Source organism: Ambystoma mexicanum, chromosome 4p (assembly GCF_040938575.1).
Source record: "Ambystoma mexicanum isolate Mex_15411 chromosome 4p, UKY_AmexF1_1, whole genome shotgun sequence".
NCBI classification, from domain to species: domain Eukaryota; kingdom Metazoa; phylum Chordata; class Amphibia; order Caudata; family Ambystomatidae; genus Ambystoma; species Ambystoma mexicanum.
This window is the reverse complement of record NC_090927.1, coordinates 804,283,109-804,355,197: the sequence shown is the minus strand read 5'-3', so window position 1 is coordinate 804,355,197 and position 72,089 is coordinate 804,283,109. Positions and strand designations below refer to the sequence as shown.

Genomic DNA, 72,089 nt, shown 5'->3' with positions numbered 1-72,089 from the left:
TATTGCCCTCAACACTGCCATGTAATCACTCATCTGCACAACTGGCGGGAAAACTGCTTGCGTCTGGCACCTTTATGCGAACTTGAGAGATTGGAGCTTGTGTCCTGCGACATACTACCCCCTTGAAAAAATGTGATGAACTCACTACGGATGCTGTGATATCACCATTCCTGCACGTTACTACTTGGAATTGGACAAAGCCTTCATTGAGGCATTTCCCACAAGAAATATATTTACCTTACCCTCCAAGCATTGACCTAGGAGCTGTGACCTGCATCCCAGATACCCTCTTTGCCATGACGTACACTAAACAGAAATCCAAGGGCACAATCATGGAATCCTTTGTGAGCGAGGGGAAGCGGCAAGATTCTGCCTCAACCATGGCCCGGTATGTGTGAAAGCCCCGGAGAAACAATCAGACATCCAGGAAGGTAAATTACTGACAGCTATTGCTGCTTTACGAACCTCGCTTGAAAATAAGATCGATGAAGTGAAAGTGGAAATACAACTGCTGCGCCAAGACATACGATTGTTGGCAGAGAGAGTCACAAGTGCAGAGACACTCCTAAATTAGACTGCTACAGGCACTGTGGACCTGGATGCAAGGCTGAAGACCCTAGAGGTGAGGAATACTACACTGGAACTACATGCTGTGGATGCAGAGGGAAGGTCACGCAGAAAGAACATCTGTGTGCTTGGCCTGCTGGAGGAATTAAAGGCATGGACCGACCACTTACATTGACAATCTGATAGTACAGGAAGTGGGCCCCAGGAAACTATCGCAAGGCTTTACAATTTAGAGAGCTCATCGATCCCGTCAAAAGAGGCCCTCCCTGGGTCATACCCCCGGCCTGGTATAGCCAAGGTCTTAAACTTCAGGGACAGGGAGGTGGTGTTGCAGTTCTCTAGGGAAGGTGGGAAAATACAGAGAGGCAACTCAGAGATTGCCATGTATCCTGACTAGACACCTATCGTGCAAAAGAAGAGGACCACGTTTGTCCCGATCAAGGGCCTTAAATACATGCTGATGTACGCAGCTACACTGAAAGTAATGCATAACAGAAAGACATTTTTGATAGCCCAGAAGCAGTGAACATGTCGATGGACCACAACGGAATGCTGGCTGAAGAGGTTGGCACCACTCAAAATGACAAATGTGCAGCCCCTTAGTCCTAAGGTGATTTGGGAAGATAATTTAACCGCTCTGAAGAAATAACTCTTGCTTATAGTTACAATACTGATGGCCTACGAAATCCATTGTGGCTTGAACTGGCACTCTGACGTGAACCAACCTATGCTGATGTGCAGAGCTGACAGAGAAAGCGATTGCTCTGCTTGGGAGCTAGAACCTTTTTGTTTGTTGAACATGAACAGGTGTTGTCAAGGACACCACATATGGTATGGCTGATTTGGTGCCTGCAGACCACAGAAAGCAAGGAGGTGGGAGCTGAGCACTACTACCAGCTGGGTGAGACTCTGCAACCCACGATACAGCTGAATCATTGGCACTGGCCTGTTGGTGGTGCCCTACCCCAGCACCCTATGGTCTTGAAGGACTTTGGATGTGCTGGTAGACCAAAATGGCGTGTTGCTGTTGGGTCTATTTTTGGCCCCTGGTTTGTGGGCTGTTTGTTACAGTGTGGTTATATTTGTTTTATATGGCTTGGAATGAACTGTTGCTGAAAAGTTGGGCGTGGTCTAGACCTGGGAACGAATGCACGATGTGACTTCATGCTATGGAACAAATGCTCATGGGAGTGGATGGGGGTTAGAGCAAGCAGGGGAGCACTGGCAAGGTGGGGACCATGCCACACTAGATGGCTGGAATCACTGGAGTGGTTATTACATCTTACTTATGAAATTCTGACCTGGAATATCTGGAATGGATGGCTTAGGCTCATATTTGTGCAGAAATCGAGTGTGCTCTTATTTGAACAGGACAAAGATAGGTATCATATTATTACAGGAAACCCACTTAATGCCTTCACACCATAAGATGGTTGCAGATCAATGGGGTGGGGGGTGGGTGTTTACGGCTCCACATACTGTAAGTTTGCTAGAGGAGTACTTGCGTGGATAGATAAGGGGGTCCCATTTCAAGTATTAGAAAATAAGATGGACACAGAGGGAAGATATGTGATAGTGCACGGCTCTATAGGTCAGCAAGAGCTCTGTTTTGTAAACGCGTACTTTCCAACCACTCAATTTCAACTCACGTGCGTTCACTGTGTGGTCTGATGGTTCCAAGACGGGATACACTCTTCCTGTGGGGTGGGGACCTCAATTGTGTCTAGGATCCAATACTAGACAGATCTACCTCCCCCCACCTCCGGGTAGGGATTCACTTGCTACTGGGGCCCTAAATGCAGCACTGTCTAAATTAACTTTCGTGGCTATCTGGAGTGAACTGCACCCGAACACCAGGGGCTATTCCTTTTATTCAACTCCCCACAGGCTGCACACCAGCTTAGATTATCTGTTTGTTGGCAGTGAGCACCTTAATGAATTTACGGATGCAGAGTATGTTAGGCAGTCAATATCCGACCATTCCCCGTTATTGATCACATGGGGAAACAGGGGCCCCGGTCACTTATACCGACATGGCACATGCCTGCCAACGCCCTCAAAAATGTTTATTTTAGGAAACAAATGCAGGAGACCTTCATTGATGGCTAGGGAACCATTTGGGACACCTTGAAGGTGGTTATCAGAGGGGAAATGAAACAGGTGCTGGGGCATCAGGAAAAAACTGCAAAATAACCTGGAAGCAATGGAATACGAGTTTCACATTTTGGAATCTACACTGCACAATGGGCTTGGGACAGAGGCGGATTTTATTGAAATGCAACTACAATGTACCTGGAAAAGACTATGTAAATTTGACCACACAGCACTTGTGGCATGGATACACACTGAGGGTGATAAATCGGGGAGGATGTTGGCTTGGTTATGCAAGAGGGAGCGACCTAGATCTGCTGTTGCACTGCTACTCGATGAGTGTGGTGCCCCGTGGAGATCCCAAACAGCAATAAACAATATCTTTACCACCTTTTACACCCAGCTGTGCAAACACGATACATTAGTTGACCAAGAGGAGATCTGTTCTCCTTTCTTCGTAATTCGACTCCCGAGGCTCGCCAGGAGTCATTTCACCAAAATGCCAGGGGTAGCGGAAGTGACATCACATGATCCTTGACCTCGGACATCACAGGACATGATGTCATTTGACCCCACCGGGAAGTGATGGAAAATGCCCCTTAACCCCTTGACAAATCAGGAAGTGACATCACATAGCATTGCTAGTAAGTACACTATGAAAAATATGGTTACGATATCATTGCTCTTTATATAGAGCAATGACCACCCGAGCTAACCTGAGATCTATTCCCCATGATAAGAAATGTTCAAATGTAAGTATTCTATGCTGTGCTCCTTTGTCTGTTCTGTATATATGACTTACATGCATACGTTTCTTCTGTAATTAAGCTTGCCACAAGTAACAGTGCTGCGATCCCCAAGGGCTGTATATGCGCTTTATAAATGTATAAATAATACATTTCATACAAGAATGGATCACCATATGTATCATTAATATAAGTGTGGATAGGCCCATATTAGCAAATTACTGTGGATGCAAGCAGATGTCCAGGGCCAAATGATGATGTCTTATAATATAGCACTTATAGTGCTTTCTATAGAAAAAATATACATACAATATCAGCCTGTGTTTGGTGCTCATTTATCTGCCACAGAAGGATGAAAGGCTGAGTTGGCCTTGCTGGGATTCTAACCTGCAGATCACACACAGATTGCAGCAGTGAGTGCTCAACCCACTGAGCTATTTTAGCGGCTATAGCTATCTTACCAGGTATGGTAAAATGAGCAATTACATGTTTGAATGTTCTCAAGTCAGAAAGCAAATTACCATTAAACTGTTAACTGAGATTTAACAGCAGACCAGTTCATCTGCAGGTCTGCTGCAACGTTGGCCACATATCAAGCCTACGTGGATCCACTGTACAGGCTTCAGAGGTTGGCAAAATAGATACCATTGAATCATTTTCAAAACAGGTGTTCAACTCACATTTGTAGTTGCAAAATCTTTTCAATTATTGCACTTAAAAGCCTTCTTATAACTGGACCGTTCTTGGGATCATGAAGAAAAGTGAGAATATTAACATCTCAACTAACGAGGGTAGGATATGACTGTAAACACAAAAATCGAAAAATCGAAACCAAAATCCTATTCGTGTCACTATCAACTGTAATCATGTATTATTCTTAAAATAGATATGCTCCCAAAAATGAATCTGGGTATTGAACTCTCTTCCAATCTCTAATAAGGAATTGGCACTTGGACATAATGTCAATATGATTTTGCTTTATCATTATTTTTCCAAAGAATCTCTAAAAAGTATGTTTAAGCTGTCAAATTCTCTGTAAGTCCATGCACTTCATGCACATTTTTAAGGAGTGTCCATTAAATTCCAGTCCAAAAGAAATGTTTTTCAATTGTACACTGTTTTATCATCCTTGTTCCAGGTCATTGATCGAGTCTGCACACACTGCAATTATTCTTCTTGTCTTGCTTCCTGGTCAGCAGGTAATAGAGGGAGGGTCTTGCCTTTGAAGATCTTTGCAACGCCCTAATGCAACCAAGCTCTCCTTCCAGACACCCTAACTGCAGTACGTGAAACTCATTCCACATTAAAAGGTCCATTAAACCTTGGCTTGTGCCAGCTATGGGTAAAGTTTTTAATCAGCACTTGGTCTCCAACATACATCTTTGGGGGGGTAATAATTTGCTTGAATTGGTTACTGGCCCGTTCTCTTCAGTGTTCCTTGACCCCTCCCGCCGATGCTTGACTTGATGTGAAATGAAAGAAACACTGGTAGTCATACATGTCAAATATTCATTCATCTTATCACCTAGAGTCTGCCATATACTCTGGGCATCACTTCTAACTCTAGCTTAGGGTGTAAGAAGCGTCCTCATGCAGCACCCTGTTACCAACTCATAGTAAAATGATGGTCAGGTCCGAGGTGAATTTGAAGGGCATACAAGGCCAAGGGTAAGCAATACAGCCATCCCTTCATTAAAGCTAGCCTGATCTTGGCTATCCTTTCCTTAAGGAGGCCGTTGAGCCTCTCACATATCCTGTTAGTTTGTGGGCGATAAGCAGAAGACAACATATGTTTTATACTCAATAAAATCCCTAGTTGTTCGAACAGCTCATTGACAAAGTGTGGCCCATTATCTGATCTCAATACTTTGCGCACACACCCCATCTTGGAAATACTTTGTGCATTAGAAACTTTTGCTGCGCAAGTGGCATCAGGATGTGTACAAGGACCGGCTGTCATGGCCACTAGTCAAGGGGCCAGTCCTTCCTCATCCCCAGGGTCCCATTGGACCCAGTCCTGGCGCCTCTGGCGCCAGGCTCATGTAAAAGTGTGCTCTGCACACTCTATGCCAAGGGCGTGTGCAGCTGAGCCAGGCGTGGCCATAGAACAGAACTGGAAGGCATGTGCTTCAGTCCCAAAGAAGGACAAGGTAGAGTCAGCAGCCAGAGCTAAAGGGAGGGGCCTGAACCAGCCTATATAAGGCTAGCCCATCCACGTGCCTTTGCTTCACGTTACTCTGCTTTAAGCAGCGTAACGCTCTCCGCTGTACTTACCTGTGCATCACTGGATTCCTGCAGCCCCATCCTGAAGATATTCTTGAGAGCGCTCCTTACCTGCAGTTTACCACTACATCGCCGCGTGCGCCTTCCACCCCAACTACTCCATCGCTGAGGGCGCTCCTTACCTGTTGCCAGCCGCCACAATGCTGGGCGCGCATCTTACCTGCTGCCAGCCGCTACATCACTGGGTGCAAATCTTACCTGCTGCCAGCCGCTAGATCGCTGAGCGCACATCTTACCTGCTGCCAGCCACTACATCGCTGAGAGTGCTTCTTACCTGCAACTCATTGCGGGCGGAGTCGGACTCTTCCTCTTACCTGCATTCCATCAAGGTCGGAGCCAAAGTCTTCTTTCTCACCGGCATTCTATCACGGTCAAAGTCGGAGTCTTCATCCTGCAACCGCGAATCTTCATTGAGAATCCGGATGCCATTCTTCATAGTCGGCCTGCACCTACGAGGAAATAAGAACACAACAGGTTAGAACTCATATGCATATTGAACACACGGCCACATCATACAAAAGACTAGAGTTCCCTTGTAAAGACCAATTTAGCTGTCACTGTTGAAACTCCATCAGTCTCTAAGGTCTTCCGGACTCTCTTCGGTCCCGATTTACTTCTCTGTACCTATGGAAATGGAATGAGACATTGCAAGAATAATTATTAGACAAAATACAGGCAGTCTAATCGAACTATAGTTATAACAAAAGACTTACCTTTGAAGTGGATTAGTCGCAGCTGGTCTGAATCAACACTCCCACGGACCAGTGAAGTAACTTGGTCTGTTCTATGCGCCCTTGCTAGGATAAGCAGGATGGATAGCTCAACATTACAAAACTACAGGTGAGCTTAAATGGGAAAGCGCTTGCACACCATATTTTGGCACGAAAGGGCTGGGGGAAGTCATAATATCCCCACTCCATTTTAATTGCCTCTCCTCTTCACTCAGAGGCCACACCCATCTCCCGAGCCACAGGTCCAACCACTATCTGGAGGGGAAGGCAATTCCGAGGAGTCAAGTCAAGGGAGGGCTGCAACCGTGCCCCAGCGCCCCCGCGGAGACCAGGTGAGCGTAACAGAACGCAAAGCCTCTCCAAATTTCCACCTGGGCGTTATGGAAACTTCTGAAACCGACCAGTTAGCCTAACTATTGGAAGAGCTACATGCTGAGGTGCATGCCTCAAGAGAGGAGACTAACTCTCTGAGGAGAGACCTTATTATAGCCCAAGAACGAACAGATGATCTGGCAAGACAAATGCTTCAGGCACACACAGGACAAGTCCCGTTACCTGGAATTACACCAACTCCATTGCCGCAGCCCTCACCACCAGTACAAGTGGTACTCCCGGGGCGGTTCCACTTGCTCCACCCGAACACTTTTTTGGCGACCCGAACAAATACGCTGGGTTCATGAATCAGTGCTGCCTCCACTTTTTGTGTCAACCAGGAGCCTTCCCTAAATGACAGTGCTAGGGTGGCCTTTGTGCTTTCTTATTTGGGATGGTGCGCAGCTGATTGGTCCATACCGTTAGTGGCTCAGGATGATCCTATACTTCAGAACTTTGCAGAATTCCAACGGGAATTGGAAAAGCTGTTCACCCGACACACTCAAACGCAAGCATTAGACAACGAACTACTGTCTCTGGGGCTAGGAAACCACGACTTATTGACTTATATTGCCACCTTCAATCGCCTCGTAGCACAGACCAACTGGCCGGAGGAGAAAAGGACCACACTGTTTTACTGGGGGCTTCATGGTGAGTTAAAGGACGTACTAGCTCAAGTTGTTAACCCACCCGAATGCTGTGCAGAGTACATCAACATAACTGTGCAGTTAGATCACTGGTTACAAGACTGAAAAATGGACCGCACAAGAGCCGAAGGGCGATCAGTCTACATAAGGCCTCAGGACACTCAGACCAGGGTTCATGAAAACCCAGAACCTATGCAACTAGGTGGATTACGGGCTCCCATTTCTAAGGATGAAAGAGACAAAAGAAGGGAACAGCGGCTCTGTTTAAATTGCAAAAAAGCTGGACATTTCTTACGGAATTGCCCTACAAAACCCCCCAAGAAGGTGGTAGGTGCCACGGACAATGACAACAAAGACAAGGAACAGGAGCTGGAAAACTCGGACAAGTGTAGAGATCCAATTCTCGAGCAGAATCAAGAAAGTTGTAACAACCTCACACCTGGTCGTTCCAGTATTAATAGCCCACCCCCAAAAACCATTGAGAGTACATGCTCTAGAAGCCTACATCGATAGTGGTTGGCAGGGAAATTACATCGATCAGGGGTTGGCTGCAGGGATAGGACTTCCGCTTCAGCAAAAACCGCACTCGGGAAAGGTCACTGCCGTGGATGTCTCTCAGCTGTCTTCGGGGCCAGTAACTCAACACACGGACAAGGTAATGCTGATGTGTCAGGATGGTCACCAGGAAAGCATTTCTTTTGATCTTATAGGGGCCCCCCAGTTCCAAATGATTCTAGGAATGCTGTGGCTGGAAACCCAAGGATCGACCAGAAAGCTGACCTTTCCCTGAGAATGCACCAAGAGCTGCTACCTTAGGGATGTGAGGAGATTACAGCACAAGGAGAAACCCATCCTGGGAATGTCGAGCTCATTGCCTTCCGAATATCAAGACTTTGCAGATGTGTTCCAAAAGGAACAAGCCAACACCGTACCACCACACAAAACTTACGAATGCCAAATTGATCTGGTCCCTGGGACACAAGTTCCCTGCAGCAGAATCTATGCTCTGATTTAGCAGGAAAATCAACATCTACGAACATATCTTGATCAGTATCTAGCTAGGTTAATCCGCCCAGCCAGGTCCCCAGCCTCCTCAGCTCTCTTCTTCGTACCAAAGAAAGAAGGGGACCTCAGGACCTGCATAGATTATAGGGCATTAAACCAGATTACCATAAAAATAGGTATCCTCTGCCACTCATTCCTGAGCTACTCGACCAGGAAAAGAACGCTCAAATCTATACGAAGTTAGATCTACGAGGAGCTTACCACCTGGTCAGAGTGAAAAAGGGCGACAAATGAAAGACATCATTCCGATCCAAATATGGGCTTCTCGAGTACCACGTTATGCCCTTCAGGCTATGCAATGCACCAGCCGCATTCCAGTTCTTTATAAACGATGTACTCCACGAGCTGCTAGATGTCTGTGTCCTTGTTTATATCGACGATATCCTAATTTATTTGTCATCCAAGGAGGAGCACGTGGGCCATGTAAGAGCCGTTTTGGAAAAGCTCTGTAAGAACTAGTTATTCGCCAAACTAGAAAAATTATTTTTTTTACGTTACAGAAGTCGAGTTCTTGGGCTTTATGCTTACCCCACGAGGGGTACAAATGGATTCTCGTAAAGTGGAAGCAATTCTTCAATGGCCATCTCCAACATCAATCAAAGGAGTGCAGAGCGTACTCGAGTTTGCCAATTTCTATCAGCGGTTCATTCCGTGATTTTCGCAAATCGTCCACCCTATCACCTCTTTGCTAAGAAAGAATACAAAGTTTTCTTGGACCTCCGACTCTGAAAAGGCATTCTAGGAATTGAAATCGGCTTCCTCGACCCGATCTACCTTATCTGGTTGAGACTGACGCCTCCAATGTGGCCATGGGGGTGGTGTTATCACAGAGAGACCCAGACATCGGACAGTTACATCCTATAGCATTTTGGTCCTGCAAGTTTACAGCACCTGAAAAGAACTATACTATAACCGACAAAGAACTATTGGCAATCAGAGGAGTTCTTAAAAACTGGAGACATTACCTCCTAGGGGCTAGGCATACTGTCACCGTTATCACGGACCATCGCAATTTGCAGTATTTAAAGACAGACAAGGCCCAATCATCTCGTCAGCTTTGCTGGGCTCTCTTCTTCGCGGAGTATGATTTCATAATCACGTACGGACCTGGAGTGCAGAACTTAAAAGCTGACACTCTGTCACGAATGGGCGATAACCAGGACACATTCATAAACCAGTAACCATTATTCCGGAGGTCTGACCAGATGTCCAGAGCGGGTCCCGCGAGGGAACCTCGTAATAGGGCGGAATGGGTTTGACGGTGCTGGCACCTTTACCGAAGCTGTTAAACCCATTCTGCCAGCGTTGTAATGAGGCCCATAGTCCTTATATTAGCAGGCCTGAGGCAGCTAGAAACTGCTTTTAGTGCATGGGCATACTCTGAACAAGTCATACATCAATCAGCTCAAACCATCCTTAAGCCAATGGAAGGAGTTAAGCAAAGCTGTGCAGATGGTTATCAGATACAAACCTGCTAGGGAATATCCTCGAAGTGCACAACACTTGAGAATTCGCTGTGACACTAATTGAGGAACAAAATGGATATTGCCCTCAACACTGCCATGTAATCACTCACCTGCACAACTGGCGTGAAAACTGCTTGTGTCTGCCACCTTTATGTGAACTTGAGAGATCGGAGCTTGTGTCTGGCGACATACTACCTCCTTGAAAGAATGTGATGAACGCACTACGGATGCTTTGATATCACCATTCCTGCACGCTACTACTTGGAATGGGACAAACCCTTCTTTGAGACATTTCCCACAAGAAATATATTTACCTTACCCTCTAAGCATTGACCTAGGAGCTGTGACCTGCATCCCAGATACCCTCTTTGCCATGCCGTCCACTAAACAGAAATCCAAGGGCACAATTATGGAATCCTTTGTGAGCAAGGGGAAGCAGCGAGATTCTGCCTCAACCATGGCCCCGGAATGTGCGGAAGCCATGGAGACACAATCAGACATCCAGGAAGGTAAAATCCTGACAGCTATTGCTGCTTTATGAACCTCGCTTGAAAATAAGATCGATGAAGTGAAAGTGGATATACAACTGTTGCGGCAAGATTTACGATTGTTGGCTGAGAGAGTCACAAGTGCAGAGACACTCCTAAATTAGACTGCTACAGGCACTGTCGACCTGGAAACAAGGCTGAAGACCCTAGAGGTGAGGAATACTGCACTGGAACTATGTGCTGAGGATGAGCAGGGCAGGTCACGCAGAAAGAACATCCGTGTGCTTGGCCTGCCAGAGGGAATTGAAGGCATGGACCGACCACTTACATTGAGAATTTGATAGTACAGGAAGTGGGCCATGGGAAACTATCGCAAGACGTTGCAATTGTAAGAGCTCATCAATCCCTTCAGGAAAGGCCCCCCTGGGTCATACCCCCGGCCTGGTATAGCCAAGGTCTTAAACTTCAGGGACAGGGAGGTGGTTTTGCAGTTCTCTAGGGGAGGTGGGAAATACATGCTCATGTACGCAGCTAGACTGAAAGTAATGCATAACAGAAAAACATTTTTTGATAGCCCAGAAGCACTGAACATGTGGATGGCCCACAATGGAATGCTGGCTGAAGAGGTTGGCATCACTCAAAATGACAAAGGTGCAGCCCCTTAGTCCTAAGGTGATTTGGGAAGATAATTTAACTGCTCTCAAGAAATAACTCTTGCTTATGGATACAATAGTGATGGCCTAAAAAATCTGTTGTGGCTCGAACTGGCACTTAGACGTGAACCAACCTATGCTGATGTGCCGAGCTGACAGAGGGAAGCGGTTGCTCTGGTAGGGAGCTAGAACCTTTTTGTTTGTTGAACATGAACAGGTGCCGTCAAGGACACCACATATGGTATGGCTGATTTGTTTCCTGCAGACCACAGAAAGCAAGGAGGTGGGAGCTGGGCACCACAACCAGCTGTGTGAGACTCTTGCAACCCACGATACAGCTGGACCATTGGTACTGGCCTGTTGGTGGTGCCCTGCCCCAGCACCCAATGGTCTTGAAGGGCTTTGGATGTGCTGGTAGACCCGAATGGCGTGTTGCTGTTGGGTCTATTTTTGGCCCCTGGTTTGTGCGCTGTTTGTTACAGTGTGGTCATATTTGTTTTATACGGTTTGGAATGTACTGTTGATGGAATGCTGGGTGTGGTCTAGACCTGGGAACAAATATGGAATAAATGCTCATGGGAGTGGATGGGGGTTAGAGCAAGAAGGGGAGCACTGGCCAGGTGGGGACCATGCCACACTAGCTGGCTGGAATCACTAGAGTGGTTATTACATCTTACTTATTGCGTCACTTAAAATTCTGACCTGGAATGTCAGGGGCTTTGGCTCATCTGTGCACAGAAATCGAGTGTGCTCTTATTTGCACAGGATAAAGATAGCTATCATATTATTACAGGAAACCCACTTAATGCCTTCACACCAGAAGATGGTCGTAGATCAATGAGGGGTGCGGGTGGGGTGTTTAGGGCTCAACATACTGTAAGTTTGCTAGAGGAGTACTTGCGTGGATAGATAAGGGGGTCCAATTCCAACTATTAGAAAGCAAGATGAACACAGAGGGAAGATTTGTGATAGTGCATGGCTCTATAGGTCATCAAGAGCTATGTATTGTAAACTTGTACTTTCCTAACCACTCAATTTCAACACACATGCCTTCACTGTGTGGTCTGATGGTTCCAAGACAGGACACACTCTTCCTGTGGGTTAGGGACCTCAATTGTGTCAAGGATCTGATACTAGACAGATCTACCTCGCATCCTGGCCCCCAGGGTAGGGCCTCACTGGCTACTGGGGCCCTAAAGGCAGCACTGTCTAAATTAACTTTAGTAGATATCTGGAGTGAACTGCACCTGAACACCAGGGGCTATTCCTTTTATTCAACTTCCCTCGGGCTGCACACCAGCTTAGATTATCTGTTTGTTGGCAGTGAGCACCTTAATGAATTTACTGACGCAGAGTATGTGAGGCAGTCAATATCCGACCATTCCCCATTACTGATCACATGGGGAAACAGGGGCCCCAGGTCACCTATACCGACATGGCACATGCCTGCCAATGCCCTCAAAAATGTTTATTTTAGGGAACAAATGCGGGAGACCTTGAACCATTTTCTCCGACTTAATGTGGGAAGCATTGATGACTGGGGAACCATTTGGGACACCCTGAAGATTGTCATCAGAGGGGAAATGAAACAGGTGCTGGGGGCATGACCTGGAAACAATGGGAGACGAGATTCACATTTTGGTATCTACACTGCACAAGTGGCTTTGGACAGAGGCGGAACTTATTGAAATGCAACCACAATGTACCCAAGCCTGGAAGAGACTATATACATTTGACCACACAGCACTTGTGGCATGGACACACGCTGAGGGTGATAAATCAGGGAGGATGTTGGCTTGGTTATGCAAGAGGGAGTGACCTTCTACTCGATGAGTGTAATGCCCCGTGGAGATCCCAGACAGCAATAAATGATATCTTTACCACCTTTTACACCCAGCTGTACAAACACGATACGTTAGTTGACCAAGAGGAGATCCGAAGCATTCTTCTTGATTCGACTCCCAAGGCTCGCCGGGATGTTGTTTCACCAAAATGCCAGGGGTAGCGGAAGTGACATCGCATGACCCTTGACCTCAGAAATCACAGGACGTAATGTAATTTGATACCACCCTGAAGTGACATAACGGGAAGTGAAGGAAAACGACCCTTCACCCCTTGGCAAGTGTCATCACATAGCATTGTTCCTAAGTACACTATGAAAAATATGGTTACAATATCACTGCTCTTTACATAAAGCAATGACCACCCCAGCTAACCTGAGATCTTATCCCCATGATAAGAAATGTTCAAATGTAAGTATTTTATGCTGTGCTCATTTGTCTGTTCTGTATATATGACATACATGCATACGTTTCTTCTGTAACTAAGCTAGCTACAAGTAACAGCGCTGCGATGCCCAAGGGCTGTATATGGGCTATATAAATGTAAAAATAAATAAATAAATACATTCCATACAAGAATGGATCACCATATGTATCATTAATATCAGTGTGTATAGGCCCATATTAGCAACTGACTGTGAATGCAAGAAGATGTCCAAGGCCAAATGATGATGTGTTGTAATATAGCACTTATGCTTAAGTCCTTTCTATAGAACAAATATACACACAATATCACCCGACCTATGTTTTGTGCTCATTTATCAACCACAGAAGGATGAAAGGCTGAGTTGGCCTTGCCGGGATTCTAACTTGCAGATCACACACAGATTGCAGCAGCGAGCACTCAACCCACTGAGCTATTTTAGCGGCTATAGCTATCTTACCAGGTATAGTAAAATGAGCAATTACATGTTTGAATGTTCTCAAAGTCAGAAAGCAAATTACACTCTGTAGTAGAAACCACTAAACTGTTAACTGAAATTTAACAGCAAGCCAGTTCTTCTGCAGGTCTGCTGCAAAGTTGGCCACATGTCAAGCCTGCATGTATTTACTTTTCAGGCTTCAGAGGTTGGCAAAATGCATACCATTGGGAGGGTTCATAACTGTGTATTAAAGAATTTAGAGTAGCACAGGGCAAGCAGTCTAGAAAAGCATTTTGTGTGCCATGCCATTTCTTATCGAATCACTAGCTTTCCTGCAACTGCATTTTTTCTTCCTGAATCATTTTCAATACAGGTGGTCAACTTACATTCGTAGTTGCAAAATCTGTTCAATTATTGCACTTAAAAGCCTTCTTATAACTGGACCCTTATTGGGATCATGAAGAAAAGTGAGAATATTAACATCTCTCCTAACGAGGGTAGGATATGACTGTAGGAAACACAAAAATCGCAACCACAATCCTATGTGTCACTATCAACTGGTATCATGTATTATTCCTAAAATAGATATGCTCCCAAAAATTAATCTGGGTATTGAACTCTCTTCAAATCTTTAATAAGGAATTGGCACTTGTACATAGTATCGATATGAGTTTGCTTTATCATTATTTTTCCAAAGAATCTCTAAAAAGTATGTTTAAGCTGTGGAATTCTCTGTAAGTCCATGCACTTCCTGCACATTTTTAAGGAGTGTCCAATGAATTCCAGTCCAAAAGAATGTTTTTCAATTGCACGCTGTTTTATCGTCCTTCTTCCAGGTCATTGATCGCGTCTGCACACACTGCAATTCTTCTTCTTGTCTTGCTTCCTGGTCAGCGGGTACAAAGGGAGGGTCTCGCCTTTGAAGATCTTTGCATTGCCCAAAAGCTCTCCTTCCAGACACCCTAACTGCAGTATGTGAAACCTTTTCCTCATTAAAAGGTCCATTAAACCTTGGCTCGTGCCACCTAGGGGTGAGCTTTTTAATAAGCACTTGGTCTCCAACATACATCTTTAGGGGTGGTAATAATTTGCTTGAATTGGTTTCTGGGCCGTCCTCTTCAGTGTTCCTTAACCCCTCCCTCCGATGCTTGACTTGATCTGAAATGAAAGAAACAACACTGGTAGTCATACATGTCAAATAATCGTTCATCTCATCACCTAGAGCAGTGATCCCCAACGTGTAGCTCGGGAGCAACATGCTGCTCGCGGCACCGTAAATTGTTGCTCGCCAGTTGTTTTGGGCCATGGTGTCTAGGCCTAGAAGGAGGTGCTGAATGGATGAGACCTCAGTAGCCTTATAGCCAGGACAGAGACCTGGACTGGACTGTGCAAGAATGTTGGCCAATGAGCCTGCTGTGGTTCCAATTGGCTTATTTTTGTAGATGCAACATTTGAGTTTGTTGCCACCATGCCAATTATTTTTCAGTAAATGTTCTTACTTATTAAAGCAGTGTCGTTGTTAAAACCCTGTCCTCTTCAAATACTTTGCCCAGCTGATGTATTAATGAGCCAAATAATTGAACCTTGTTTGTGTCCTGGAGGAAATGGTCCTATTCTATTCCTTTGTATAGATAGCAGGAGCATAATAGTCAAATACCTGGCACACATACCCAACTTTCCTTTATTCATAATTTGCATGCACTGCTTTTTGTACAAGTCATGTTTGTGTTTGTTGCCAACATTGTCATTGTTTGATACTCTCTCAATCTGGCACTTGGAGAATGGACCGATAAGGCAAATGCATGACACATTTTTCATTATTAATTTGCCCTATGTTCAATTCCAATTAAGTTACTGTTAATACGTTTAAATAACAAGCCAATGGGCCTCATTACGACCCTGCCGGTCCGGAAAGAACAGTAGCAGTAAAAACGCCACCGTTCTTTCAGGACCAGCTGATTCAGAGTCCTGCAGGCGGGAGGTGTCACTCCCGCCAGGTCTGAATGCCACCCGCCTGCAGGTGCAAATGGAAACACCGGCTCTGTCATAGACGGAACCAGTGTTTCCATTGTCCCCATCCCCATGGAGTCCTATGGGACTCCATGGGAATGGGGACTTGCAGAATTCCACCTCCGGAATTCCCGGGTCATCGGGGTCGTAATGCCCCAGTGATTCCAGGAATCACGGAGGTGGAATGGTAATACGGGTCCGGCGGTAGCCTGCTGGTTTTTCCAGCACGGTTACCGCCGGACTCGAAATGAGGCCAATGAATCCAAATGCCCAGCTAACACCAACACACCACTCTATAAAGTGGTCATCAAATGTTCATTGTTTTTACCAATGTTTGCCACTATGTTTTGTGTGAAATCCCTTTGGTGCAGAGATGAAAGGTTCCAAATCCTTTAGAAAATTATCATTTTTATTCCTAACCTTTTTTTCACCAAAGTATTAGGCCCCAGGGTCTTTAGAATGCACTATTTGGCATTACATGAAAAAATGGATTCTTAGCATGTAAAGCAGGGGTCCCCAACCTTTTGTGCGCAATGAGCAAAATGTGCATATCAAATTAAATGGTAAGCAACATCAATTTTTCGACAGAACATATTGGTGCTGAGTTGGCGGAAAAATGACTGCAACACGAATTACACATTTAATAAACTAAAGACTGCTAATAGAACATTTTAATTTGCAGTACAAGTTATCTAGAGCACATGCAATTTTAGCAAAAATACATTTACAATGCCTTTCACTTATTTTGACATTAAGTGGTTGTTTATAGGAAATGTTGAGGAAATTGAGTTGCGACCAGTCAAGTTGTTCAAAAATATAGTCTGACTAAATAAACATTGACAGGGCTTCGGGTTCTTGAGCAAAATATTTCCAAGAAATTTAGTGCAAATATTTGGACAGTAAAATTGGCCACAAATGAATAACTGATTTTCAGGTGTACTTTGAGATTCTGCCAGGGATTTTCTGGAACCTTTAGTGGTAAATGGTGCATTCTTAAGCATACAAGACCAGTGTTACTGTTCCTCAGTCATTGATTGCTGTATTATGGACTGTTTTTTCTTCAGGAATGTTATGAACGTTTGCATTTCTGATTGAACAGAGTGATTACTATCCTCTTGAGTACGTTTTCCAATGGTCAGGGGTGTAGGCACCACAGAGATGATGTCCAACAGCCAGAGGGGCTGGTTGGCGATGCCTACGCTCAACAAGGAAGCATTGGAAAGAATGACTTATTCACAAGAAATTAAGATATTCTCTCAAAACTGTTAAACAGATCAGAGGCCACATACAGAAGTGTTGGTTTGTTTGAGTCTTTGGTTAAAACTATCCGGGACTGAAATATTGGCAAACAGCGTCTCCCAGTTCAGGAGGTCCAGGTTATAAAGGAATGCCCCATGGTTCGATGCAGAATGTAGAATCTCTAAAAGAAAAATGATGCATGATTTAATGAGTGGTGCACAAAGCTGGTCAGATTTATAGTTTCAAAGAAACACAAAAAAGAATGTATTGAGAAATAATGGAAGCTTTTTTGAAGGACATCACCAGCCCCCCATGGTTATAGTCTAGCGTCTGCAATATACTCTGGGCATCATTTCTAACTCTAGATGGGGGTGTAAGAGGCGTCCTCATGCAGCACCCTGTTACCAACTCATAGTAAGATGATGGTCAGATCCGAGGTGATTTCAAAGGGCATACATAAGCAATACAGCCATCCCTTCATTAAAGCTAACCTGATCTTGGCTATCCTTTCCTTAAGGAGGCAGTTGAGCCTCTCACATATCCCGCTTGCTAGTTGGTGAAAAGCAGAAGAAAACATATGTGTTATACTCAATAAAAGCCCTATTTGTTCGAACAGCTAATTGACAAAGTGTGGCCCATTATCTGACGTCAATACTTTGTGCACACACCCCAACTTGGAAATACTTTGTGCACGAGAAACTTTTCTGCGCAAGTGGCATCAGGATGTGTACCAGGGCCGGCTACGATCCATCGAGAAAAGGGACTCACCAACACTAATAGATACCTATATCCATTACATGTCTGCAGCATATCGACAAAGTCGATATGTAAATGCTGAAATGGGCCATTCGGATGGGGTACTACTCCTCTGATTGTTCTTAGTGTATGCCCAGCTGTAAACCTCTGACACACGATGCAATTCACAATGAACTGGGCAACGTATTCCAATAAATTTGGAACAAACCAGTCTTCTATGATAGTGGCAGCAAGAATTTCTCGGGTTATATGCGCAGGCTAATGCAGCTGCTCAAGTGCGATTTTCAGCAATGCCGCTGGCATCACTGGCTTTCCAGTGCTTTCCTGTCTCCATTGTGCTTCCGTGGGGGATAATGAACACCCCCTATGTCTCCATAGCTCCTGCCATAGCTCCTGCTCTTCTTGTGGAGCTCGGCCCTGTATCTCTTTTACTTGTTTAATTGACAGCATATTAAACCCCTCTCATACTAACATGCTTCTGTTTAATACTTCTTTAACATTATAAGTTTTGAAACTCAAAATTTCTGAAGAATACGCAACCCTTTTGGCTTCTAAGTCTGCGGCGTTGTTTCCGCAAGAGATAAAGTCTGTTAGTTTAGTATACGCTGCACATTTTATGACCGCTATGGCCACTGAGAGTTGAATTGCCTTAATAAAAATGTCCAATAAAGACGCATACTGCACTAGAGTGCCATCTGCATGGAGATAACCCCTCCTTTTCCAGCATGAAAGCCCTGCATATGCGGTTGACGTCACTGTAATTTCATGACCATCATGTTTCTCGAGTGCAACTACTAATTCTGCTGCCTGTGCTGAAAAGTGGGACTGTAGTCTTGCACTCGCCACTACATCAAATTCACCATTACATTTTTGTCTTACAACTTCGGATCCGAATGCCTCCACCCACTAATTTGGTTGATTTTCAAAGAACCATCAATAAAGAGAATCTCCCCTCCCGCAAAAGGATTTTCTTTCACACAGGGTATATCATCATACAATTCAACATAATTAGAGCACAATGATCACCTTCTCCTACAGGTTCAGCTACAAACGTGGCTGAGTTCACTATTTTACACCTCACAATTTTAAAAGCTGGATTAGAAATAAATGATTACTTCAAATGCAGATGCTGTTTGTGACATCATTGTACCTTTGGGTTTCTCTAAAATGGCAAATAAGGTGTGTGCCACGTATAGTGTCATGGCACAGCCCATGGTAATACTTGTGGACTTCTCAATGGGAAATGTGGCAGCAGCCAAATATTGTTTGCATGGAAAATGTCCCCTCATAACTGGGTCTAGAATTCCACTGTAATAAGCCAAAGGTTTATACCCTAGGGTCCTTCTTTCTGTGAGTACTGCTGTCATTACTGCCCCACTGACCCACTGGTGTGTGAAAACAAATACAATTCTTCACTATAAATGGGGATTCCCCAAACTGGAGCTCTACAGATTGCTCTTTTTAATTCTTCAAATTCTTCCTCCATTTCTTTAGTCCATTCTATCTTTTCCTTACCATTTTGTGCTTTCTTAAGTGCTTGCAAAGGTGGATTTGTGTATGGGCTGTAATCAAGCGACCAGGCCCTGCAATAATTGCATAAGACCAGAAACAGCTGCACTTGCCTCACTGTATTTGGCTTTGGTATTTTCATGATAGCCTCAGCACTCTCTGTTGTCACTTTATTTCCTTCATGTGAAGTTAACTGGCCTATGTACAACACCTCTTCCTGGCAATACTGTAATTTCTTCTTGTCTACCTTGTATCCCTTGTCTGCCAATATAGTCATTAACTGAACAAAGTCCTGCCTACATTCAGCCTCTGTTTCACCAAAGATAAATATTTCATCTACGTACTGAATTACCGCACGTTTGCATTCAATGTTGCCTAAATCGATTTGTAGGACCCTATTAAAAATCAACTGGGACTCACAGTACCCTCGAGGCACTCGTGTATGTTTCAGTCTCTTTTGTCTGAACATAAAAGAAATAAGTTCTTGTGAGTCTTTGTGCAAAGGGGTCAAGAAAAATGCATTCTTCAAATCGATCACTTTGAAGTACCTACCTTCAACTGGGTTGCTACTCAATATTGTATCAGGATTCGGAACTAATGGAAACTCTGCTTCTACAATCTGATTAAAAGGGCGCAAGTCCTGGATAAATCTCCAAGACCCCCCTTTTGATTTTTGAATCGGGTACACCACAGTATTGCACAGGGATTCAGATGGCACTAGGATTCCCTGATTCATCAACGCTGAAATTGTCTTAAATATGCCTTCATCAGCTTCTCGAGAGATGGGGTACTGTTTTGCTCAAGGTAAAATTGCACCTGGCTTGAGTTTTATTTTACCCTCTCATATTTCCTTCAATAGGCCAACGTCATATGGGCCAGTAGTCCAAAGGACAGTTGTCACTTTTTCTAGGTTTTCCTGAAAGAACGCTGGTCTTTGCTGTATCAGTGCCATTCGCTGTTGGATTTCCCTTTTCACAATCTAGATCCAATATGTAATGCTTATGAAAAACACTACCTCATCATCTATATTTTCATCTCTAAATATATCTTCATCTGTTATATCCGTAAATCTGTATCCCTCTTCAACAGCTATTAATGTTCTACATGCTCTGCCTTCATCATCTACCCTTTCGAGCATTGCTATTTCTCCTCATACTATAGCTGCTTCCAGTTCTATAGGATTAGTCTTCCCATCTTCCTCATCCATAGGTACTTGCGGCCTAATAAAAATGAATCAGGTATTCAGGTATCCTCACATTTTTCTCTACTATTCCAGGTAGCCATGTTAATAAAATGCTCACCCCATTCATGAAGACTTCCGGATCTACCGGGGCTCCTCTTTGAGCCACTTGTCCTGTGAATGCCCGTATAAACTCTCCTACATTTAAATAGTGTATTCATGGAGTAGAGCACACTATTCCTTAGTCAGTGAATGAAATCATCATGTTACGGGTTTGTCATTTAATCTCTACCTAGAATGTTAACTGGCATTTGTTGTGAATATAACAACGGGACAGGCATGTCACATTTCCCTATAGAAACAGGTAATTTGTCAGTAAAAGGAACTAAATTCATAGCTCCAGAGAACCCTTAAGCATTCATGGGAATACCTGACATCGGGTACTTTCACCCCATGATGCAAGAGCGAGTTGCCCCAGTGTCTACTAGAAAAGAAAAAGATTTGCCTCCTATCATCACTTGGTTCCTCTTGGGGGTCTGGTGTTACTGATAGTACTGAACACATAAAGTCACACTGTGATACTCGGTACAAATTCATCCCTGTCCCCGTAAAAGGATTCCCTCCTACCACAGTGACACCCCCTACCCTAGGTATTTGTTCCTACCCTATGTTCACATTCCATTGTGTCTGCATAGGTGCTTGTTGCAATTGTCCTTGCGGTGGGTGCATTTGCACTGACCACCGGGTCTGTGTTTCTGTGCTTGCAGCCCCTGTGTCTGATAGGATATGTTATCCTGGCATAGCCTTCTCATATGTGTGTACTGTATGGTGGTGCATGACTTGTACCCCCTCTTGAATTGTGTCTGTTCGGTTGCATTCTTCCTCGGCTTCTACATATACGGGCAATATGCCCTGTTATCCCACAATTACAACATACTGGAGGTGGCCCTCGATCAAACCCACTATTATATCCTCCCTGAGTATTCTGACTTCCACCCAGGGCATTTTGAAACCCACCTTGGGTGATCTGAAATCCACCTCCTCTAAATCCTCCACCTCTACCTAGTGGGCAAAATCCATACCCATTTTGATCCACTGGAGGAATTCACCTGTGATGCACCCATTATTTCCTGAGTCCCTACTCCTTCTCCACTTGTCAATACTGCCCCTTCGATAGCACATTTTTTTGTTTTGTATTTCTTCTGAAATAACTTGGCTTCCTCAATCTTTTTGTTCTCATCTTTCTTTTTATTCTTCGCTTGTAACAATCAGCAATGATGCACAATAGTCAACTGTATCTCCGCCCATGGCTTTGCTTCCATTCGTACTTGTTTTTTCATTTGTCTCTTTACTGCACCTGGCAATCTCTGACACAAAATTTAATAGAATAGTGCCACTGTTTTTCCCCACGGTTCTTGCATCTCAAGCTGCCATCTCTCTTGAATATCCTGAATGTAAGCAATAGGAACTTCATCTTGCTTCATTTTACATGTCGTAATTGCACCCATGGCTGACATGTTGGGATACTGTATCCTAAGAGCCCTCCAACCGTCTGCTCTGCAATTATTAAATGGCACTCCATCATGTGCTCTATTTTGTGCTGTCACACTCGCATATCCCGCTTGTCTCCAAATGTTGTCAGCTCTCTCTCAAAGAATAGCTATCAATAGACCTTTTATGTCCCCAATGGCCAGCGTATTTCCCCCTGTCATTTTCTCTAATTTGTATATCTATTCCCCAGCCCCATAGTCAAATTAGGTAACTTGCATTTTAACTTATCCTTATCCATCTGGGGACATGTAATATATTGCAGTCTTGCCCCCCCCTTCTCTAGCCAGGGGAACTGTAACAAGCCCATCCCATAACTGGATCCTACTATTCGTTTACTCAATGCAGGGGTAATCGCCCCTATTCATCTTCGAGCTAGTAACAACCTTAACCTACTCACATAGGGTGGGGATTCACACTATACGATCGTCTTCAGGAAAGTTCAGGATTGGGTGCGGTATCTGGTGTTCTTTCCTTAGGGTGTTCCAGATCTGACCATCTAACCTCCTTATCCAGACATTGACTTCCAAAGGGGACGCATGTACCCTCCCCTTCTAACTCACGACCTGACTCTTTTTCCTCGTCTGACATTGATAGACCCCAACTGGTGTGACTATCATCCTCCTCTTCTCTATCTAAATGTGATCTAATAAAGACAGTGCTCTGCGTTCATCAATAAACATATTTTCCTCCTCATCCATTGTTATTGGTATCAGGGATCATCTGCCGCTCACTTGAATCCTGTGTTCACTATTCTGCCTTATTTGTTGATATATCTTACTGATCCTCTCTCCAATACTTTCTGTATCATATCTTTCCTCTTCTTGTACTACTTTAGATACATCTTGACTTTTTTCTCTCTTTGGGAGAACTTAGCTTATCGTATCCCATCGTCCCTGTATTTCATTGCTTGGTTTTATTTGTTCTTTAAGAACGAGACTGTCATCAAGACCTTGCTTCTATTCTGTTTTATTACATGTTTTACTTCCCTTCACTCTTGTATCTCTTCTTGTCCCCTCTTCTTCTTGTTTTTGTGCTTCCCTTCTTACTTCTCTTTGTTTTTCTTCTTCTCTTCTTCTCTGTAATCTTTTTCCTTGTGTGCCTCCTCCTCCTCTCTCTCTTTCTTTCTCTCTTATCATTTTCTTCTATTTCTTTTTTTCGTACTTTCATACTTCCTTTGCTCCTTTGCCAGTTTTTTGTCTTTATCTTCTTCTCTATATATCCTTTCCCATCGCTCCCTGCTCTTCCTTCCTTGCTCATCTTCCCTCAACCACTTTTCTTGTTCTCTATCCTTCTTTTCTTGCTCGTCTTTATCTTCCCTTTGCCTAACCTCCTTGTTGTTTTTCCCATCTAACTTGAGTAATATCTGTCCTCCCATCCATTCGTTCTGTAAAAGTGTTACCTCATCATCCCTATCCTTTTCGCCTTTCCGTCTCTTCATTTCTCTGTCTTTATCTGTTTATATATTCAATCTCTTGCCTCTTTCCTCCTTATCTCATATGAACTTACAGGCATCTTCCTTCCTTTTACTCTCTTCTAGACTGTCATCTCTCTTATAAGCGGAGGGTGCATACATCGGGTTACTATACCCTGCTGCTGCTTTAAATCCTTTTAAAGGATAACATTCTGTCTATTCTGTCTCCATGCTCTTGATTTCATGCGGAGTAAGAGGGCAGAGGGCTCAATGCCTTCCCCTTATTCTGATTAAGGATCCCCCCTTCCGATAATGGGTATTCTTTCTCCTCTTGATACATTTTCCAAAGTTCTAAAACCTTCTCTTCTCTAATTTCTTCCCTGTGTACTCAGCGAGCACATATGTGGTCATGTGTTGTAATACGGTCTTTGACAATGATCCCCTGTGTGGCCATGGCATGAACATTTTACCAGCTGTGCCCTTTACCCATTCTGCACTGTTATGTTTAAACATGGGTGCATGTCATGGTAATGTTTTACAAAGGTGCATAAGAGTACTGTCCTCCAAAATGACAAGTCACAATTAACTGTCGATACTTACCAGGTTGTTGCCTCATTTAAATTTAATAAATCCCTACTTATCTCCAGGCTTATTGCTCAACACTTTTAATCTCAAAACAATAAATACGAGCAAGCACCATCAATCGCCGCTCAATCCTCTTTTGTCTCAACAACCTATTCTGTCTTTTATCTGGTCCCATCTGTCTTCTGATTGGCGCCAATCGTTTACTAGAATTAACTCAAAACAATGTCACTTCCATGTTTTATAATTTCATCACTTTTCAAAACTTTATACATCAAATAATACTCAAAATAATAACACGAGACACATTAAAATCATTTATAGTAAGAGGTATTCTTTCTTCATCTCCAATTATATTACCCCGTACAGAGTTTAACATGTCATTTTACATGGTTCTGAATGTGCGTATTCTCTCTCTTAATATTCCGACTGGAATTAGAGATGTCTTCTTCTATCTCCCTTCAGATAGGATTACCTAGGCATTCTTTTATCCACATAAAATTACGGTTAGCCTACTTATTTTCATAAAATATCACAATCTCACCCCTTTTATATTACCATTTCCCTTAGCCTACTTAGATCCATTTAATCAACTGGAGGCCTTCGGTATAGACTCCTCCTCCAATCTGACCATTTTGCCTTCCGTCTGCAGAGCGCCCGTGGAAACCGAGCAGGGATTTCTTCAAAGAGGGATCTGCCCACCATCTTGGTTCTTCTTGCAAGTTTATTTCTATCGGCCGACTCCACAGGAAACTCCACGATATTCCAGCTAATGGCGGAGGATGCCCGATCGTCCGAAACTCTAAAGTCAAACTAGTTTTTATCTGAAACCATCTGCACCGCTACTACATGAGCTTATGGCCCTTGGAATGTGCATCTGTTACTGGATGGGATTAAACCAGAATAATTCTGAGTCAAAATAACCGGACAAACTCAAAAAGATGGCAAGTTGTTGTTTTAACAATTATCTAAAACAGGGATCTTACAACGGACATCAACGGACGAACGCTCATTCTCTCAATGATTTCCACAAAAAATACAATGATATATTTCTTTATGCGTAAGAGACATATCTAGATATACAATCATATAGGAGCTAGGTTAATTATTGGCTGTCCAATATGAGGTGAACAACTCATGACTACCTCTTGGAACATGTAATTTTAAAATAAATCAGTTACACAGTATTTCATTGGTTTCTCAAGCTATAAGGTGCTTCATTATATGGACTAATACAATTGGTTGGCACGATTGTGTCATGTCTGGAACATTCGGTTCAATTAGCAGCACGTAAACCAAGACCCAGGTGCTAGTAGATCGGACATGACCACCCAATTAGCCCAGCATCTCAAATCACCCATGCCTTCTGCCATGAAATTCTCTTTGTAGTTGGCCTTGCAGAGTATTCTTGTCCTGGGAATGCACAGGAGTGAGGGCACTCGCTATCGTGTCGTCAAGTTCAGGTCCTATTTCCATCCTTGACTCACGTGACAAGCGACTATGATTCTGTTAATTCTGCAATCTTCTAAATGCTTTAAATGAATTAAGACTTGTCATCCTTTGTGTTCTTTCTTTCACCTTAATGTGAGAGGGTTCATCCTCCACATACACGTTCTTGTTCAGAGTAGATATCTTATCTTGACTTCTACGTTCTTGACTTTAAGCCAGACATCCTCTCCACGCAGCTCCAATAACCTGCTATTGTACAGCAACACAGCCTTTCATTCATTCTTAATGATTCTCTGGCTTATTATTTCATGATACCAACAGAAATCAAAGTGGGCGGGAGCGGTCGGGAGCGGTGCTCCTACACTTCTTATTTTTCAGGGTCACTCTTCCTATACTTTTATTTTAAAAAGAAACTGTTCTGGAACGGTTTAGTTTTAAAATAAAAGTGTAGGAAGAAGTTGAAGCTTGCACTTCAGTGCACTACACTTAACATTCCATTCCCTTAAATAATAAGTGTGTTTGTTTGGGGGTTTGGATTGTGTGTGGTAGGGGGCACAGCGATGGGGTTTCTGGAGAGTGGGGCAGACCGGCAGGGAAGATAGCTCCACTACTTCTTTTTGTACACTTCGACCACTGGATACCAATGTCCTGTTTCTACACTATGGCGGCTCTGCCAGCATTCTACTTACTACTTGTAGCTAGCCTATACAACGACTTAATCTATCTTGCATTTCAGCATCTGTACATTCATTAAATTTCTGGTTTCTCCAGTGCTTTATTACTGTGTAATCTTCATCTTTTACACTTTAAAGTTCACTTGATTCTTTACTTCGTCATTTGTCCTCTAGGGTCCATACATCGTCTTTATTCATTATTTCAGAACGTCGTGCAAACTTTCTTATAACTTCATCAGTTTTTCTTAGCCCTTTCAAAGATTCCTTCAAGGAATACATCCTGCCGGCTGTCATCAACATGAGGGTACATTCAATATGGTTGTCTAAATGGATACTGTCTTCCATATGCTCGCTGCGGCATTGGTACAGTAGCTGATTTTAGACAGGGCACGGTCCCATGGCTCTAATACAGTGGAGGCAGGGGGTAGCGTATCCTGCGGATATATACATCTGCTCCTCTACAGTATGTTAATGTGTTGATAATGTCCCTAAATAACAATGGAAAAAAATACAAAATAAAAACAAAAGGTGCACAATCGCATCAGTTATATTTTCACTGGCCGGGAGTCCTTGGGTGAGTTCGTAGACATAGAGGATAAGGCGTGGCTCCTCTCCGATCATTCCCTGCTGATTGCCACATGGCATAGGATTTTGCGTAGACCACTGATTCCCACCTGGCGACTTAGGGTGGAAGCCTTGCTTGACGACACGTTTAGGATACACCTCGAAGACAGGAGAAGGGAATGCTTTGAGACTAACACGGGTAGTGTAGAGAGAACCAACACTTAATGAGACGTGTTTAAGATAATATTGTGAGGGGAAGAGATTGGAAAGGTAGGGGGACTTAGGAAAGAATATATTATAGGCACTTGAAGAAACGTAAGTGGTTATCGAAGCAGCAGAACGTGGGGGTGTGGGAGCAGGTGAAGGGGCTGAAGATGTACCTGCATTGCGCCAAAAGTGCATTACTGAATGGGAAAGACTGGGTAAATTTGACTTTGCCAAATACATGCAGGAAAAGCACACAGAGGGGGACAAACCAGGAAGGATGCTGCATTGTTGTGTCATAGAGAAGACCTGAAGGAGATTATGAGTGCAATCGTCGATGGAAAGGGTTTGACTGTGAAAACACAGGATGAGATAAATTATATTTTTTTAAGGATATTATGAAACCCTGCATTCAGAGAGGTCAAAGAATGCGAAATAGACATCAAAGAGGTTCTGGCTCACATTAAACAGCCCATGCTTGACAGGGAGCAGGTGGAAATGATGGATGCTCCGCTCACCCTTGATGAAATTCGGTCTGTTATATGGAGCTTAAGATCTGGGAAAACCGCTGGGCCGGATGAATAACCAGGGGAACTGTACAGGCCATATGCAGAAATACTAGCACCTAAACCCCTAGAGATGCAAGAAGAGGCTTATGAGGCAGGAATGTTGCCCCAAAGCTTGAGAGAATCAATCATAGTGCCCATCTTCAAACCAGGCAAACCCTGTTAGACAGCAGCTCTTACAGTTCCCTCTCCATGGTTAACCAGGACTGTAAGATCCTCACAGCCCTATTGGGAAACAGACACAAAAGAGTGATCAGGGCCTTGATACACACTGACCAAACTGGTATGTCCTGGGTAGGAACACGTCATGTAACCTGCAAAAACTTCACCATGTGATAGATAGCAGTAAACACCTAAAAGTGGATTGTGCAGTGGCCTCACTAAATGTGGTTAAGGCATTTGATTATGTCAGATGGGGCTGGCTGCATGACACCGTGAGACATTTTGGTATAGGAGCAGGATTCTTGCGGTGCATCAAGCTAGTCTACACTAAATGCACGTCTAGGGTGAGAATGGGGAAGCCAATCTCGGAAGCATGGGAACTGCATAAATTCTCGCCCTTGAACCGTTAGCCGTGTTTCTAAGATTGGAATACGTCAAAGCCAGCATCTCAATTGAAGGGATCAGGCATCTTGTTTCACTAAATGTGGACAATATGTTACTTTATGTTAATCATCCTGAAGTCAATTTAATGTAAATTCTTGATATAATAGAACACTTTGCAGAGCTCTCTGGCGTAAACCTTACCCATAATAACTCCTGCTTGCTCCCCTGGCAGGCCTTAATGGCATGATCCAGGACCAACTACCTGACTTGGGCATGAAGTAGACAATTGATACTTTCTGATACGTAGGCGTAAATGTGTAGAACGATTTTACATCCTTGCATCAACATGACGCACAGATGGTTCTAGATAAAACTATACAATCCATGACATTTGGGAAGATGATACGCCTGTCAATGGCAGGAAGAGCTGCCCTTTTGAAGATGGTGGTGCTACCTCGCCTATTACACCATTTTGTGAACATACCCTACAACATACCTAGGAGGTTCTTTAGTACGGTAGATTCAGGAGCTAGAGTATTGCTCTAGGTAGGGAAAAGGAACAGGATTGCGCTAGGCGTTCTACACAGGGATTACAGAAATTATGGGATCAGACTACCCCATTTCGGGATATATTACCTAGTAGGACAGCTGCAGTTCGTTATGATCTGGCTAGCAGACAAGGTTTCATTAGATACTAGGCTCATGCAACCATCGATCGGACAATATTTCTTGAAGGAGGTGCTATCGGTGCTAGAGGCTCGTCTTCTGCACCTGCTTCGGCTTCTCTTGATTGGCAAGGAATTGTGACACGGCATGGAAAATAATAGGAACCTTGGACCCCTACTCCCCAAATATCCCACTGGTTGGGATGTTGTCACATTTGGATATTTACTACAAGAAGGTAAATTAATTGACTTCACGACATTGACACAAGGCTTTTGTATCAACAGTGGTCAGTTCTTGCTGCCTTTGGGCTTGGTCAGAGATAAAGAAGCGGAATGGCCAGACTTTCAAGAAGGTATTGAGAGTGACCGAGTCCATGCAACCATGTATGATATATCACATGGTCTCCAGGTTATATGAACTGCTGTTGAACAAGCTCAGTGAATCAGACCTGATGGTACACTCAAAGTGGGAGGAAGACCTGGGCAAGACATTCATAGATGCCAAATGGGCAAGTGTTTTGCTTACACCAAAAAATCTACAAGCAGGGACGTCATTTGGTGGTCAGCAGGTCTCGCAAAAGCAACCCCAGCCCATCTCCCCAGCGATCCCTGGCATATTTCTGGGACCCCTGTTCATGGAGTGGAACTTGCACGTTTTTAAAAATAGTCTCTTGTTAAAAACATTTTTTTTAAACGTGCAAGCTCCAGAATGACTGCCGCCATCCCTGGCCAGAGGCTGTGGCATGGTGCCACAGTGTCTGTCTGTGACTGTATCATTCTCAAGCTCGTCGGAGATCAAGCAGGGCTGAGGAGCAGAGCTCAACTCTCAATGCAGCCAGCAGCAGCTCCAGCCGGGTTTGTGCAGCAGCCTGGGGGCCGCTGGCTATGTGTGATACGGCATCAGCAACTCCTTATTCAGTGAGTAATTATGATGCACGACTGTGTCGCCTGCTCTGTGTGCAACACAGCTATGCGTGGCATGGTTTTCTGCCGTGGCCCTCTTTACGAGGGTGCTCCAATGAGAACTCCCACCAGGGCTTTAAGTGGGGTAAGAAATCGAGGGGGGGCCCTCATTTGGGGGCATGGCTTGCTGGGGCGTGGCCTAAAACGTACGCAAATCGTAAGGTATGCACACACATATATATGCATGTTATATATCTGTGTGCGTACCTTACTATGGTTTGTGTACTTTGCAAGCCATCTTTTCTAAACATAGAAATATGTATTTCTATGTTTAGAAAAGATGGCTTGCAAAGTACACAAACCATAGTAAGGTACGCACACAGATATATAACATGCATATATATGTGTGTGTGCATACCTTACGGTTTGCCTACTTTTCAGGCCATTTTTTTTAAAAACATTTCGGTTTTATAAAAGATGGCTTTGAAAGTACACAATTCAAGCCATCTTTTATAAAGCTTTGACTACGGACAAAATTGTCCGTCGGCAAAGCTTTATAAAAGATGGCTTGAATTGTGTACTTTTCAAGCCTTCTTTCATAAACCTCGAAAAATGTCAAGGAATCCCCAGGTTCGCCGAGGGTTAAAGACGCCTCGGCGACCTGGGGAAACAAAGGGACAGTAACTGCCTCTGGTGACCCCTCGCGCGAGAGGTCACCAGAGGCAGTTACTATGATTTACAGAAGTGGCAGCCAGGCACAGCATCGCTGTGGTTGGCTGCCACTTCTGTCAGATCGCCTGACTTCATGGCAGGCGCATCTCCCGTCGCGGCTGCTGCCGCGACGGGATAATGCATCCCGCCAATGTTGCGTGTGGCGGGACGGGGGCCCCGGCAGGGCCCCGGCTCAGTCCCACTTTTTGGAGACTGCCGGGGCCCGGCCCCGGCAGGCCCCGGCCCACATAAAGCCCTGACTCCCACCTCCATTCAAACACGGCACTCCAGGAGAACTTTTGCGCAGCCGTTCCATCGTGACATCTCTCGTCTCTACCCGGGCCTTATTATCTCGTGGGTGTCCCAGAATGCCAGCTCTTTGGCTGTGCCCCTTTCCCAGCTCACTTTTGCCACCGCAGAGGTGTGCACGCACCTGTCCCAGTCAGAATCACCTGTCACAGCGCAGTGTTGATCAGAGGGCCGCCCCACTCCCAGCGATATTGTGCCTTCATGCATCAGCTTCGGACCCCGTCCATGACCCATTTCGAGAACTTGTCGGCCTCAGCTCTGAGTCTTGTCCAACTTCTCTGCGCGCCAGTTTCATCTCAGGAACACTTCCCTATGCACTTAAAGTGGGACTGGACCAGGCTGATCTCTGCGGGTCGGGTCCCTAATGCGATGCCAGATAAGCTGGGTGGTCTGAGCCCAGTGCACCCACTTTCCCTAAACTTTCATTCCTGTTACCATGCTTGAAGCTTCGGCACGTGTGTTCACTTTTATTTTTCAGCTAATTGCCTCCTATGATGGGCCCTCAACCGGAACCCTTGTTGACATTCTCTCCTGACTCCAGGCAACTCATAAATCAGTAAACCTGCACACTGATGTGAGCGACTTTACAGCACGGTCTCCCGAGGTGCATAAGCGCAAAAGCGCTTGTATTGTTTTACAAATGGGCAGGTGGTCCTCTCTCTCTCTCGATGTATGCGTTGCCTCACACTAATGTGAGCAACTTTACAACTGTCCAGAATTCTCATAGAATCATGGTAACCTGCGGCATTCAATGGCAAACCACGGGCAGTGTCTGCATTTAGATATATGGCATTGAACTCTGAACAGATAATACACTTTTTTAGTCAAACAAGATGAATTCTCGGTGGTGTCCCAGATAGGAACTTTCTTTAAAACTAAAACACCTCTGTGTTGCGTGTAATGTGATAAAAATCGGTGTGTAGGATGGTTTCTTTTACCCATGTGTCCATACACAACTTTTTATTAATGCACAATTTTCCCTGATTATTTATTTACTATACGTTTTTGTTCATAGAACTTTTCGTATATTATACATACAATATTTATTTATTTGCATTTTTTAAGCGCTCACACAGTCCGCGGGCATTGAGGCACTGTTACAGGAATTTTTGTTTTTAGTTGCATAGTTGTTTTTTTTGTCTTATTTGTGTATTTATAACGCGCTTAAATACCCAGAGGTTTCTAAGCGCGGACCCTGGGATCGAATCTGTGTTGCTCCGTGTTGTCTTGCTTCCAAGGCGAGCACATTGCCCCTGAGCTATCCTCCGGGGGAATATACATATAATACAAATGTATTTTGGACAAGATTAATCAATGGAGAGCAGATTTCGCTTATATTTGCAATTGTAGATTTCTGGAACAGAATAATGAAATTGATTTCAAATGTATGCTGATATAATATTTATTGTGAAGATTTCTATTGTATGTAATAAGTGTAAGGTTTTATTGTTTAAACCAGTTGAAACCAGTAAACTTAAAAAGTAATGAAAAAGTATTCAGCAGACGTTAAACGCTATATGGCCAGCACTGTCATGTTCACGATGTTTGCAAAAGCAGCACAATTTCGAAACAAATGACAATTGTTTGTGTCAAACGATTGTAGGGAAAGACGTATGATTTGCAATGAGGAGCGCTGAATTCCAATTCTAGCTTCCCACTTGTGTGATCCTGGGCAGATCACCTCATCTCTTTGTGCATGGTACACTTATTTGGCTAAGTTGGGAGTGCATAACACTTATTTGGTCGAGGCACCAACAAAATGCTTTATAAAAAAGAAAACAGCTGGGTCCTCGTGTCAAGCCTGTCCCAGCCAGTGTGACCCCCAGCTCAGAGTTCCCCATGCATTTTCCAACTCAGTACCATTTGGCCTTGTCCTAAATGAATCCTGCACCTATACCAGAAGCGGGTTGTGCATACACTTGTCGCAATAGCAGCATGTACTTGTGCATGCGTGTGCTAGTTCAGAACCGTTAACTTGCCTCCATTTAAGGCTGTGCCTGTCCCAGCTCCAGCTTGTGAATACACCTGTCTGACTCCCTCCAAAGAGACGCGGTATTAAAAGGAATGGCAGTGTGTGGCCATGTATGATAAGGAATAAAATACCCACTACCAGATCTGCTAGACCTTTTTTACAGGGAGTGACAATGGGTGATTCGTAGAGTGTAATGCGTGTAACCAGTAAGATAGCTGAACCAGTTGAGGCCACGCTTCTGATATCTGTGTACAACTTTCTGTAACATTTTCGAATTGCAGCAAAGACTACTCTGCCCTTCATCTTTCAGAAATCGATCAACTAAATAGCATTAAATTGGGCAATAATAATAATTCCCCCTGCTGAACTCCAGACTGAAACTGCACTGGTCACCTGGCTACCTTCTGAGCTCGGGCCCAGGACCCTCCACCGCCAGCTGAACACCTGCACTGCCTCCAGGGCAACCCCTGCACTTGGGGGATGTTTCTGCATCCTTACAGTCCCGCCCCAGCTCTTGACACTTGATGTCTGCACTTACCCCTGCACTTGCCACAAGCTGGCCTCACTTTTACCTATTGTTTTCATTTATTTTATTTATTCTTTACTGTTGATCTATGTATTGCACTGCCCCCTCCCCCCACACTTTCCCTTTCCCCCCGCCTCTGCACTTGGTCGATCTCAATGTCACCTGTCCTAGTAAGATCGTTGTCTTTGTCTTCCCTCTGTTCCCCCTCCCATGCCTCATCGCACCTTGAAAAACTTGTGTATAGGTGCGTTATAAATTCCATATCATATCATATCATAATTACTATCACACTGAGAAGTGGAAGGAATTAAGTGGGAAGTCCTCTATACAAAAAACTGTGCATCCATGGGTGTGAGGGCGGGGCGTGGTATGAGATGTGCCAGCTAAATTTGGATGGTGCCAGCTAAATCCATTATGTTTTGGTGAAGCACTCAGAATTTCTGATGAAGTATGGACCTCCAGCAGGTGCTGGACGCAGTAGTTGTTATGTTAGGCGTAGGCCTCTCTCCCACTATACAGAACTCTCAAATCTAGCTGTGTTTCGGATTGTAGCCAACTGTTCAATTGACTCTCAAATCTAGCGGTGTTTAGGATTGTACCCAACTGTTCAATTGACTCTCAAATCTAGCTGTATTTAGGATTGTACTCAATTGTTGTGTTGGGCGTGGGCCTCTCTCCCACTGTGCGGGACTCTCGGGTGTAGCTGTGTTTAGTATCGTACTCAATTACTCAATTGACTCTCAATCCTAGCTGTGTTTGGCATTGTACTCAATTGCTAAATTGACTCTAGCTGTGTTTAGTATTGTACTCAATTGTTCTATTAGGTGTAGGCCTCTCTCCCACTATACAGGACCCTCAAATCAAGCTGGATCTTAAGATTATAATGAATTAATCAATTGTCTCTCAAATCTAGCCGTATTTAATCTTTTACTCAATTGTTCAACTGACTCTCAGGTCTAACAGCAGTTGGTACTGTCCTTAATTGCTCAATTGACTCTCAATTCCAGCGGTGTTTGGTATTGCACTCAATTGCTCTACTAGGCGTGGGCCTCTCTCCCACTGTGTGGGACCCACACACCCACCTATGTTCAGTCACTATCTGAAGCCAGGCCTCTCCCGCTGCCCAGTCACCTCAGATCTGGGCGCTGAATTATTACTCCCTAAAACCCAGACCTCCTCTAGCTACCAAGGGGTCCTGAAACCTGCTACTCGAGCGACCACTCGAAAGAAGTTGATACAGGGCCCCCCCACCCGCCCGGGCCCCTATTGCGTTAAGCACTACCTGCCATTATTGACCATACACACTGGTGAAACCTAGTCCCAACTTCCTGCCAATACCCTAAAATCTATCACTACTCACCCTAACTGAGTCCTACACCACCCGACAGCAAAACACCCACCTCCAAAAACCCTTGAGAGTACACCCATAGGAAACACACCCAACCCATCGACAGGAAGGACAGACTGAACCTGAGAGCATCCAAGCATATCAAGACTTAAGAAACATCAATACTGTGCTTGCACAAAACATCACAGAGGACCACTTACCATGCTACCTCTGCACTGTGAACCAAAATGACCCGACCCAGAAAGGGACGCCGAGAAAGAGAGCAAGATCGTGCAACAATGGCCACGGACACACAAAGCCAACAGCACCCAGCAGAAGCAGCCTCAAATTCAGGAAACACTCTGCCTAACACGGTTATCACCAGACAAACCATGTAAGATTAAAATCCTTATATCTCACACTTTATCCCGCGACAACCACGGAGCGTCGATGCCTCAACAACACTGAAACCTCGACACATACAAAGAATCCCCGAAACACCTGGAAAAAAGAAGGGAGCACCCAAGAAGAGAGTGGGATGATTCCAACCCCCTTACCACATACATCACAAGAACAGAGGGGCACCATCAATACCCACAACATATCAGACAAGATGACGAAGCCCTGGTAACCAACAACCCTACCGTTAACCTAACAGACTGATTCAATGAAGGAGAAGCCATCGCTGATTTCCAACCAATCGTCATCACTGGAGAAGCACCACAATTGAACAGTCATCTTATCAACCTAGAGGACTGCTTCAATGAAGAAGCAGCCATCGCTGTTCTTCATCCAATCAATATCAATACAGAAAAACCACGACGGAACAACTACAAACCCAAACAAGGAAAAAACCAATAAACAAAACCATACCAAGAAAATCCAATGTTACTTAATAAATGCATGGTCAATGTCCAAACGTTCAACAGAAATATACGACCTCCTATCGGACAGAGGTATCGACATCCTATTTGTAACTGAGACATGGCTAGACGACAACTACAAGATCACCCTCAACAACTGCCTGCCTGAAAACTTCAAATGCATTCAAGCAAACAGGAAAACTAAAAGGGGGGGAGGGCAGACTGGCAATCATCCACGAGGAACACCTGGGTATCAAACTGGAAGATCTATTAAACATCGATAAATGCAAATCCTTAATACTACGTCTATCAGTAAACCCCAAAACAAACCTGAAATTCATACTGATATGCAGACCACCAAACCATGATGCAACCTTCGTAGACGCCTTCACAGAAGCAATCAGCATCCTAGCGATCAAGCACAATCATCTGATCATCCTCAGAGATTTCAACATCTGGTTCAATGAAGAAACCACAACCACACAAAAATCTTTAACCGCCCAACTAGCAGCAATGAATCTACAACTAGTCAAAGGAGCAACACACTCAGCAGGGTATACACTTGATGCAATTTTCACAAATAAAGAAATCATTACCACGGCACCCCCAATTCAAATACTCTGGAGCGACCACCTCATCATTCCATTCATAATCACAATGGCTGTTCCAATATACAAGCAACATGTTCCAATATACAAACAACAAGACAAACCACTGATTATCATGAAAAGAAACTGGAGAACCATCAAAAATTCCAAACTAGCTGAACTCCTGGAACTCAGCAAACCACAAGCAACAAATAAGGAAGAAGCTGACCTGGACAAAAAAGTAGCTTTACTCCACACCTGGATCGTAACAACCCTAGACGACATCTCCAAAGAAAAACCTTTCACTCCCTCATGTAAAAAAACAATGGCAAAATGGTTTACCCCACTACTCACCACCATGAAAAGAGAAAAACAAAACTAGAATCAAAATGGAGGATCAACAACGCTGCAAACAGAAATTTCTGCAACAGATCTGCTCATACAAAAAGGAAATGCAAAAAGCGAAGAGGAAACACTACAATAACAGAATCTTTAAAGCACCAAACACCCAAAACAAACTCTTCAAACTCATAAATGAAATAAAAAACCCACCGGGATGCAACAACATGCCAATTCCATCGATGAAACTATGCAACGACCTAGGAAACCACTTCAAAAATAAAATTATTACCATCCAACAAACCATACAAAGCAGACCAAGTGATCATGCTACAGACCCCACCTTTCCTCACAAGGAACTTTCAAACAAACTACAAAGCTTTCCCGAAATATCAGTCGAGACTTTCGTCAAACTAGTAAATCAAAGCAACAAATCAGGCTCTCCTGAAGACCCCTGCCATAAACAAATCTATTCTCAAACAAGGAACTCCCATGGAATACCATAGGAATGTCCTCAACCTTTCGATCTCAACAGGTAAAGTACAACAGGCCGCTACTCAAAGACACAGCAGGAAAAGTAGAGGATTTATCCAACTACAGACCCATCTCCAATATCCTGTACATAGCAAAACTGCTAGAAACGTACGTTTACAAAACTACCCAAGAATTCATAGAAGAGCACTGCCTACTAGACCAAGCACAAGTTGGCTTCAGACCAATGAGAGGAACAGAATCAGCTCTCCTCTCAATATGGGATGACCTAAAAGCAAACACAGACTCAGAAAAAGTAATGCCCTGATACTTCTAGACCTATTTGCAGCATTCGACACAGTCAACCACGACATCCTCATATCGAGATTAGAAGGACTGGGAATAACAGACGCCACCCTACTATGGAGCAAATCTTTCCTAACAAACAGAACGGAAACCGTATGGATGAAACCTTTTAAATCCAACCCAAGAGACTCCACATGCGGAGTACCACAAGGATTATCTTTCTCCCCGCTTTTATTCAATATCTACCTATATCTATTAATCAAAATCATCAAAAGACACAGACTCACTTGCTACAACTACGCCGATGACAGACAAATAATCTTCAAAATACAAGACACCCAAGAAGAAAACAACACTAGAGAACTGCCTTTTTTGATATATTCAATTGGATGAACTTGAACCACCTCAAAAATTAACCCAGGAGAAACAGGGATAAGGATTGTCACACAAAACGGAGGAGACATCGACTATCTCCCTTGGCCAAGAGAACTTGGTACAACCCAGCGCCATCGGCGATTGTAAAAAACTTGGGGGTGCTGATGGACATCAATCTCACTCTAGAGCCACAAGTAAACGCTGTACTCAAGAGATGCTACTTTCTCCTGTGAGCGTCAAAAAGAATCCTACCGTTCTTGTCATTCGCCAACAAAACACTTACCATCATCGCTCTGGTCATGTCCAGAGTAGATTATGCCAATAGCATATACGTGGGTATGCCTAAACGACTTCTGAAAAAATTACAATGCATACAAAATGCAGCAGACAGACTCCTTCTCAAACTACCCCAAAGAGAACACAGCACAGCTGCACTAAAACGACTACATTGGCTACCAATAAAGCAACAAATACAATTCAAATCAATGTGCATCACGCACAGAGCAATACACAACCAAGGTGCAGAATTCCTGAGAGATAAATTACACCTACACCAGCTGACAAGAAGGCTCAGATCAAGCAACGACATCCGCCTGGAACCGAAACCCTACAACAGAAGAAAACTCGGAGGATCCTCTTTCTCTCACCATGCACCGAAAACCTGGAATGACCTACCAAAGAATTTACAGAACACAAGAAATCACCTAGTATTCAGGAAACTGCTCAAATCCTGGCTCTTCACTGCGTAACTAGAAGACCACTCACAAGAACGTCCACACTGCTAAAATAATGATGTTATGTTATGTTATCAATTCTTATACACGATCACCCGAAGGCATCATGGCGCTTAAGGAGAGAGAAAGCAGACACCTAGGAGAGTTAAAATAAATGGGTTCTGACCCTCTTTCTGAACTCAAGATATTTAGAGGTTTTTTTGATGACCAGTGGAAGTTTATTCCACAAGAATGCCGCGGCAATCGAGAAGGCTCAACCGCCTACACGTTCATGATTTTATCTTGGTACCAGTAGCTTTTCGGCAGTGGCGGAGCGAAGACTGTGGGTAGGATAATAGCAAGTAAATTTAGCTTCGAGATATTCCGCTCCCTGGTTATGAAGGGCACGATGGATGATACACAAGGCCTTAAACTCCACCCGCTGGAAGACTGTGAGCCAGTGCAGAGACCGAAGCACCAGAGAGATATGAGCTCCGTAAGGAGTATCAGTGGCCACCCGAGCAGCCAGGTTCTGTAGTCGCTGCAACCTTTTTATCAGCTTCTTAGGTTGGGCCAGATCTAGAGAATTACAGTAATCTATCCGCGATAGTACCAGGGCTGCAACCACCGGGGGACGCAGTGGGGCCGGAATCAGAGGCAGAACCTTCCTAAGAGTTTTTAATTGGAAGTGGCCGGCCTGACAAAACGCTGTAACCTGTTGGTCCATAGACAGAGATGCTGGTAGCATGACACCCAGGTTTTTAACTTTCTTGACCGGGGTTGGTAAGGAACCCAAAGAGGGGGGCCAAAAGGAGGACACCCAAAGTGTAGGATTAGGAGGCTAACCCACCAAAATCACCTCAGTCTTATCACCATTCAACTTGAGTCAGTTGTGGCCCATCCAGTCCCCCACCAATGCCAGACACCCCTGCAGGCACGACGACACCTCAGATTGATCAAGATCTAATCGAATCAATATCTGAGTGTCATCGGCGTACGAGTAGCATCTGACGTCGAAGGAGCGGATGAGACACACCAAGGCCCAGATATAAATGTTGAACAGGATCGGCGACAGGGAGGAGCCCTGTGGTACCCCACAGCTAAGGTGACAAGGAGAGGAAAGAAAGGGCAGCATTGCGAGGGTCTGTGTACGATCCGCAAGGAACAACCTAAACCAGGCTAGTACCTGCCTTGAGATATCAAACTGGGCAAGGCGGGACAGCAGGATGGAGTGGCCAATATAAAGATACCGATCCTGGTTCCCACCAAACAACCGCACACAAACAGAATCCAAGGAACACACTCCTCGACATACAATAAGACATAATGAGAGATAGCCACAAGAGGAGGACACTGAAGACTGAACAAATAGACAGACCAAGACGGAAGCACTTAGTCGACTCACCTATAACATCCCGGCCTGTACCACACCCGAAGTTCCAGCAGACAAATTCACATAGATAGTAGGGAAAGAGGACACCACAACTCCTACTTCGACACCCAATAGAGGAGAATAGACACTCCAACCTCACTACACATAGGTCATTAGATACAACAATATTCATAGTTCATTAGAATACAACAGGGAGTGTGCCACGCTAAAACCTCAATTGTTCTGTTAGGCATAGGCCTCTCTCCCACTATGCAGGACTCTCAGATCTAGCTGTGTTTTAGTATTGTACTGAATTATTCAATTGTTTCTCAAATCCAGCTGTGTATGGTACTATTCTCAATTGTTCTGTTAGGTGTAGCCCTCTCGCTCCGCTATGCAGGACCCTCAAATCTAGCTGTTGTCACACCATGCAGGAGTCCCAAAATCTAGGCATTCAGCCATACTGTGAAGATTAGCTGCAAAACATATAACCAAAAAAGCTCAAACTTTCTGCATATCTAAATCACTCAAAAAACTCACACAACCACCTCTCGCACTGAAAGCTGCATGCACTTCACCACACTGCAACAACACATAAGCCACACCAACAGCACACAAGGTCTGACATATATTGCTCCGATACTCGCACCAAAGCTCAACGCACGGTGTATACCGAGATGAAGCTGTCAACAGAACACCACTCCTCTCACTATCGTACTCCCTCTTCACCCTACTAACCCACCCTGCCTTCTCGTTTGCAGATCCACCAGAGTGCCTGGGGACCAACTCCGTTGCTGATGTTGCGCGGTACAAATACCTTTAACATTTAACAAAACAATCTGAGAGTGGGAGAGCTATTAGCATAACAATCACGTAGATTTTGGGAGCCACCTTCATTTACAAGCTGGTTGATAAAGTTATCTCCCTTTTGCTTCACTCTTGGAACATAAAAACGCGCATTTGAAAATGGTAAAGTTTTCCTGTGCAATAAATCTCAGGGCAATGCAGTGGTCTTGTGCAATGCAGTGGTCTTGTGAGTGGACCTCATGCTGGATGTTTTTAGTCAGTCCACAATTAATCATTATAAGAAACCACATACATATTCCGAAATTTTACTTGCAGAGCGGTGGTCTGATTCAGCAAACAACGTCTCATGCAGTGCCTGCATCCGGGATCTAGACCCAGCTGTACTGCTTCTCGGGTGGCATTGGTGAGCCAAAGTCCTCTGCTCCACGCACACCACCACTGCTGCAGAGCTTGCTTAGCTTAGGTGGTCTCAGTGTTCTCCCATGCTCCCAGACGTATCTCCCGGCATGCTTCCGGGTGCTCGCTGCAGCACCACTGGCGCAGGGGAAGGTCATCCAGAGGACATCACTGGAGTGGTGTCAGGGAAGAGTGTGCCAGTGGCGCTTATTTTCTTTCGATTACGATTACAGTAGTCTTCATGAACTGAGCCCAGGAGAAGGCATGAAATCACTGCTCCTGGGCTTTTTTTCTGAGCCTGGCACAAAGTACAAAAAAAGTACACACACACACAGTAGGACAGCACATACGCACAACTCTTTGCCAGAGCAGATATGCCGGTGCCCTGAGCAGGAAGACAGGGTTCTGTTTAGACAGGGTTGGCATCACACCATTCATCCAGTTTCTATAGCGTTCTTTCCTATCTTAGCTCCTTGAGGTCGATGGGTTCAGAAGTGGAAATGCTTTTATTTATATGTGTTTTATGGAGCGCTTTTGCAGCCTCTGTGCTTGCATACTCATAGAGGCTATGCAGTGCCGACTGGTGTTTAATTTAATTGGAGGGGTGTAAGTGTTTCTCATAAATATGCACGATCCACCAAGGAGAGGTTACAAGGGGTGGGTGGGAGTTTCTCCCCTCAGGCATTTTTCTAAATATTGGGATGAAATCGTGCATTTTCAACACACATTCTGTACAAAAAATGGAATGAAGTGAAAATCCCCGTTTCACTTTACTGAAAATAAAAAGGTCGCTTTGGAAAGACTACTCTGACTCAGAGCAGTCTTTCTAAAGCGACATGTCACCGCGAGTGCGCGCAGGGTCAAACAGGAACGAGAGGGCAGTAACGGAAGGTGGAAGTGAAAAGGTGTGTGTGTGTGTGTGTGTGTGTGTGTGTGTGTGTGTGTGTGTGTGTGTGTGTGTGTGTGTGTGTGTGTGTGTGTGTGTGTGTGTGTGTGTGTGTGTGTGTGTGTGTGTGTGTGTGTGTGTGTGTGTGTGTGTGTGTGTGTGTGTGTGTGTGTGTGTGTGTGTGTGTGTGTGTGTGTGTGTGTGTGTGTGTGTGTGTGTGTGTGTGTGTGTGTGTGTGTGTGTGTGTGTGTGTGTGTGTGTGTGTGTGTGTGTGTGTGTGTGTGTGTGTGTGTGTGTGTGTGTGTGTGTGTGTGTGTGTGTGTGTGTGTGTGTGTGTGTGTGTGTGTGTGTGTGTGTGTGTGTGTGTGTGTGTGTGTGTGTGTGTGTGTGTGTTTTCTTGGGAAACGTTTGGGTCAGTGGTTGAAGTGAGCGGGAACGGTCAGGAGCGACATTCCACTACTTTTATTTTTTACTGTTAACAGTACCACTACTTTTTGCAACCATTTTCACCATTCCAGAGCTGTGCTTTGTGAAGTTAAAGCGCACTTCTCCACTTTGCAATCAAATCGCAGTTACAGCTAAACTTAAATCTGTTTCAACTTAGTTGACTGTCAACCATCGTGGCTGCAACACTTGAAAAATGGTTTGCACATTGCTTCCTTCCTACCTGCCTACTTAGCCCCCTTTGTGACACAGTTCCACTAATTTTCTTGGTACACTCTTACCATTGGTTTGGGTGAAGAAGAAGAGGCAGGGAAGATGGGTGTCTGTATTTCGATGTCTGCGTGAGGGATGCAGAGGGGGAGAGAGTAAGCGTGTGTGCTTATGTGTTTGTGTTTAGGGTGGGGGGATAAAAGAGGACTGCATGCGCAGGGAAAGGGACTGGTTGGGTGGGTTACATGGGGCTTTAGGGGGCTGGAACCCCCCTATTTATTAGACATTGGCACTCAAGAGCGGACAAGCGGGCGGGGTTTACAGTACAAAGGGGGGGTCATGGGGAAAACAAAACGAAATTGGGATATTTTGAAACATTGAAGGCCGCACCAAATCGGTCAAAAGAAATCAGTCTTTTTTGCATGCAGCCTTCAATATTCGAAAATATTGCATAGAATCCAAAGAACTGGTCAAAAAGCCTCTATTTGGAATCGATTTTGTAGGGTAACGCAAGAAGGAAATCCAAAGTCCCCAACAGTGCCCAGGACCATTTTCCAAGTCCTTTTCATGAGGGCTTTTCCTTCAATATATGGCAAAACATTTTCATGCTGGATGGACTTGTGGGATTGCTGCAGCCATCTCCCAAACGGTGGTCTCACTGATTCCCGGGAGCAAGTCAAGTTTACCTGCAGCCTGTTTCTTCCTGTTGCTCGTGAGACGTGCAAGACTGCTCAGGAGTAGTGAAAAAAACAGTCCCAGGTTCACCGACTAATCTGGGTGCATAGACGACAACAAAGTAACAGATGTTGCTGCAAGACAAAACGGAATGGGAAATAAACCATGCGCCACAAATATGTTTCACCATTAATGTAGGGTGTTAGGCAGAAACCTGTGCAGTTCCCTCTGCGACCACTGCAAAAGATTTAGGACTACAGGTGTTTGGCAGTAAACCCACTTGGTAGCAGTCTGTATCACACAGATTCACTTGGTAGCTGTGGCTGAGCAGTCAGACTTCCCTCAAGAAGAGTTAGGCAGTATACAGAGTATTCACAATATGTCAAGAGAACACAGTAGAACGAGTAAACACTCACCAGGGCTTGGTGTAAAAGAGATATAATTATTTATTTTAAAACCACATCTAGAAAAACACACAGGCACTAATAGTAAGCAATTCAAAAAAATGGTCACTAAAAGATATACACTCCCTTAGAAGAATAATTAGACAAGTCTTAAGTAAAGCCCCACTTATTTTCAGACAGCGGTGAGCGCTTAACATAGATGGCACTCTAATAGTTTGTTTTAAAAAGGGAGAGTAGAGCAGAGAACAAGTTGAAACAGATCCCAACACTTTTATCAGAACATAACAAGAGAGGAAGGCAAAGGAAAACCGTGAAGTTAGAGTTCAAGAGGCCGGATCCACTTCAGAGGATCCAAACGAAATGTGTCCAGGGTCACACGGTTGCAGTGCTCAAAAGTCTTGTAAAGGTTCAAAAAGGAGTTGGACCAAAGAAAGCGACCAGTTAGAGGGTCAGGTGGCCAGCCCAGTCCAGAAGGTTAAGGGGTTATTATTACCTTGTAGCAATCTTTAGAAAGGGAGGCCCGCCGGACACGGTACCTTAAAGTGGTGGGAACGCTCCAGCGGGGCCAGTTATTCCTGGCAGCGGGTGCAAGTCGGTGCTTCGTCCAGGGGAAGAGAGGATCTCATCGTGGAGGAAGACAGGAGTCCGTTGCACTGCCAGGGAAGAAACCAGCCGCAGAGTTTCTCAGGTACAAGGAGCGGTCCGGTGATTTGCGGTTCAGTGGTGTGTGGCTATCCGGCTGCCGGGGTGCTTGGCACGGGCAGTTCGACCACAAACCGGGCTGGGGTGCGAAGGAAGAAAGGTAAACTGGTTGTGCCCACCAGTCAGGGGAAGAAGCCTCTCCAGCCGGGAGATGTTCTCTGTCGTTGGAAAGTGGTGAGTCGGTTCTGCAGGGCTCCACCGGTGGTGTCGTCGTGGTAGGTCGGCTCAGCTTCTCCCTCGTCGGATTCTCAGGCCCTGTGGCGACTTCTGAAGTTCCTGTCCCCAAAGCCCTGCTTTTATGCAGAAAACCCCCATTCACTCAGCCTAGCTGTCACTCAAACATGCTAAGTGGTGATCCGGCCGGCTCACCACTTGGGCCAATCACACAAGAGTGCGACCTGAGTTACCAAGGTAACTCGGTCCAGGGTGCCTAAACCCCCTCCCACACCCCCTGTGGTACCCAGACAGAGTGGCACCACTTTTGGAGGCTTCTGTGGAGAAGCCCGACAAAAAGTGGAACAAAGGGCTCGACTTGGGTTGGAGTCACAGAAGAGAACACAAACACCATTTTAGAATCGAGTCTTGGCAAAAAATACCAACCGGAGAATTAATATTAATTAAATAAACCGGCGATATGTTCGAGGCTATGAGAATTAACTAATTAAAGTTGGTAGCCTCGAACAATGGGAAAATCCCATAGGAAAATATTTGCGGTCGAATATAAAAAGTAGTTTCCACTGCCACCAGCCAAAACTCGATCGGGGGGATGGAGACGTGCCCCCTCGACTAACAGACCCCGGGGCAATCGAATTGCCCCGACCAGTACGTCCACAATATGATGGTTTGTACTGGTTTCTGTTAATAATTTGGGACTAGTAAAGCCAATGGTGACTTTACATGCCCTGGGAGACAGTAGTCGTGCCAGGGTATGGAGTCTATGGTGGGGTGTCACTATGACACCCCTGTGTTACTGCACGGAGGGTGCTGTGTAACACACATAGGAAAAACACATGAGACCCTATGGAGTAAAGGACCCCATAGCCCATAAAACACATTACCAGTCAAAGGAATACCATAAATCATGTCCAAGAGTGGGAGAAAAAAGAGTCTCACTCTTGGCAGGAGGAAAAAACAAACTCCAGAAATCCAGCAAAGCTGCTGGGGGACTCACTAGGTTAGGAAATTCAGTCTAAAGAGAGAATTCTCCTTAACATGGGGGTAGCTACATAATAAAACCTACACATTAAGCCACTGACACCGGAGGCATCCAACCCAAAAGACACAGGCTGCAATGAGCAGAGAGAAAACAACAACCAATAAATAGGAATGAGGTCTATGAAGTATCACGTATTCTGAATGCTTGAACCCGAATAATCTCCTGCAAAGACGCTACATGCCCTGCCGCGTGCCCTCCGTCCTCAGCCTGTTGATAGGTTTTGGTGACAAGGTCAGCAATGCTGAATTATCTCTGAACTCTAAAGCTACATCATGTCGCTAGCACATGCAACCATGGTTATCATCATTACAGATTTCCCCACATTATGCCCGATCCCAGCCGGGTCCTATCACTGTTTGTAGGAGCCATAGATCCCACTGCCCCCTCAAGCCGTGAGCTCAGAGTCTGGACCCAAATGTTACTGGGTGTGGTACAGGCCGTGCCCCGTCCTGTCACACTCACACAGTTAGACCCAGAGCCAGGGATTTCCGTCTGAGAACTGGCGCACGAAGAACCGTGTGCCCCCTTAATTCCCACCGTCACATGTTGTTGCATGTGACTTGAACATAAACTCATGCATGCTGTCAGGTGGCGTCTTGGGTTACAACATCTCATGCCAAGGGTAACAACAACAAAACCATACACAACTTATTAACAACTCAGTAAATGGCTGCTCCGGCTTCCATAACTCTCCGCTATCCTTGACTTCTGGCATTCTTGTGCGGATGCGCCGCCACTTTGTTTCTCAATCTCCTAGCGGTGATGCCAGCGCTGCCCATCGGGATAGCCGGGGCCTCCTCTGACAGAAAGAACACCTCTTCCTCACACAATAGCCGTCACACCACCATCGCCTTCATAATCGTCCTGGCCTCCCCCGCCTGGCCAGTCTCCCCTCCTCTGCAATGAGTACAATGTTGGTGGCTACTTTGGAGCGCCTGTTCTTCCATTGATCCACGCTCTTGGTAGCGCCTGTGGATGGTCATGGTGTCTTGCAGAGAGAGGCAAAGTGCCCTGAGTTGCCACATCTCCTGCACTGTCGCCCCATCCTCCAACATGTGGCATCCCTCCACCACAGTACTCACACGCCTGCGGAGGCACTTCTTCAGTGCCCATCTTCCGGGCTGCACCATTTCCCACTCTGCTCTTCTTACTCTGCGCTCTGACCGCATATGCTTCACCCATCTTTAGCCCATTGATGGCATCCTCCATCATATTGACCTTGCTCTGGCCAGCTCATGGGCTCTTCCAAGCTCCTTGCTAGGTGCATCCTTGGTTCTTTCGAGATATGGGTGCGCAGCTTGCTGGGGCGGCTTGCCTGGATTATTTGGCCTAGGAGCATGCCATCTTCATCCATTAAGCACATGTAGTGGCCAGCATTTGGAGCATATTGTAAAATGAGCCAGGGGACTCATCCAGCCCCTGGGCCAGCTGCTGCAGCTAAAACCACTCATAATCAATGTTTGCCATTGGCGCAAAATATTCTGTTAGCGTCTTCCTCACCTTTTGGTATGTTCCAGCTCCTGTAGGCAATGGCCCTCATTACAAGTCAGGCGCCGTTAACCCTTAATGCCTGATTGACACTTTAACGCCTGCTTTTTGCAGGTGTTAAAGTCCAAGGCGCTAAGCGACCTTGGTGCTAATTACGGCACCGTAAGTTACGGTGCCGTAATTAGCACCTTCCCCATCCCCAATACGCCCTATGGGGCAAAAATGGGGAAGGGCAAATGGTGAATGGGGAATTACCACCCCACTCACCTTGGAATGGGGTGGTAATTCCGCCATCCACCATGGCGGAATCCAGCATGGACCATGGTGCTAATAGCACCATGGTCCATGGCCTGACTTGTAATGAGGGCCAATGTCTTTATGGACGTCGCTCCCGGCAGAAAATAGCAGGAGGTCTTCCTTCTGGTATCATCCACTATCTCAACTGCTTCATAAAGCATGTCCAGTCTCTCTAGCCAATGCGCCCAGTTGGCACCCAAGGACCTAGGGAACCCTTTTACATTGAACTTTGGACTTGGTGGTTATGAAACAGAAGGCCTAGAGGCTGGACAAGTCTACTCCCCCGCTGCCATGATGCCTGATCATTACTTGCCCTCTGACTGGGGCCTTGAAAATTACTTGGCACAGGCGTGCTGAACGTAGCATTGCTGGCAGCTCCCCTGTTCCCACTAAACCTTTGGTCCATGTACATTCTCTCTCTCTCCCCGTGCCTCCCCTCTTCAACCTTGTAGCCGTGGGGCCCCTGGACCACCACACACAATCACTCACTGGGATGAGAGGTGCAGCAGGAGGAATTAGTGCACAAATCGCTGGTGAAGAGGGATGCTGATGTGCTGATGTGATCGACCTCATCCTTCCTAACTGGCTTGCCTGTCCCACTTTAACTGGGAAATCCTCCTAGGGGCCCAGACAGATGGGGAAAGGGGCGCCAGCAGCTTGTCTCCCAAGCACTCCAGGCCACACCGGATGTCGACGTGGCTCACCTCCTATCCTCCTCTTGCAGCACCACCTAATCAACATGCAAATCAGCAGTATGTGCCGGGTCCTCCGACAATGCGCGCGCTTCAAGCACAGAACCTCGCCGGAGGATCAGGCGATCACCAGGAAGGTCCTGGTCTAGCAGAGGCATGCACGCGAGTCATGGCATGCTGAGCCCAAAGCACGCATCAGGGATGCACCTGCCCGTACACAGCGGGTCCTCATCAGGGAGGCTGATGGTTGTCAGAGCTTGTCCGACCCAGTATGGAGCACCGCGCAGCAAGCGCTCCTTGCCGCCTGCACTGGCGCGACCAGCATGCACGCATGGTGCACAGATGCTTCATTGCCAGTTGTTATGGGCGTGGTACAGGCAGTGAGAACCGGTCGACCTTTTTATTCACACCGTCACATGGTGTTCCATGTGACTTGAGCATAGACTCACGCTTGCCGTCAGGGGGCATCTTGGGTTGCAACACGGAGCATCATAAACAAGGTGTAGTTGGATGAGGGTGATGTGATTGCTGGCTTTATTTGAGGAGGAATTAAATGGAAATGGAAGGGGCACACTGGTTGTTGCATGGCACCCCTGTGAGGGGCCATGGTACATTCCATGGCGTTGTGTGGTCACATGGTTACCCATGTGACCAACCTAATAAAAGGTCCGAGCCGCTTCCGGCTCGGCAGTCACGAGTGAACCTGACTCCGCGTGGTGTGTTGTGTTGGTGCCTGGGGGGTGCCTCGCCACGTGTGCTGGACCCAAGGTCGGGGCCCAGCTGGAGGACGGTGCCCCTGCCGGGCAACGCCGTCCGGACGGTGCCCCTGCTGGGCAACGCCGTCCCTGTGAGTCCCCCAACCATGTGAGGCGGGTTGGGGAGGCGACCCCGGCCTGGGTGCCCCCAGAGCCGGGGCCGCGGTAAGCCGGTGGCCAGCAGGCTGTGTGAGGCGCTCCGGTGATCTGGAGCGGGGTGGGCGGAACCCCCACCCCTGAGTATGCGGCGTGATCGCCGCACTGATGTGTGTCGTGTCGGGTGCAACCCGACCCGAATATGGGGCTGCCCGGTGGACCGGGACAGCCCCCAACAATGGCGACGAGGCGAGGGGCCCCGCGTGCCCCGGAGAAGATATGGTGCGGGCCCATCTCCATCTGGGCCCGCGATGTGGAGGAGCGGAGACGTCCTTTCCCCCTATCCCCGTGGGGAAGAGAAGTTTCAGCGGCGGCGGCCGCGACGAGGAGCGGCTAACATCGCCGCGGTGAGGAGGCGCTGCCCCTCCCCCACCCGCGACGAGGGGAAACGGCGAGCATCGCCGAAATGAGGACGCGGGCCCAACTCCAACGGGGCCCGCAGAGGAAGCATCCCCTGCGGCCAACTGCGCCGCAGGAAGATCGGCGATGGAGCCATTTCCCCACCCGGAGGAAGAGGAGGGAAACGAGGGGCCGCCCAACAGCTGACGCGGCCCCCGACGGAAGGCGGGCCCATCATCAGCTGGGCCCGCAACAAAAAAAAAAAAGGGGGATGGTGCAGGCCCGAATCGAACGGGCCTGCAAAGGAAACAAAGGAGGCGGGCCCAGCACCAGCTGGGCTCGCAAGCACAATAGAGTGCTCGCCCCGAGGAGCGGGCGGAGAGCTGCCTGCCCCCCCCCACCCGCAGGCCGCGGCAAACATCGCCGCCAAGAAAAAAAAATAAGGCAGCGGGCCCAACACCAGCTGGGCTCGCAAGGAAGCTGCCCGCCCCGTGTGGGGTGATCCTGCGGCGTCGCAGCACCGTGAGGTGAGCTGTCTGCCCCCCCAACTGGAGGGAAGCATGCGGCAGTGCCCTTCAAGAGCATGGGCCTGCCGTGCAAAGAAAAGGGGAAACGAGGATGCAGGCCCCCAGGCCCCGGCAAGGAGGAACAGGGTTTTTCTGCCACCCTGCCACGATCTCCTCTCCGCACAAGTGGACTTAGCCGATGTGGCCCCTGGGCCTCCCTAGGTGCGGCTTTGCCGGTGTTTTGTGTGATGGTGTAGTAACTGTCCTAAGTGAACTCTGGTGAGGGTGCGAGCTGGTTTCCGGCGACTCCAGACTGAAGATGGACATCATAAGTGACATTCCCCGGAAGACTGTGAGCCGGCAGACATGGACTTGCTTAAAAATGGTCCAGTTAGTGGGCAATGTCGTGTGGTGCGCACCTGTAGGCTCCGAGTGCTTTATATGGTGCCAGTAGCCCTCACTGGTGCCGTTTAGTGATATGAGAGCCACTCACCCAGGTTAATAAAGGGTGTGCAAAGTAGTAGAGTGGCTCAAATAGTAGTAGTTGTGGCTAGATGGGGATTTTGGGGTTTTTGTTTTGTCTATATGAAAAAGGAGGAGTGTTGCATGGCACCCCTGTGAGGGGCCATGGTACATTCCATGGCGTTGTGTGGTCACATGGTTACCCATGTGACCAACCTAATAAAAGGTCCGAGCCGCTTCCGGCTCGGCAGTCACGAGTGAACCTGACTCCGCGTGGTGTGTTGTGTTGGTGCCTGGGGGGTGCCTCGCCACGTGTGCTGGGCCCAAGGTCGGGGCCCAGCTGGAGGACGGTGCCCCTGCCGGGCAACGCCGTCCGGACGGTGCCCCTGCTGGGCAACGCCGTCCCTGTGAGTCCCCCAACCATGTGAGGCGGGTTGCTGGTGTGGTGTTTTGAGAACTCCCATGAGACAGAAGTGGGTTAAGGAAAAGTCCTATCCAGATTCAGAGGGTACCCCGTTAATGTGCCTTTCCTCTGGGGTTGGCCCAGAAACAGGGATTTATTTCCTGACTATATCGACAATTTCTTGGTTTCAGTAGCCGTGAACTCTAATTTCCCCGATGTGTCATCTTGCTGTTATGTCATTTTGTTTTCTAGCCAGTCATTGGCGGTCGTCATTCAGTCCTATTTTTGCTCACTTCGGTCTTAAAGCAGGCAATGAAATGTGAGAAAATCGCTGGGGGCAGGGTCACTCTATAAGCCTCTCCCCCAAGCATGGTGCTAAATGTCAGTGGTACAGATACTGTAAGGAGTGATGGGTAAATAGGACATGGGGTAGTACCTGTAAAAAAAAAATCACTAAAAATATGAATTTTGCCGCCAACATTTTTAGCACCGACATTCTAAAGCCAACATTGTCACTTAGAACTTGTTTTCATTCCAGTGTGATTTCTAATGTGACTTCAACTATGAGGGAATGCATTAGAGCTGGCATTTTGTTTCATTTCATAGGATGATATAATATTAACCACGTTCCATAATATACTGAGGTCTACATTCTGTTTCACTACATTTCTATCGCATGTCAGTATCATCGCCCAATGCCAATGTGTGCCTGGATCCTATCAAATGTGTTTTCATGAGTTGCTACAAGAAATGAATGCTTCCTGGGGAAGATGCTCCCATGATTCCATTTTAATAAGGTTATTTTATAATATCTGGATCCGTAGGATATTGTAGCGCTCATCTAACCTCCAGTCCTTATGCGCAACACCAGCAAGTTTAATCCACCAATGAAGTGGAACCTATAAACTCCTGGCAAGATGTAGGGTGACCTTACTTCTTTGATCCCACTCACCAATTCCAGTACAGAGGCCGTCGAGAAAACACCACACAGAAGAGCCCCGACCAGCCAGAGCCTCCGTAGTGGTGACACATTCCTGACCACGAATGCAGAGCCATGGTCAGCAGCGGGAATTCAGCGTCACATCAAGACCACCCCAGAACCATTTAGAGATTTGGAGATGCAGCACAGAGGTATCCGGAACACTGATTACCAATTCAAGGGAATCAGTCAATAACAAGGAGCTAAAGAATTGGTGTCTGGGGCCAGAAGATTCCAGACCATGCAACAAAGGCATAGTCAACAGGATCCCAACTAAAAATGGCTGCTGTTGTGGATTGTGCCATTTCCCCGGGCAAGCAAGAGAGACCTGAAGTGCCGGAGGAAGCTGAACGGTCTAAAAGACCCTAATGTGTTCAGGGCCCGGAGGCTGTTAAGGGGCCTGAGAGAGTTGTGTGGCATACAGGACCAGAGATGACTTGAGAAAGGAGGAAAGAAAACCGGAGCAGTCTGAAGTGTTGCCCAGGAAAGTTAATCACACGACTTTAAACCCTCCAACCAATTGGCCGCAACATAACAAAAGGACATCATCTTTTTTGGGCACTGATCTATTTTTTTCATGATCTTCCCTATTCATGAGCTCCTGATGTGAGACATTTCTGATCGTTATTAATGCATTGCATATCAATATAATGCATGCTCTTAAGTGTAGGTTTGAAAGTGGAGGGTGATCTGTACACCAAACAGAAAGAGGTATGATTGCGTGAAGTGCATGAAGGCAAGGTGGACGAACTATTAGATGTGTCGCACATGGCCTCCTGCATACTACAGATGACATGCATGTGTGTGTCAGGAGAATGTAGAGACAGAAAAGATATAGCATGTATTCTATGACCAGCAAGCATACGCTGTGTGTATGGATACATAATAATGTGATGGAGGGGATCAATGCACAGACACTGGGCCCTCAGAGGAAGGCACACAGTGGTTATGTGAACTACATGAGATGCGTTATAATCACAGGGTCTGGATGGATGCATGCCATTGATGTATGTGTCGTTGCATCATCATATCCTTCCCCATGCCACCTTCTAGTGAGCATCCTGTCAAGCCATGCATCGCAGGCGATGGCAGTGAATGGCAGGAACCGGCCCATTGACACCATGACATACATTTCTCCACGCATGTATGCACTTCTACAGAAAAGAGATTGCACATGCAACAAATGCGCCCACTTGCTTGATGACAAAAGCCTACCGAGATGATCAAATTGAGGCCATGTCACTTTCAAGTAATGCGGCGTTATGGGTATTAAAGGATGATACGCCCCCAAAATAGCTTGCATGGAAACCGTGGTGAAGGCAGCCAGGGCGGGATGTAAATGGATTGATGGAGTGGTGTTGGCATTGACTGGGATGCTGCGGTGCGGCTTTTGAACCCCCCCCTCCTCCCCCACTGGATTTTGCTATTTCACTCTACACTACTCTACAATGTCACATCGAAGAAGCGTGTAACAGCCCTAGGTCTTGGTAGTGTGCTCAGGTAATTAAATGTGTTTGCTTTTTTCCATTATTTTTTAAGAAAGGCCATCTGCAGTCTGCCCCGTTCAACAATATCCTCCCTTTTCTCTACAATAAACCGTCCCCATTTCAGTGTTTTTAATTCTATTGGCGTTATTAATATTGTGCGGCCCATCCATCACCCAGAGCGACAGGATAGCATTTCGGACAGGTGGGCAGCATATAGAAGTGTACACTTAACAGATGCATGTTCACAGAGAACAAGCGGGTTCAAAGGTTGGCAGAGGGTTCAGAGGGGGTGCTTGAAGCAGTTAGCCCAGGTGATGATGAAGAGGAGAGCTGGGGCAATAGAGTGTGAAAGAGTTACTTCCCGGACATTAGTGGAGAGGGGGTAAATCTCAGGTATGAGGGCAAGAAATTCCAGAAGGCAGGGGTGTAAACTGAGAAAGCCTGGCTCTTCTTTTAAATTTAGGAGCTTTGCATTGGAGCTGCTAGCTCTGCTGGTTTAATCGGTTTGGAAAGTAACTGCTCCAACCATACACTTTAACAGAGAAATGTTATGTTGATTTATACCGCGCACCGCTTCCGCACAGGGACAGTCTCCAGGCGCTCGAAATAACAATTCCTTTCATAAATGTATTGCAGACCTATTTTACTGATACTCACTAATTTGAGCTTTCCAATGAGAATATTCTCAAGTTGGTGCTGTACTCTGCAGACCAGAAACTAGTTTGTTGACATAGGAAAGCCAAGTATTCATGACCATTTGAAGTGAATTCATATTTAGGATCATCACATATTCATCTAACTTGCTGGTGGACATTTTTCTGATTGTACCGCTTGCGCCGTGTGCGCTGCACCGCAGCTGCGAAGACTGCGGGTTTTAGCTTAATGATATTTTCTCCAGCTCATTGCAGGCTCCGCAGACCAGTGATTAATATCATAAGAGCCGAGCGCAGCACCAGGGTTGAATTCAGTAGAGAATGAATTGCTGAGAATACATTGACAAATGATTGCACATGCAGACTTTTAAGCTGCATCCAAACAGCCATAATTGGTCTGCAGCTGCTGGAAAAGGATCCAAGCAACCACTGCTACGAGTGGTCAAAACTGCTGTGCCCTCTGGGGCACACACACAACAGCATGCAAAACATATTCACTTGTAGAAACTATGTGAAAGGGGAGATGCTACAGCAGAAACCTACCAACATTCATTCGGATTCATCAATCCATTACCGAGAAACAAACATATACAAACTGCCCCCTCCTTATTCTGAAAGTCCTTGGAAGCATCTGCAAAGTGACTGCAACAGTGCAAAATATCTCTTCATCAAAATACCCCTACCGCTTTATCTCTCTGCCTCTCACATCCTTCCTCTTGCTCGGAGATGGAACTCTCCATCTCTCCAATCTACTCCAACTGCTACACTACACTATCACCTAGCCACCCTCTCTCACAAAATCTGGACGGAAAAAGCATAAAAAAGACATCCTTGCTGCAAACCCTGGCCTCCCAATTGCAGACATCTATGTCAGTGCATCCTCCATAGAAATCTTCACTGACATCCTTTTCTATGTCCCATCTCCAGACCTATGGACTTCTCCTCTCATCCCTTACGCTTCCACTACCAGTAATGGTGGCAGCAAGTGGAAGGTCCTCTTGGCGGGCCTCTTCTCATCTCACTGCTGCATTAATGTCTACTTCTTGGGTACAATCCAGGTTCAAGGCCCCCAGGCCAAAATCCTTCTCTTTTACCGGATCCTGCCGTCTCTCATCAAATTCTTTCCTTCTCCTGCCTCTCCCCCTACTACCGACCCCTGCTCCTCCAGCCCTGACCGATGTACCACGCCCCTGTAGTCCACGTCTAAAAACTTTCAAAAGCAGCGATCGTCACCACCTTCCACCCTCAACACACGCTCATACAACAAACACTCTGCTGCCATCTGCCTTCTCCTTGAAGACACTGACCTTGACATACTCGCACTCACTGAGACTTGGTTCAATGCCAGCTCAGTCACATCCTTTGACTCACTCTTACCTGACGGCTTTAAGATCACCTCCAAGCCTTGACTTCGGGGGGCAGGCGGTGGTGTTGCCTTAATTTTCCCTGAATGGATTCCCTCCTCCATCCTACCCACTCAGCTCTATTCGTCCATTGAAAGCTTAGTATGCAATTTGGTTATCTCTCCCTCCTCCGCCCTGACCATTGCTACCATTTACCAGCCTCCAGGCACTTCATCTCTGTTTCTCTCTGTGTGGGCTGATTTCTGTTCCTCCTTATTCTCTGCCACCTCCAACCTGCTACTCCTGGGTGACTTCAACATCCATTTAGACTCCCCTTCGACAGCATTAACCTCTTCATTGACCTCTGCACCCCCATATCCCTCTCCATTCTTCCTTCTGGTAAAACCCACTCTGCCGGACAAACGCTGAATGCCATCATCCATGCCTACCTACCTCTCTCATCTCCCCTGGACACCCCCTCTCTTGGTCTGACCACTCTCTTCTCTCCTCCCACCTGGGTCCCTATGGCCCTGTGACAACTCCTCCAAAAGCCTTACCAACCACATTCCTTAACATCCATCCGATGAAACGAGTGTCAGCTGCTGCTTTCACGTCCACCTTCATTCACTCTTGCCCACCCAACTCAGATTCTACCTCTGAATCTGCTCTCAGCAACCTCTATCTTTCCATTACCAGCACCCTTGACATCCTTGCCCCAGTCATGAGGATCACTAGAAACCTGCCTCCAAGCGTAACACTTGGTATTACTCCGAACTTGCAAGACGTAAGTGCAGGACTGCATAATGGAAGTGGCAAACTTCAGGTTCACCCTCTGACAAACTGGCCTGCCGCCTGCTCCAAAGGCATTATAGACACAATATCCGTGCAAAAAAAAGGGCCCACATTCAGGCACGAGTATATGGCGCGTCCAACAACATGGCTGAACTCTTCAAAATCTGCAGGGAACTTGCCAACCCGTCCGCAGTATCCTCTGTCCCTACTCCTTCCCAGGGCATTTGCAATTCACTCGCCACTCACTTCACCTCCAAAACCCAGAACATAATAAACAGCCTTGTCACGCACTCTTCCAACCCATCCCCCCTTTGCCTCTACTGACCACTCACCCGCCTTCTTCCTCCTTTTCCTCTTTTGCCTCTTTCTCTCCAGAAGAAGTCACCAGAGCTGAGAACTCCATGAAGGCCTCTTCCAAACAGGTTGCCCTTTGCTCATCCAGAGCCACCAAGGACAACATTTCCTCTCTCACCCCTGCTCTTGCTGATCTTTGTAACCACTCCTTTGCTACTGGTTCTTTTCCATCCACCCTAAAGCACTCCTTTGTTTTCCCCCTCCTTAAACAAACGTCAGCAGACCCTTCCTGCCCCGCCAACTATCGCCCATCTCCATCACCGCTCTCTTGGGGAAACTGCTTCAGAAGTTGGCCCTCCCCCAACTTAACACCCGCACTGAACTTGTTGGCAGTCTTCACGACAATCAGTCTGGATTCCGAACAGGCAGAGGCATGGAAACTGCTCTTCTGAACACTAGTGAAGAACTGCTCACATCCCTTGATTCCAACTCCCCTGCTTTCCTCACCACTTGATCTTTCTTCTGCATTTGACACAGGGAACCACTCCATCCTCATAAAAAGGCTCCATGACACCCTTGGTATCCCGGAGTGGGCACTGGACTGGCTTACCTCATTCCTAACTGACCACTCTTCCAAAGTCATTCTGGACACCTTCTCCTCCCCTACTTCTTCCTCCACCTGTAGCATCCCCCAGGGCTCCATTCTTTTGCCATGGCCCTTTAACACCGACCTTAATCTGCTGGCTTGCCTCATTTCCTCCTTCTCCCCCAACTCCCAATGCTATGCTGAGGACACACAACTCTTCTTCAAGCTTCCTACAGCTGCCCTTTGCTTCTCCTTCATCCCTGAATGCCTTTCAGACATCCAGACCTGGTGCACTGCTAATGTGCTTTGCCTCAATGCCAGCAAAACAGAGATCCTCCCTATTAGGACTCCGGCACCGGACTTCACACTTGCCTTCTTCCATGGGCTCTCTACCTGCTCCCTCTTCGGAAGCCAGAAACCTCAGAGTCATCTTCGACTTCACTCTCATCTTCCTCCCTCATACTCAGGACATTGCCACGAAGTCCCACCTTCAGCTTTTCCTTCTGAAAGGAATCCTACCTTTCCTCATCTTCTCACAGAGACTCAATGTTACCTTAGGCCCTGTTTTCTCTAGGCTCGATTATTGCAATAGCCTGCTCCTTAATCTACCTTCATCCACTCTGCAACCCCTCCAGCTAATCCAGAATAGGGCAGCGAGACTTATCCTTGGTCTCAAACCCAGGGACTGCATCTCTCCTGCCCTATAAAGTCTTTGCTGGCCCACGATCACATCATGGATTAAATTCAAATCCCTCTGCATCATCCACAAGGTTGTCTAGGGCCATGGACCACTCCATCTGCAACTCTTTCTGAGCAAATACTCCCCCTCTAGACACCTGCGCTCCTCTGGCACCAACTCCTTGCATGTGAAGAAGTTTGATAAACAGAGAACAGGTGGTCAATCGCTTTCCTCAGCAGGCTCCCTTCTTTGGAACAGCCACCCCCTCCCTCTTCGTCTTGAGCAGGACCGCCTTAAGTTCTGGAAAAGCCTAAAGACCTTCCCCTCTACCTCTTCCTTCCCTCCCTCTTCCCCCTGCTATTTGTGCAGTAGCCTGACTGGTGTGCAGGGCCCTTATGCATCCCTGGGGCCCTGACCTCCTACATCTTATCATCCCAGCTGCTGTATATCCTCTGCACTTGCCTCGGCTCACCCGCAACCATTGGAGGTTGGACTTACCTTTCTTCATAGCACTTCATCTGCTGCTCTCCAGGAGTGCCACAAAACCTATCCCATATCCTCTCCCCTCTGCCCTCTTGCCCCCATATGTTGACTTATCACTTAAAGATGCACAACTAGGAAAGATGAAGTTCTTACTTGATACCTGGGCTACCCATACATCTATCTCCCATAAATTGGTACCTACTGTGCCCCTCTCTGGGAAGGTAAACACATCATTAGGTTTTTCTAATTTGCCTGTTCATAGCCCTATTTCAGATCATATCCAATTTTCTATAGGACCTATTTCATGTCTTGCTCTTGTTGTGCTTGCTGACAAATGTGCTTTGAATCTATTGGGAATGGATCTGCTTAAGAAATTGCATGCTTCCATTTATTGTACGCCTGATGGTGTCTACCTCACTTGCATGTCTGATTACTTACAAAAAGGATGTGCATACGCTGCTACTACCACAGGTGTACTTCCTGATGAATTACTAACTGTTGATGAAAGAGTGTGGGCCAAAGGTAAAAATGAAGTAGGGTGTCTCTAGGTAGAACCTGTTCGAATTACATTAAGAGATACTGCTATCCACCCACGAATACCCAAGTACAAAATGACACAACAAGCACTAGAAGGAATCCACCCAGTGATACAGGATTTCTTAACTAAGGGCATTATCAAACAGATTGCAAGCAGCCCCTGTAACAGTCCTATACTTACTATCCGGAAGAAAGTTAGTGAAAATGCAACACCTAAATGGACACTAATAATTGATTTGTGTGCAATTAACAAAATAGTGCTGCCCCAATTTCCAATTGTGCTAGATGTGGTTTCTCTTTTTACCATGCTCCCACCTACTGCCCAGTATTTTACAGTGATTGTCCTTAAGAATGATTTCTTTAGTGTTCCAATTCATAAGGATAGCCACTATTTGTTTGCTTTTAATATTGAAGGAAGGTTTTATACATTCTGTAGAGCTCCACAAGGTTACACAGAGAGCCCAAGTATTTACAGTCAAGCTTTAAAAGCACAGCTAAGTTGCTTTTTGCTTCCTAGTGGTACAGCCCTTTTACAACATGTAGATGATTTACTTATAGCTGCTGACACCAAAGAGCAATGCATAAACCTTACAGTCCAATTATTGAATTTTTTAACACCCTTGGGTTACAAGGCTTCTCAGAATAAGCTACAGTTTTCCCAACAACAAGTTACTTATTAAGGCCATCTCCTGCCAAAGGGAGAAAGGAAACTGCATCCACAGAGAATACAAGCTGTACTTAATACAGTAGCTCCAACCACACAGCAAGAAGTGAGATTTTCTTTTGGGTATGACGTCTTTTTGCCACTGGAGGATCCCCATTTATTCTCTCTTAGCAAAACTCTTACTCAATCTTACTACAAAAGAGACACCAACCCCATTGCCATGGTTACTAGAACATCAAGCAAGCTTTGATACGCTGTAACAAGCTTTGTGTAATTCACCTGCTTTAGGGACACCCAATTATGCCAAGTGTTTTTTCCTGTTTGTGCATGAAAAATCAGGATGCGGTTTATCTGTATTAACACAACTCCATGGAGATAAAAACAGGCCTTGTGCCTATTTTTCCTCTACCTTAGAAACAGTGGCTAAAGGGTTACCAAGATGTTTAAGGGAAATTGCAGCAGCTGCAGTTTCTGTCAAACAATCTGAAAGTATAGTTCGAGGACATCCACTCTTTTTGATGGTACCTCATGCTATTGATATTCTGATGAATAGGGCCCAAACCCAGCATATGACGAAGGCCAGATTGACTAGATATGAATTAATTTTACTTGCACCACACATAATGATAAAAAGATGTAAATCACTGAACCCTGCCACCATGCTACCCATCGCTTCTGATGACCTCAGTGATCCACCTTTAATTGATCCTGATGGAACTTTGTATGTGGATGGATCATGTTTTAAACTGCCATGCGGTAGCTCCACAGCTGCCTATGCTATAACCACATTGAAAACTGTGGTTGAAAGTTGCAAAATACCACAGCACTTTGCCCAAGCCGCAGAATCATTGCATTAACTCGAGCATGTGAGCTCAGCCTTGATTTAAGAGTGAATATGTATACTGATAGTCAGTACCAATTTGGCGTGGCACATCATTTTGGAAGACTATTGGCTGAGAGAGGTTTTCTTACTTCTCACAGTACTAAAATCCAGCATGGAATGCTAATCACAAGGTTGTTGAATTTGCTAGTATCACCTAGAAAACTAGCTATCATAAAATGTAGCACTCAAAGAAAGTGACAAATTAAGTGGGAATAGGTAATGCTTTTGCTGATAGAACAGCTAAATTGACTGCCCAAGCAACCGCCACTTTAACCTATGTATCAGTGAGTCCACCAGTGACTACTGAATTTGATAATTCTCTTGAATGTGCCAGACAAATACAAGCAGATGCATCCAAAGTGGAAATTGAGGAACGGAATAGCAGTGCTACTCTTGATGATGGTTGTTATTTATACAAATCTGATAAGAGATTATGGATGTTACCTAACATCTATGTGCCTATGATGGTCACAATGGCACATGGACACTCCCATGTAGTTCAAGGTGCAATTGTAGCCTTATTGGGAGATGTGTAGTATAATACAAACATTCAAAAGACTGAGAAGCCTGAGCAAAATCGCTATGCAGTCACAGTGACATGTCTCTTTCTAAGAATAGAACAAGCTCTTGTTAATATTACACAATATAGCAGTCTCCTCTGCGAATTCCTAAGCAAAGCATTCTCTTGCTGAGCTCTGCAGTCAGCCAAGGTTGTCTCGAAAATAGCTTATTTTCTGCCAAAGAATACAATGTTATCAAAACAATTCACACTGTGCGAAAAAACCCACTAGAAATGAATGAAGACAGAACAGTTTCTTCTCTAGCGCCTAGAAGCACCTAAACGCACTAGTTGTGCTATACCAAAATGACAAGTGTGCATAAATCACATGGCTTTCAGCAAATATGGAACCATTATAGCTTAAGCAAACACATAGTGTTAATATGGCCTATTTCTAGATTAATGCAGAATGAATGCATAGACATATGCATGGCAAATTAAAGGCATGGCTTATTTGCATGATAACACACCATAGATCACATTTCGGGTTTGACAAGACAGTTATAGCTACATGTCAAATTGTATTACTTGCTTAACACACAATATAGGAAAGGGTACACCTACGCCTAGAGATCATTTTAGTCCCCCAGAACTACCTTTGAAATGCCTTCAAATGGATTACATAGAAATGCCACAATGTCACATATTCAGATATGTTTTTCGTTGTAGTATGTATGTATCAAATGGGCAGAAGCATTCCCTATGGTGGATAATACTGCTTTGAGTACTGCCAAGACTTTGGTGAAAGAGTATTCCAAGATACAGATTGCTCCATACAATCTGGAGTGACAATGGTGTTCACTTTGTAAATAAGACAATGGCAATGGTGTTCACTTTGTAAATAAGACAATGGAACTAGTATGTCATGTGTTGGGAATACGCCAGAGATTCCGTTCAATTTATCACGCACAAGCAGCAGGTCTGGTGGAGAGATTCAGTTCCACCCTCAAGGGAAAATTTGCAAAGATCTGTGATAGTAGCCCTCTCAAGTGGGTAGATGCTTTGCCCCTAGGCCTAATGCCCATACGTACTGTCCCACACTCAGGAGTAGGTGTATCACCTTACGAGGTAGTAATGGGACAATCTGCAAATATATGGGGAATCCCAAGTCCAAGAAAACTATCTAATGTCCCTTATCCTTTGTTGAGTGATTACTGTTTGGAACTTACTAAGAGGTTGACAATTATCCATAAACAGGTCAAAGACTCTTTGCCTAAACCTCTGGAAGGACCAGGCCACTCTATCCAGCATGGTGACTGGATCTTCACCAAGAAGTTCCAGCGATCATCCAGCCTACAGCTAAGATGGAAAGGCCCTGTGAAAGTTCTATTGGCCACCCAGACTGCTGTAAGGTGTGAAGGACATTGTAACTAGATACATGGGAGCCACATGAAGCAGGCTCCTCAATTTCTGGCTGGGAATACATCTACCGAGCTACCATGGGAAGAATCTGTGCCGAAAGGGACTGATCATTCCCAAAGACTATCTCCAGGCAACGTTTCCCCAGATATTGTGCATCCTAAAAACATCACAAGAGTGACAGAGGGACGACGATATGACCTCAGGCCATGAAAGCTGGAGTGACTGTGCTGATTGACATTTGTTTCTTTTCACTATTGACATTGCTTCCTTCTCTATAATGGATTGTCACCGGTGGTGAATACCAGCATCTTTAACGAACTGTCTTTGGGGTGAGGCATATGAACACACCTGAAACTCCTATAATCCTTGTTTTACATCACTCTGTTAGGACATTTCCAGTGAAAAGCTATCTCACTGCCACCAAGAACTTAAACAAACACTCATGTTTGCTCCAGAGCCAAGAACAGAACACCAAAGGGTAGGGCAGACATGGAACACCTGCTATTGTGTTGCGAGGTGGAGAGCATCCAGAGGGACTACCTGGACACCAACCTCCTGAATGACAGGGTGCTACAGGCCATGTTGAAGGGAGAGAAGAGCTGCTCCCCCTCAGCCTCCTACTTCGAGTGCATACAGAAAGAGGTGCAGCCCTACATGCACAAGATTGTGGCCACCTGGATGCTGGACATATGTGAAAAGCAGAGGTGTGAAAAAGAGGTGTTCCCTTTGGAAATGACTTATCTGGACAGATTATTGTCCGTGGAACAGCTTAAAGAAAAACAAATCTACCTGCCTCTACTCTCCGCCCTCTGCAACTAATCCAGAACAAGACTGCAAGACTTGTCCTTGGCCTCAAGCCCGGGGATCGTATCTCTCCAGCTCTGAAATCTCTTCACTAGCTCCCAGTGAATGCAAGGATTAAATTCAAAACCCTCTGCATTGTCCACAAGGCTTTCTGGGGCCTGCGTCCAAAATACCTTCAGCTATCCCTCCGCAAATACCTCCCCTCTTGAGCTCTTCGCTCCTATACCTCCAACTCCCTCAGGGTCAGTCGTTTTTCAAAGAAACGAGCTGGGGTAGATCTCTGTCTTCGGCTGGGGCCTCCCTCTGGAACAGCCTCCCTGCCACTCTAAAACTTGAGGAGAACCATCTCCGGTTCCGGAAGCACCTCAAGACCTTCCTCTTTTCTTCTGCCTTCGCTCCCCCTCTCCCCTGCTGATCTGTTCTCTCTTGGCACCGTGCACCTGGCCACCCTCTGTCTTTTGGGCCCAGGTACCTGCTCATCCTGTCACCCTCCCGCACTGCCTCCGGGCCACACCTTGCACTGGGGTCTGTATCTGTACCCATACTGCCCCCCCTTTTTCTTCCTGCACTTATCGGACCTACCCTGTCTGCTGCCTTAAACCTAGCACTTGCAAATTGCTGGCTGCATTACCACTGTTTGTTGCCTTTATTATTTATTTATTGTTATTTATCTGTTTCTCCTCTGCTTCGCACTTTCCACCTCTCCCCCTTCCATGCACTTTTCCCCTCCCCCCTCTCCCATGCACTTGCGCGTTCTCAATGTCACTGGGCCTAGTAAGATAGCTGTTTTTTTCTCCCCTGTTCCCCTCCCTTGCCTTGTCGCGCTCTGAAACACTTGTGTACGAGCGTGATAGAAATAAAATATCAATCAATCAATCAATTGCAACTCCTGGGGCCACTTGCATGTTTTTGGTGTCAAAAATGAAAGAAACCATCCCATTATTCGTGAAAAAGCGTTGCATTTACACAGCTAATTCTATCAGACCCTATGAATTAGTGCAAATGGAGCTGTTGACATTGAACAAACTAAAATGGGACTTGGCCTCCGTCAACTCTCATGACTTCATCGAACATGTTCTTTACAAAATACCTCTGACAGAGGACACCAAACAGATCATCTGCATGCACGCTCAGACTTTCCTGGCCCTCTGCGCTACAGACATCAGGTATATTTCAAACCCTCCATCCAAGCTTGCTGCATTATGAGGCCCATGGACTCACTAATGAGACCCTGTGCCAAGCAACCCATGTCTCAGCAGGGAACTTCCCGGGCTTTCACTGAGATGTAGATGCAAAGTCGATTCCACACACTGTTCAGACATCCCACCATTTATGGTTTTTGAAACTGAAGCTGTCGCTCTATGAGGAAGGCAGCGGCAATGGCCATGAAAGGCAATTCTCAGTTCTTGCTCACTCTTGCAGTAACCAGTGTTAGGCTCTTAGATTTGGGAATGGATAACACAGGATTTTGCATTAAAGGCACCTTGAGAGTGCAGCAGGCCATGGCCCAGTAAAATCATACATAAAGACTGCCACCAAGCATCAGAACACACAGAACCATCTGTCTGAGTAGACATGAACAGGGAACAGGTTATCTTTTCGGTACTCTAACCCTGTTAGGATGAACACCTTTCAGGGGATAATTCAAAGTTGTATCCCCTCAAAGTCCTTTGATGAGGGCTCAAGAGAGAAAGGTCAATGTACCTGCCAGGAATAAAGGGACCTCTTATGAGAGGTGCACCTTAGGTGTGGTCTGTGGAGATTTCATTAGGCATTTGGAGCATACATCCGGTATGGCTGTGCTGATTACCTGATAGTGATTCATTTAAGTGGGGTCATTTAAAAAAATGACCCTACAAAAGTTACAACCCGAAATATATTAAATCCTGATACCGAGATGCCCATATGGTAAAATGCTGACCAACTTGTCACAATCCTTGATATCAATCAGTGGTGACTAATAAAATGCAGTGTAGCCCAATATGGCACAAGACAGTCCGATATGTCAAATGAGGTATATATATGGTCGCTCGCAGCATGACAAAATGGTGCCCAATATGATCATCAAGGATCAATACAAAATACAAATATAATATGCTGCTACAAATAAAATAAGATGCTCAAATATCCAAAGGAAATGCCAATAACCTGAGCTTGCTTCTCAACTTCTCAGGATGCCCTTGCAAATGCCAACACAGTGCCAATATTATTGCCGTGCAGCCTAAATTCCAAATTGATCCTCATTTTGACAGGAGGCTGAAAATAGCATCTGAGTTTTGCTCAAATAATCCAAGGCCCACACTAATCTTATCGACTGCAGTCGCATTACTGGCACAACCTTATTGTTATTGGTAGCACCCTGGTGGCAGTGGCAGACAATACATCAAATTGCTACTAATCAGGGGGCAGCCAATGACATCACCATGTTATCTGTAATGCATCTGCTGTCAATAATAGGAAGGCCTGATTCCATTATGCCCAGTTATCATGCCAGTGGCACATTCCATTATCCTAAATTAGCACAACAGTACAATATTCCATTGTGCGCATTTTACACAGCAGGCCCAGGTGTCACTATTCTAAGTTTGTACGGTAGTGAAAGAAACTATTGCACCTGGTAAGCACAGCAAAGTAAGATTCCATTATCACACAAGATTTATACAATCACACTGTGCCAAATGATAGATTTTAAAATGCATGGTTGTGCATGATTTAATGGTAGATCTGGTCAGCCTGACACGTGTTTCGAGAATGTCTCTTCTTCTGAGGCTGATATATAATCAATTTATAATTATGCATTTAAAATTATAGAGGTTAATCAGAAACACGATTAACAACCCATTTGGGTAGCACAAACCAAAGTATCAAGGGATGGCAAGATCCATGTCATATTGCAGTGATTCATATATCAAATTGTAACACATCGCCATAAATACATACCATTTAGGTAAGTCAAGAAAAAGCCAGAAAGAAAGGAAGAAATGGAAGATGAAAGAGCAGTTAGTCTATTTCAGAATGCGTTCAATCACATGATCATTGTTGCGGTGTGTCACATCATGTTACTCTTATACTAGTAGTAACAAAAAAAGCATAATTACCAATTCCAATAGTCTGATTTCTGATATTATTTCCCCACATATGGAAAAAAGAAAACAAAGCCACTTAGCATGAATTAATTCCAGCTCCGGCTTCATGAATCCATTAATACTTATTATGAACTCTCACTTAGTTATTAAGGTTATACCTTACCACCACGGATACATTTGAACAATCCACAATATCTGTAAATCAAAGAATCAAATCAAATTCACTCACAATTAACACCCGTGCTACGGCATACCGTACTAACTTAAAACTATTTTATGCCAGAAAGCCTTTTATTACCTTCCACTCTTGTGCATCAGCACCAACTCTTTAGTTTATGTTTCTGTAATGTACCAGTGCGCGATTCCACATATTATCCAGGCATCCCAATTATGTTCAATGTTGACAATTGTTGCGGATAGCCAGAGAAAGAAAAGAGGAAGAAGACAATTCCCCTAGTTACTCATTGATGCATTCAATTACTGTTAAAGCGCTCATAAAATCTAGCAGGGACCATACAGAAACTTCCAGCAATCTTACTCACCAGCCTTTCGGCGAATGCCAATTTCACGCGAGAGCTCACCGTCTTGTCTCCCTCCTACGTTATATTAAAGCTAGACCGCTAGCCATTGCACCGTTTCCCCAGTGCAGTATGTCCGCCATCTTGGGTGAATATCTACACACATTGTCTATTGACTAGAGTCAATTTAACTACCATTAAATCATGCACAACTATGCATTTTAAAAATCCATTGTTTGACACAGTGTGATTGTATAAACCCCGTGTGATAGTACTTTTGAACTGTGGAGTGCAGGGCAATACACCCACACTATACTAATCACCCGCAGCCTTATAGCAAACAATCATTGAGACTGAGTGCAAGCGCTGGGAGTCTCTGTCCTTATTTGCTACATAATCTCACTAAGATGCCATTATGTCTATTTTACCACAGTAGGGCCAGATTTCATTATACCCATTTAGCATAGACGTGCTGCACTTTGGTATGCCCAGTTAGCAAAGCAGTGCCACATTTCATTTTTCCCAGTTATTGCAGGAATGGGGGGACTCCATTATATACACCATAACAGTGTGAGAATTATGTATGCCCAGTAAGCACACAGGTGCAATATTCAATTATACCAAACTAGCACTGCAGTGAGAAATTCCATTCTACCCAGTTCACAGAGCAACAGTTGATTACTTCTGACCTGGTCAATACAACTCTGCCAGATTCTATTATAATCATTTATCAGTTCAGTGCCAGATTCCATCACACCCAGCATGTGTTAATATGTATTGTTCCCTTCTTTATTTGGCCTATGGGTACCTTCCTTTTCTCCTCCAATTCTTTAATTCCATCCCGTGACCTCATTGTTCATTCTTTGTGGGGGAGGGGAGGTTTGCATTATTGAGAGAAAGAGTTCCAACTGCTTCGGCCTGTCACCTTCTCATCACTGCTAAATAGTCTAACTTTCAGGCAGCGCTCTGTCTTTTAAAAATGTAGTGTTGGTGGATTTCTACACAGATGGGCCTTCCAGCCTTTGGGTGTACACATGAATTTACCAACAACCACATATAAGCCACACTACGTATATTTTCTGCTGGGTATCAGAAATTGGCATGGCCACGGCTTTCACATTGTAAAGATGTCTATTGCCACATCTCACCTTATTAATCAAAAATTATAGCATGAGGGAACGTATGGTGTGGATCTCCAAAAAGTCTGCTGATGTTAACATTATTTTTGGCAACAATGGGGCTAAACATTTTCCTAAGTGCCCCGGCTGTTCTGTAACTTATAAAGTGGAAACCTGCTTTTAGCTGTGATACCTGCCATAAAAGGGATTGCAATCTACAAATTGGAAGGGGCATTCCTGAGCACATCAGGATTTGTTGCAATCATATCTTATAAGAAGTTATTCTAAACACTACACTGACTTTTTTGGAATAAAAAGGGGAATTCGTCTGGTGTTGAATAAACAGGCTTCAATTAGCTTGTAACCTCAAGAATCTGGTGGCTGTTTCTACAACTCTCTTCTTCCTTCACTATGTGAGGGAGTCGCTGTGCAGGGCTTTGCAACTGTTCAGGATGGAATCAATGTGGACGCAGGTGAAGGGCCTCTCATGAGTTCAAATGGTTTTACGCCTGTAATGGGGTGTGCTAAAACCTCCTGTGCTGCCTCTAATGCAGTGTCTACTCCCTCGGATTGGCTGCATTTTTCTTTCTGTAGGCATTCCTTCACAAAGCTATTGTTCCTACCAACTTAACCATTTCTCATAAGGTGATATGAGGATGCTTTACAATGCACAACGCTGTATCATCGGAAGTACAAAGACATGGCATGGGGACATGAGTGTGAAGCCATTCTCCAAGACTAGATATTTGGAGTACTCTTCTCTTCTGTGGAGGTGGTGGTGATGTCATCCATAAAGAAAACATCCAACTACTTGAAGATGCAATCTGTCACTTTTAGCATTTACCTGTGGCCTGGAATCCTGCCCTCCATTGGTCCAATGAAAGCAGTGTCCACCATCTTCTTCATTTTTCTGGTTCACTCCATGCCTTGTATAGGAGGCACCCTGGTCTTCAGCCTCTTGCTGCTGTCTGCACATGTGGCACACTTGTCAACATGCAATTCTTCTTCATGGTCCACTGCTTGCTGACAATACCTTTCACACAGCTAACAATTGGTAGATGTCACTCCTATGTAGATCTTTTGAACCAGCACTGTGAGCGTGTTAGTGAAGTAAGCAGCAAAAACACAAAATATCTCATCAGTAAACTTGACTTCAGTGAAAGTTCTGCAGTGACATTCCAGAGCGCTTGGAGCATCGGGTCCAACTGTTTCACAGCAGGCCAACATCTCTTGGTAAACTCCATGAACTTTTGTAGGATAGCATCTGCTTCCTACTGCACCAACCACTGCTATTCTGAACTCACACCTTGTGTGACTTCTGTGGCCTCAGCGATGCAGTCCACAATACATTCATCCTATGTCCAATCATTGGGTCAGTTCTGGCTGTGGCCAGATGAGAAGGACAATCTGCCTGCTTGTTCTTGCAGACACCCATATGCTCTATGTCAAAAGAAAATTCCTGTAACATAGCAACTAGGCATGCTAAATGTGGTGTGGCCTTCTAAATGCACCCTGGGCAAAGATGTGAACTAGATGCATTTGATTGATGTTTACCTAAACCATATGTTGGAGAGAAAGTGCTTCGAAGCTCACGCACAGACAAGCATTTCTTTCTCTAGGAATGAGTAGTTTGCTACAGGATAGTTATTGGGCTTGGATGCAAAGGTGAGGACAGCTTCTGTGTCAGCTCTCCTTTGCCTGAGAATTTCCCAAACCTGTACGCAGTGGCATCCACTGTGTAAACTGTACACATCTGTGAATCAAATGACTGAAAGCATAGAGAAGCCACAGTGTCTGCAACAAGTGTACCATCCCACTCTCAAATACTAATGCCCAAAAGGAGGGACCAAGGGGCATTCTTGTGAATTGGAAGGTGGCTTCCGGAGCCACAAATCCAGTCATGTGGTATGAGCTTGCATGAACTCTAGCTGGATTTACGGATTATAAATAAGCCTCATTTTGTGAAGTGTGTGGCTTTGCCCAGTTTTAAAATCAAGTCTGCAATGTTTGGTACAGGATCTTGGTCCACAACCCTATTTGAGGTCAGGTTAGGATGATCTACATGCCAATGTAGGTCAATGCCATCCAGTTTCCTGGTAAGAATGATATGATGCACCCATTAAATTGCTTCGACTGCCTCGATCACACCACTCACCTGCTTATCTAGGAGTACTGTTGGTAATTCGGTTGAAGTAATGAGTGGAACCGAACAAACTTTGTGCACACACATACAAAACTCATTCTGCCCCCACGCACAACCATGACTGTGAGTACTTCAGCAAATTACAGGCACCCAGGCCAGCACTCAACTTCACCATTGAGACAGATGAACCAAAAGCAGCAAGGCAACCACACGTAAGCAAGCAGTGATGGCCAACCATGCAGACCCCTAGAGATTGCCTTGAAAAATAAGGAAATGTGATTTTGCATATGACTGACCCCCAATAACTGTGCAGTGCGTGACGAATAGAAAGTATTCACCTCTTATCCCCAGGGGGAGCAACCCCCTTTGAGGCCAGAGAGTGAGCCAGCTCTGCAAGACCCTCCATAGGGGTCTCGGTAAGTAGAACCTCAATGGGAGTGACCCATTGAGTGACAAGAACTCCCGTTCCAATGAGGAACTCCCTATGCCCGCAAAACTATCTGCATATATGGTACGGCCTGTAAACATCAGTAACATGGATTCCCTTCTATTGGCTACAGGTAATTCTGAACAGAGTATGTCACCTGAAGACAGAAGTAACATCATGTGGAATGGAGAACAGCCTGTAAAACGAATGAGCAAATCATGGAAAGAGAGAGAGAAGCATACACCAGGGAAGCCCTCTGATGTAATCAAGCATTGGATGGGCAGAGCAGTGTGAAGCCATGGAGCCATCAGCCACCTGTGAGGACGAGGACACTGAAAAAGGACGTTGGAGGCCCAGTGTCGCACACAGTGGAGAAAGCACTGTACGGATGGGATCCAGCGGACCATCCCGAGTAGTGACATGACCACGAGAAGATCGCTGTATGTCGGGGACCTGACTAATGACGCTGAGACCCGAACACGTTGGACGAATGAATCCTCCCGTCGGCAAAGCTGCGCTGAGTGCTGAAAGCTAATGGAACGAGGAGGGCAAGCCTTAAAAAGAAGTGAGAAACCAGAGGGGGAGAATAAACAAGGCAAATGCGTCCCAACGCCGAGCCTGGTGAATCATTCCATCCTAACTGAAGGTACCCGGGTGATTCTGATAAGAAGGAGGCAATGGGACTGTGTGAACTTTACCAAAGGAACTGCAATATTGAGTCTGAAACTGGAGGAAAGGAGGAAGCCCTGTATTGGGCAAGTCCAAGCGAGTTGGTTAATACAACTTGTAATGAATACTGCATTGTTAGATGAAAGACTTTGATAACACATGTGAGTTTAGCACAAGCACCAGTTATAAAAGTCAAAGACATTTGAAGCAAAACCCAGAGGAAAGGCCCCAGGAGGGGGGATATCAAATAAAGGAAAAGGGTATAACTTACCATAACCGAGAGGATTAGAAATCCTTATAGTAAAAAGGTTTCAGTTGCTAAGAAGAAAGGGAAAAGATTATCGGAATAAGGAGTGGATGAGCGAGACTAGAGGGTCTGACAAGTTCCAGGAGACCAAAGTTTTAAGCACATATCAAGAGCTACAGAAGATCATCAGTGAAGGTTACCACACCCAGATTACTAAATAGTACAGACTTTATGCCACCTCTTGGAACTGCTGTACCCTAGAAACCCTGAGAGAAAGACGAGGGGAGGCTACCTTATTCAGTACTTAGTTCCAAGATAGGATTAGATTGTTGGATGGATGACGTTTGTTTTGGACCTCTGGTGACTGACGAGCACCAGTTGTTAGTTTGGTTAGACAGGGAAAACCTCAAAGCTTTAGGGCAAGATAGGCGTTTTTATTATTTTTATCAAATAAAGAAAATGCAAACGTTCAATTTGTGTCCGACTCCTTCTGGCTCACCAAAAGTGGCAAAACCTTCTTGCCTTCAGTCTAACAGAGGATACGACAAGTGAGCCAGAGGGCGTGGAATTAATCGAAGCACAGAGGTCTTCCACCACTAGGTCATATGTAGGTCCCAGCATGGCCCTCTTGCAGCACCTGTGGCCCGTCTGATAGCACAGCGAGTAGAGCACTCGCTTTGATATCTGTGCAGATCCTGCTGATGCAGGTTCGAATCCCGGTGGGGCCAAACTCAGCCGTTCATCCTTCCAAGGACAATGGATGAGCACCACACATCGTGGCAAATAATAAGCAGTGCTCAGATGCCTGAGGGTTCGTAGCGCTATATACATACAAAAAAACAAACATACCTACATAAAAGGACAAGGAAGAAAACGGCAAAAGAAAATGTAAGCTAGTTGAATCCCCTGTCAAAGTGACTGTAGGGTGCACATCCCAGCATCAATTATTTTTCCCCAGCATATCCCCCCACTGTATTTGTGCAGACTAGATCAACCAAATCCATTTGGGGATGATGGTGACAATGACACACAGGCATAGAGCACCCCCGCCCCCACAACTCTGGATTACTCAAGGCTATTCTCCCCCGAACATGGCTGTCACCATTCTGGAGGAAGGATACAGATGTTCCGTTGCTTCTCAAAGGTAGGCCTGCGCTCAATAAATACCACAATAATAATAATACTAATGATAACAATATTAAAAGATGATGAGGAACAGAGGAAGGTGCCCAGAAGCAATGCACCACACATCCACGCCAGCACACCCCACAACCACTGGGCATGGCATTCACAAGGATGTTGGGGTGGATGCCCAAGGTGATGCCATCCTCAGGTGACTGAGGGAATTGGAGGGTTGACAGTATCAGCAGGAAGCACTGTCAGCACGACACATAGTAGTGCAGGGGAACGTATGATGGCCTAACACTGCACAAACCAGAATGATG

At 45.5% G+C, this 72,089-nt stretch overlaps 1 long non-coding RNA gene and 1 pseudogene across 1 annotated transcript; one reads left to right on the top strand and one right to left on the bottom strand.

Annotated features, from left to right (window-relative positions):
• Nucleotides 1-14,417: 14,417 nt before the first annotated feature.
• On the bottom strand, nt 14,418-66,045 carry LOC138452629 (uncharacterized). Its single transcript, XR_011260273.1, has 2 exons — nt 65,821-66,045; nt 14,418-14,971 (listed from the first exon to the last, which is right to left on the bottom strand). It is a non-coding gene; the product is annotated as an uncharacterized lncRNA (long non-coding RNA).
• On the top strand, nt 62,122-63,642 carry LOC138453819 (G1/S-specific cyclin-D1 pseudogene; annotated as a pseudogene).
• Nucleotides 66,046-72,089: the final 6,044 nt, after the last annotated feature.